This window comes from Schistocerca piceifrons, chromosome 2 (genome assembly GCF_021461385.2).
Source record: "Schistocerca piceifrons isolate TAMUIC-IGC-003096 chromosome 2, iqSchPice1.1, whole genome shotgun sequence".
NCBI lineage: Eukaryota > Metazoa > Arthropoda > Insecta > Orthoptera > Acrididae > Schistocerca > Schistocerca piceifrons.
Genome location: NC_060139.1, coordinates 251,108,210 through 251,180,298, shown reverse-complemented (window position 1 = coordinate 251,180,298; position 72,089 = coordinate 251,108,210). Strand labels below are relative to the sequence as shown.

General features: G+C 43.2%; 1 protein-coding gene across 1 annotated transcript; it reads right to left on the bottom strand.

Moving 5' to 3' along the window:
• Positions 1-17,891: 17,891 nt before the first annotated feature.
• Positions 17,892-25,010, bottom strand: LOC124777835. The gene is made up of 2 exons (XM_047253364.1): positions 24,933-25,010; positions 17,892-18,502 (listed from the first exon to the last, which is right to left on the bottom strand). Exons 1-2 carry the CDS (start codon positions 24,976-24,978, stop codon positions 18,042-18,044), a joined length of 507 nt encoding a protein of 168 aa, XP_047109320.1. The 5' UTR covers positions 24,979-25,010; the 3' UTR covers positions 17,892-18,041.
• Positions 25,011-72,089: the final 47,079 nt, after the last annotated feature.

Below are 72,089 nucleotides of genomic sequence, written 5' to 3'. Positions count from 1 at the left end.
TATTCTTCGAAGTACCGAAAATTGTGTTTACGTTGCCATAACGCATGCGTTTCATTCATATTACGGTGGAGATCTTTCATCTCTGTCTACTGTTGTTGAGGATTCGATCGCAGATAAATACTTGTGACAAGCAAGATTATTCCCAGTAATTTAAGTTGCGGTTTTAGATTCCTGTCTAACCGCATACTCGAAAATCGCTACATATTCGGAAAAAATGGTGAATTATTTCTGACAAGGAAAAATATAAAGGTCACTGTCGGTTGTTTCACTCACAGCAATTTCATCTCCAGCAATTTCATATTTCGTATTTTAAACACACAGAAACCACGAAATCATTACTGAGGAAGTGCGCTTTTACAAGTAAGTAATAACGAATATTGCAGAAAAATCTTAACTTACACGAATAACAATGTCTCAGAACGTGTTGCATATATGAAGAGGAAAAAAAAGTTTTTTGCACTCATCCGTACGCGAACCCGTACCCTTTCGCATCACAATCCCGCGCTCTAACCACTTTGTTTTTATTATTCCACAAAAACAGTAACAAATATGGCTACTGGCCAAGCGCACATTTCTTGTACTGTTGTGTAGAGGAACGTAGGCTGATTCCGTTGCCGAACGGTGCTGCGTAAGTCATAAATGCGTGATAGTTTGGAAGGTTTCCAATATCAGGCTTCACATAATTGCTTTCCATTGTTACTTGAAAGTTGTAAACGCGTTTCGATAATTACTAACTAAACCATTTGCGGGAAAAAGTACACAAAGTCACTAGTAACGTCAGTTCACACTCATGTAATATACGTAAGCAGAGCCGATGTCTTGATATGTAATGATCTTTAAACCCTTATTTGCATTAAAATAACACGTATTTTGAGAGAATATTGACCGAAAACTTTTTTTTATGTAATCATTCACAGTAACAACCTAACATAACCATATTCCTAACAAAGGAAAGTAGTCTATTATGAACTTATTTTCCAACTAGATGCGTCCTCTGGTGATTCTTTAGTAACATAATCACTAAATCCAAAGCTAAAACCGCTAAATATGTTCAAAATAACAAATTATAGGTGTAAATAAACCGCAGCTCACCGATCGACAGGGCCACACCGAAATCCAAAACCTCTCGGTACAATTGTCGTAAAATCGGTGGGACGACCGTTCGGTAACAGGTCTCAGAAGCTTACTGAATAGGATATTTCGATAAAGAACCGAAAATGACGTCACTACCGAGACTAACCTACTACACTGATTGGTATGAACGATACAGAATAGGGCCCCAGCCCAGTTACTGCTCACACTGAGGCTGACCCCTCAGCTGTGGTCGAGTGGGAGGTCACCTCGGTGCGTGACAGGCAGCGAAAGACGTCCCAGGGAGACAAACGTAAGGCCTCTCTGCTGAGTCTGACAAACAGTTTCCTGGTGCTGTCTGTGGCTGACGCTGTCACTCAGCCAGATCCAGTCGCCTGTCCTCATACAAACCGTTCAGCCTGCAAGATCCAGGCAATCATGGAGGGTCATACGATTGGTATTTAGGAGCTCCAATGTTAGGCGCTTTACGGGACCCCTTATGAAGTTGGCAGCCAAGAAGCGGAAGAAAGCCAATGTGCACTCCGTGTGCACACCAGGTGGAGTCACTCCAGACGTGAAACGTGTGCTTCTGGATGCCTTGAAGAGCACAGGGTGCAGGCAACTGTGGATGGTGGCTCACATCGGTACCGATGATGTGTATCATTTTGGATTGGAAGAGATTCTCTCTGGCTTCGAGCGGCTAATAGAAGTGGTAAAGGCTGCCAACCTTGTTTGCGAGATGAAAGCAGAACTCACCATTTGCAGCATAGTCGACAGGACTGATTATGGACTGTCTGGTACAGAGCCGAGTGGTGGGTATGATTCAGAGGCTCAGGCGGTTCTGCGACCATGTAGGCTGTAGATTCCTCAACTTGCACCTTGGGGTGGTTGGGTATTGGGTTCCGCTGAATAGATCAGGTATCCACTACACTCAGGAGGCGGCTACATGCGCAGCAGGGGCTGTGTGGCGTGGACTTGGCGGTTTCTTGGGTTAGATGGTCTCGGGGAAACACAAAAAGGTCTTCAGTCACAAAGGGTGCAGGCCGAACAGAGGGAGAACGTAGATACAGGAACCATCGGTAAACAGTAGTAAATTGTCGTAGCTGTGTTGAGGAAGTACTAGAGGTCGAAGCGCTAATAAAAGCACTGATGCTCAAATCTTCACATCTACTGAAAGCTGGCTAACGCCAGAGATAAGTTCAGTCGGTGATCTGAAAGCGTAGGCTAAACACAGTTGGCGGTGGCGTGTTTGTTGCTGTTAGAAGTAGTTTATCATGTCGGGAAATTGAAGTAGATAGTTCCTGTGAGTCAGTATGACCAGAGGTCATTCTTGGCAACCATAGTAAAATAATAATGGATTCTTTTACTGACCTCCCAATTCAGATGATACAACTACTGAAAGGTTCAAAGAAAGTTACAGTTTAATTTCAAACACGTACATGACTTATTCAGTTATAGTTGATGACGACCTTAATTTACCATCGATATGTTGGCAAAAATATACATTTACGTCCGGAGGTAAGCATAAAACATCATCCGAAATTGTTCTAAATGCATTTTCCGAAAATTATTTCGAGCAGTTTCTTCAAGGGCCCACACGAATAGCAAACGGTTGTGAAAACACACTAGAATTCTTAACAACAATTAATCCTGAGATGATAACAAGTATCAAAACGGATATAGGGGATAGTGAACATGGGGATGTCGTAGGGAGATTGAATCTTGTGACCCCCCAAACCTCCAAAAGTAAACGAAAAATATACATATTCATAAAAGGAGATAAAAACTCATTCCACGCCTTCCTGAGAGACGATCTCCACTCCTTCCAAATTAACAGCATAAGTGTAGACAAGATGTGGCCTGAATTCAAAGAAACAACACAAAAAACAACCTTGAGTGTATTGCAGGAACTGGTGCAATACTTCAATCTGGCGGGCCTCTGTCCATTTCAGGGTAGGGTCTCCAATCCCTCCACATTTATGGGGACATGTTTGCATTTTCGACATTTAATGTAGCGCCCGCGTACGTTTTTACGATTTCTGATGATGTCCGCATTTTTTAGTTTTGGGAATTATCATCTTCTAAATTTTATTTTCAATCTATCACCGTCAGCACAGAGTCTCTGCAGCTGCTCTGCGTAACTTCGTCGTGGCCTTGTTTCCGCATGCGGTGAAATTATTTAAGGACGAGCAAACTTAGTTGTTGTTTCAAAGAAACGTAGATGCTGTCTGGGGAAGACTGAAGTAGAGACGCCTTATACATTTCAAAGACGGCAACAAATTCGCTTCTTTGTCAACACTTATCAGTGCATATCTCTCCTCGATGGATTCCGTACAGTTCAGTCTAAGGTCAGGCTCGTGTCAGTTATTGTAAGGATGTGGTCAAAATTTCGAACGATTTAAATGAAGATTCCCTGTACACCGTCATAACTGTAGACGAAACGGACACGTTCGTATGAATCGGAAACTAAGCAGCAAGCAACTCTTTGGCTGTTACAAAATGACGCGAAACCACCACAAGTGGTCTGTTCGTGAAGTGCTTCAGAGAAAGTGACCGTCCGCTTCTTTTTTTTTTTTTTTACACTGGATGTGTCACGTCCTCTGCTTTAGAGAATCACATAGCAGGTAATTCCAAATTATGTACACTGCCTGATAAAAAAAGTGAATCGCGCAGAAGACTTCGTCGAATGTCAACGTGACTTCGTGCGTTGGTGGATATGTAAATGATTTATGTTGTGATTCTCGACGACAGAAGCGAGGGTCACCAGTGTGCATCAGTACTCTGTGTTTTGTGTTGTTACCAGGCCTGGTAGAGTATATACAGTGTGAGTCACGTAAGATGTAACACCCCTTTTATTTCGTGAACGGTTACACATATCAAAACGCGGTCTTCGGCAAATATTAGAGCGTCGAGGGGCACGTCTGCTTGTTTTCCATTATAATTGTTACCCTGAGATATTTAAGTCTCTTTTTAATTTACGATAATGATAGAAACAGAAGAAATGAATTAAAATTTGTACTGCGGCCATAACTCGAAGCCGGGTATTCTTCCTTGCTAGCCAGAAATGCTAACCGCTACACCACCACAGCACCACGTACAGCATTGCTGCACGGTCTTCTCAAGTTGAGTGCCCCTCCCAACACAAACGTCAGTTCATATCTTCAGCTTATTTTCCCTTCCCTTGTATTGTCATTACTGCCAGCGCACACCGGCATTAGAATAGCACCGCAGCATTGGACGCAATGGGAAAGTGTACATCTACTTCTACATTTATACTCCGCAAGCCACCCAACGGTGTGTGGCGGAGGGCACTTTACGTGTCACTGTCATTACCTCCCTTTTCTGTTCCAGTCGCATATGGTTCGCGGGAAGAACGACTGTCTGAAAGCCTCCGTGCGCGGTCGAATCTCTCTAATTTTACATTCGTGATCTCCTCGGGAGGTATAAGTAGGGGAAAGCAATATATTCGATACCTCATCCAGAAACGCACCCTCTCGAAACCTGGCGAGCAAGCTACACCGCGATGCAGAGCGCCTCTCTTGCAGAGTCTGCCACTTGAGTTTGCTAAACATCTCCGTAACGCTATCACGCTTACCAAATAACCCTGTGACGAAACGCGCCACTCTTCTTTGGATCTTCTCTATCTCCTCCATCAACCCGATCTGGTACGGATCCCACACTGATGAGCAATACTCAAGTGTAGGTCGAACGAGTGTTTTGTAAGCCACCTCCTTTGTTGATGGACTACATTTTCTAAGGACTCTCCCAATGAATCTCAACCTGGTAGCCGCCTTACCAACAATGAATTTTATATGATCATTCCACTTCAGATCGTTCCGCACGCATACTCCCAGATATTTTACAGAAGTAACTGCTACCAGCGTTTGTTCCGCTATCATATAATCATACAATAAGGGATCCTTTTTCCTATGTATTCGCAATACATTGCATTTGTCTATGTTAAGGGTCAGTTGCCATTCCCTGCACCAAGTGTCTATCCGCTGCAGATCTTCCTGCATTTCGCTACAATTTTCTAATGCTGCAACTTCTCTGTATACTACAGCATCATCCGCGAAAAGCCGCATGAAACTTCCGACACTATCTACTAGGTCATTTATACATATTGTGAAAAGCAATGGTCCCCTAACACTCCCGTGTGGCACGCCAGAGGTTACTTTAACGTCTGTAGACGTCTCTCCATTGATAACAACATGCTGTGTTCTGTTTGCTAAAAACTCTTCAATCCAGCCACACAGCAGGTCTTTGTTTATCAGGCGACAGTGCGGAACTGTATCGAACGCCTTCCGGAAGTCAAGGAAAATAGCACCTACCTGGGAGCCTGTATCTAATATTTTCTGGGTCTCATGAACAAATAAAGCGAGTTGGGTCTCACACGATCGCTGTTCCCGGAATCCATGTTGATTCCTACAGAGTAGATTCTGTGTTTCCAAAAACGACATGATACTCGAGCAAAAAACATGTTCTAAAATTCTACGACGTCAGAGATATAGGTCTATAGTTTTGGCGCATCTGCTCGACGACCCTTCTTGAAGACTGGGACTACCTGTGCTCTTTTCCAATCATTTGGAACCTTTCTTTCCTCTAGAGACTTGCGGTACACGGCTGTTAGAAGGGGTCCAAGTTCTTTCGCGTACTCTGTGTAGAATCGAATTGGTATCCCGTCAGGTCCAGTGGACTTTCCTCTGTTGAGTGATTCCAGTTGCTTTTCTATTCCTTGGACACATATTTCGATGTCAGCCATTTCTTCGTTTGTGCGAGGATTTAGAGAAGGAACTGCAGTGCGGTCTTCCTCTGTGAAACAGCTTTGGAAAAAGGTGTTTAGTATTTCAGGTTTACGCGTGCCATCCTCTGTTTCAATGCCATCATCATCCCGGAGTGTCTGGATATGCTGTTTCGAGCCACTTACTGATTTAACGTAAGACCATAACATGTAAATACGACAACGGCTAGAATCTAATGTATCACAAAGACTGAGGAAAATTATTTCATATTTGTGTTTCCTCCCAGATTTACGTGAGCTGAAACAGAGAAAGCAACTGTTCATTCTTCAATAATAACTAGGTCTTATACGTTGTAAAAAACGACAACTGCATTAAATATCTAAATGTCATTAGGAACAATTGACCTCTCTTTTCCTATACGTGGCTGTGTTTTCTTAGAGGTAAAATACATGCTGTCTGACAACTGTCTCTATATACACTGCTCTAAATTGTATCATATGGGATACATTAGTTGACGTACACACTTTATTAAAAATGCTTCGTGACTACCTGTACACCGCGAAATAAATACTCTTCTTAACGAAACGTCGTTTCATGCTGCACGTAAGCTCGTAATGAAAGTGCTACCAGCTACGTACAATATACGCTGTACGCTGTCGACTTATTTGACGTTGCAGTACAATTCTCACGCACGTAAATGAAATAAACAATTTTCTAACAACGATTTGGTAACCTCCCAAATCAGATTGCATAAATTTTGTCTTGAAAGAAAACCTTTCTCCCTTATTTAAGAATGTATTCAAACCGTTGACCGTGGACTAAAAGGCACATTTCTGTAAACGCCATTCGAAAGAACGATAAACAGATGTAATTACAGTGAATGATATGATAGAGTATGCACTGGAGATTCGACGGCACATGTCGTCTGGCGTAGTTGAGTGCTTAAAAAAAGAAAGAAGTCAAGAGGAGTCAAACCGGGCCATTTGACAACAGAATTTCGTCCCGTCAAACGTCAAGGAAAGTTCTCATTCCGCATTTACGTTGCAACACGGGACGAGTGAACTGGACAACCGTCGTGTTGAAGCCACATACACTGTCGAAAATCCAGTGGTACCGCTTTTAGAAGAACTGGCAGAATGATCGACAGAAAGAGTGCATACGAATATCCATTTAGAACGCCTGAGATGAAGTAAGATCACACAGGGTAATTTCCTTTGATGCCACACCATACGATTGCGCTCCAAGACCATTGATGTTGCTCCTGACGAAGTCAGTGTGAATTTTCGTCTGCCCAGTAGTGAATGTTCTGCAAATTTACCTTAACGTGATTAGTAAACGCTGCTTCATCGGTAAAGAGCACACGATGGAATAGTGTAGGATTATGTCTGAGTTACTGAAGGGAAAACCGATAAAATTCTGTACGGCGTTCTAAACCACGGTCGTCGAGTGCCTTATGTAGTGACAGACGATAGGGACGGAAATTTCGTCGATGCTGGATGCGAATGACACGCGTCTGGCTGATTCCACATTCCTTGGCAAAATGTCTCGTACCCCTGTGCGGATTCCTTATCATAATAGCCGGAACAGCTTATCCTTGTTCTCTGATACTTGTAGTCTCCTTTCTTGTCCTGTTTTTCACGACCACGCAGCCTGTCCGCACTAGGGTCTTAATAATTTGTGCAATTGCCTGGCGCGTCGGACATTGGTGATCCAGATAGATAACCATGTACAACTGTACTGTTTTTATGGCACTTATTTTAAATTCAGCATGTAAAAGTAGTATATCCAACTTCTCCTCATTGGTGTACACATCCGCACGCAACGAATGCTGAAGCAGAAATGAGTGGCCTGCAATGCAGACAAGTAAACAGGCAACTGTGTAATTATTCTGACACAGCGTAGCACGAGAACTGTGCTTGGCGTTGTTTGCACCTCTAATGAAAATTCCGGTCTTTATGGTCTCACATTCTAGGACATTTCTCGAAGAGCTATCGAATGCAGGTATAAAACTTATACAGTTCCATTAGAAAAACCGTATTTCTATCAATATGTCAGTTGATACCAGCGCTAAAAACATTAACCAAACAAAACAATATGTGCCCCTCGACGCTCCAACATTTCCCAAAAACCGCATTTCTATGTGTGTAACTGTTCACGAAATAAAAGGGTTGTTACATCTTATGTGACTCACCCTGCATAACTGGGTAAATTGTGTCCCTGTAAAGGACACGGTGATGCCGAATACTCGTGTGAGACGATATTATCAGCACTTAATAAAGTTTGGATGGTGCCTCATGGCGGGTCTCCATTTGCGCAGCTGGTCGAACGTGCAACAGCCAGATATCTGTAGCATTCGGATGTGACAGTGACGCGATGTTGAACTGCATGGGAACGTGAAATCAGGCAGGCACACCTGTCGTCAAGGTTCTGGTCGACCACCTCTACCACTAAAGGGAAAGACTGTTGTTTTGTACGCCAAGCGCATCTGCGCTTGCCATTCGGAAACACATAATGGACTGTATATAACATTCTGTCTCATCCCATACTGTTGGTTGGAGACTGGCAGCAGCCGCACTGGAGAACTATTGTCAATTGTTGGGCTTCCATTAACACCACAACACAAACGGCTACGTTTGAAATCGTGGCGTGACCGGGAAGAATGGATTGCTGATGAATAATGTCTCACTTTCTTCAGCGGCGAATCGCGATTCTGCAGTTCCCCAGATGACCTTCATCGATGAGTGTGGCCATGACGTGGAGAGAAGTTCCGTTCTCTCAGGGCCTGGAAGCGGCACATTCTTTTTATTCTGGCGTCATAGTTGAGCAGCCATCAGTTACAGCTTCGCGTCACGTCTGGTAGTGACTGAGGGAACGCTTACGGCACAACAGACGTCGGGGACATTCTGCATCTTCGTATTTTACCTGTCATGCGATGGTATTGTGTGCTATTTTTTAACTGGACAATTCTCGTCCACCCACGACTCGTGTCTCTACGAACTGTCTGCACGTTGATGTACTTCCTTGACTAGCGCGATCCCCAGATGTATTCCCTGTGGAACATATGCCCAGATGTCGACACTGCCCAAGTGCCAGCATCCAGGAACTCAAGGACCAGTTACAGAAGTTGTGGGCCAACTTGCCTAACGGGAGATTATAACGGCTTTGAGGGGAGTAGGACGTCAAACAGGCCGAATTGGAGCAGGAGAGGCACCATAGGACATTTTAATTTTCACTGTCTTTACTTTTATAAACATATTCATAAAACTTTGTCTGCATGACCAAGAAGGATTCAGGATTCACGCTCATTGCCGTGAAAGTTAAAAAATATAACAAAATAAATCTTTTTACATGTGAAGTTTCATAATTTTTTCACTTGCTATTGGCAGCATTTGTTGCTATAGGTACACTTTTGTTCATAAGTAAGAGAGGTTCTTCGATGAATTTTGCATAGCGTACAAATCATACTTACAGTTGTACGAAACTCTAGAATTTTCCAAATCTATCAAAAACTCTGGTGAAAATTGAAAGAATTCACTACAGAATTTGAGTTTTTTCTAAACATGAAGTTTAAAATGTAATAACTCATTCATTTTTTCATAAATTAAATACATTCTACCATTTCATACACCTGTAAGTATGGTTTATACGCTGCGCAAAATTCATCGAAGAATGTCTCTTACTTAAAAAGAAAAGTGTACCTATAGCAACAAATGCAACCAATAGTTACTGAAAAAATGATCAAATTTCACATGTAAAAAATATTTATTTTGTTATGTTTTTGAACTTCCATTTCTATGAGTGTGAATCCTGAATCCTTCCCGGTCGTGCACACAACGTTTTATGAATTTATTTGTAAAAGTATAGACAGTGGAAATTAAAATGTCCTGTGGTACCTCTCCTGCTCCAAGTCGGCCCGTTTGATTTCCAACCCCCGTAAGACATCCTTTGCAAGCGAACCAGTGCATGCATCGAGGTGAGCGGGCATACGAGGTCATACTGATAACTGCGCAGATACTGCCAAGTTTGCATATTTGAGTCGATTTTGTAATCAGTAAAATAATGTCACATATCCTCTAAACCCGTGACGTTTCATCGTTGCCTTCTCCACTTCTGGGTCCTTCACTTCTTTTCTCAGGCAGTTCATATTTTGGATGTAGCAAATCTAAAGAGGAAAATGTACACTCCTGGAAATGGAAAAAAGAACACATTGACACCGGTGTGTCAGACCCACCATACTTGCTCCGGACACTGCGAGAGGGCTGTACAAGCAATGATCACACGCACGGCACAGCGGACACACCAGGAACCGCGGTGTTGGCCGTCGAATGGCGCTAGCTGCGCAGCATTTGTGCACCGCCGCCGTCAGTGTCAGCCAGTTTTCCGTGGCATACGGAGCTCCATCGCAGTCTTTAACACTGGTAGCATGCCGCGACAGCGTGGACGTGAACCGTATGCGCAGTTGACGGACTTTGAGCGAGGGCGTATAGTGGGCATGCGGGAGGCCGGGTGGACGTACCGCCGAATTGCTCAACACGTGGGGCGTGAGGTCTCCACAGTACATCGATGTTGTCGCCAGTGGTCGGCGGAAGGTGCACGTGCCCGTCGACCTGGTACCGGACCGCAGCGACGCACGGATGCACGCCAAGACCGTAGGATCCTACGCAGTGCCGTAGGGGACCGCACCGCCACTTCCCAGCAAATTAGGGACACTGTTGCTCCTGGGGTATCGGCGAGGACCATTCGCAACCGTCTCCATGAAGCTGGGCTACGGACCCGCACACCGTTAGGCCGTCTTCCGCTCACGCCCCAACATCGTGCAGCCCGCCTCCAGTGGTGTCGCGACAGGCGTGAATGGAGGGACGAATGGAGACGTGTCGTCTTCAGCGATGAGAGTCGCTTCTGCCTTGGTGCCAATGATGGTCGTATGCGTGTTTGGCGCCGTGCAGGTGAGCGCCACAATCAGGACTGCATACGACCGAGGCACACAGGGCCAACACCCGGCATCATGGTGTGGGGAGCGATCTCCTACACTGGCCGTACACCACTGGTGATCGTCGAGGGGACACTGAATAGTGCACGGTACATCCAAACCGTCATCGAACCCATCGTTCTACCATTCCTAGACCGGCAAGGGAACTTGCTGTTCCAACAGGACAATGCACGTCCGCATGTATCCCGTGCCACCCAACGTGCTCTAGAAGGTGTAAGTCAACTACCCTGGCCAGCAAGATCTCCGGATCTGTCCCCCATTGAGCATGTTTGGGACTGGATGAAGCGTCGTCTCACGCGGTCTGCACGTCCAGCACGAACGCTGGTCCAACTGAGGCGCCAGGTGGAAATGGCATGGCAAGCCGTTCCACAGGACTACATCCAGCATCTCTACGATCGTCTCCATGGGAGAATAGCAGCCTGCATTGCTGCGAAAGGTGGATATACGCTGTACTAGTGCCGACATTGTGCATGTTCTGTTGCCTGTGTCTATGTGCCTGTGGTTCTGTCAGTGTGATCATGTGATGTATCTGACCCCAGGAATGTGTCAATAAAGTTTCCCCTTCCTGGGACAATGAATTCACGGTGTTCTTATTTCAATTTCCAGGAGTGTATTAACAGAATGCTCCACAAACTCCAGTGGCAGACTCTACGAAAGAGGTATTGTGCATCTCAGCGTTTCTTATTGTTACTATTCCGAGAGCCTAAGTTCTTCCTAAGCGTATGAAAGAAATTTTAAAGAGATTCGAACTCACACAGAGACTTATCGACAATCGTCTCCTCCGCGCGCCATTCGCGACGGGAACAGGAAAAGTGAGAAGTAACAGCGGTGCACAAAGTATCGTCTATCACACACGAGGGGGTGTTTTTGGAGTAAGGATGTAGATGTAGACATTACGATGGTCACACAAGAACTGTGGGCTGCCAGATATTGCAGCCGGCCGCTGTGGCCCAGCGGTTCTAGGCTCTTCAGTCCGGAACCGAGCTGCTGCTACAGTCGCAGGTTCGAATCCTGCCTCGGGCATGGATGTGTGTGATGTCCTTACGTTAGTTAGTTTTAAGTAGTTCTAGGAGACTGATGACCTCAGATGTGTGCTTAGAGCCATCTGAACCATTTTGCAGATATTGCGAGCTATTTTTCTTAGCTCCATGACGAATTAGCGAAACCTTTCTTGCAGGCTTTGTCAGTTCACTTTTATAAGATACGTATCGGTATATTTACACTGATTTCCATGAAAAATACATGTAAACAGTGGAAAATATTAATTACTTGCGAGAAAGAACCTATATTTTTAAAGTAAATAAAAATAAACGAATCCTATTTATACAGGGTACCAGTTATTGAACTACAAGAAAAAAAAGCCCTCCGAACGGTTTGCATTAGGACTTTCAAAACGCACGGTAGCCGCGGGGCATGATGGAAATTAGTATGTACATGCATGGCTTGGTTTAGCGACGAAGCCCACTTTCATTTAGATGGGTTCGTCAGTAAGCAAACCTGGTGCGTTTGGAACACTGAGAATCCTCATTTCACGATCGGGAAGTCTCTTCGCCCTCAACTGGTGGCTATGTGGTGTGTAATCTCCAGTTACAGAATAACCGGTGCGATATTCCTTAATGGCACGGTGACTACCTAACGGTACGTGAATGTTTTGGAAGATTATTTCATCCTCCTTGTCCCAAGTGACCCTGATTTCGATACGATGTGTTTCATGCAAGACGGAGCTCGACCCCATCGAAGCAGGAGAGTGTTTTCTGTCATGGAGGAGCACTTTGGGGTCCACATTCTGGCTCTGAGGTACTCAAAGGCCACTGGTATGGGAATCGATTGGCCGCCATATTCTCCGGATACGAACACATGCCACTCCTTTTTGTGAGGCTATGTTAAAGACAAGGTGTACAGCAGTAACCCCAAAAGCATAGCTGAGCTGGAAACAGCCATTCAGGAGGTCATCGACACCAGCGATGTTCCGACGCTTCAGCGGGTCATGCAGAATTTCGAGGTTCGTCTGCGCCTCATCATCGCCAAGGATGGCAGACATATCGAGTATGTCATAACCGAAATCCGAATATATGTAGTGGCGTTATACGTTGAGTAAAGTATGTGCACCCCGTGGTTTGTAACTAATTTACGTTTTTTTCCCATATAGTTCAATAATTGTGACCCCAAATAATTACGTACTTACATTCAGATTTGTCTAGGTAATGTACAAGGGTCACTCCAAAAGAAGGGCACATTATTTTTGTAAAAATACAGTTTTAATTCTGCATGTGTGAATGTCTTACTGTGTGTAGATACATCCTTCCCGCTTGTTTTCAAACTTAGTTCAACCTGTTCCCGTGAGTGGCGCCATCACAGCATGTCTTCAAGATGGCTGCTACACTTGACGTTCGTCAGAAGCATCGTGCTGTCATAAAATTCCTGTGCTATGAAAACGAGGCAGTGGGAAACATCCACAAGAGGTTGACAAAGGTATATGGTGACGCTGCTGTCGATCGCAGTACAGTTAGTCGCCGGGCAAGCAGGTTACGTGATGAAAGTGGGCACGGCAATATTGAGGATTGCCCTCGCAGCGGCAGGCCTCGTACTGCACACACTCCAGACAATGTGCAGAGAGTTAACGAACTGGTGACTGCTGACAGATGCATCACAGTGAACGAATTCTCGCGCTACGTTGGGATAGGGGAAGGAAGTGTTTGTAGAATACTGAAAGTGTTGGCGTTAAAAACGGTTTGTGCCAGGTGGGTTCCCAGGATGTTGACAGTGGCTCACAAAGAAACAAGAAAAACGATATGAAGCGAACTTTTGGAACAGTACGCGAATGGTGGAGATGAATTTCTAGGAAGAATTGTGACAGGTGATGAAACATGGCTCCCTCATTTTTCACCAGAGACGAAGAGGCAATCAATGGAGTGGCATCATGCAAATTACACCTTCTGCTGTAAAAGTTATGGTTACGGTGTTTTTCGATTCCGAAGGATTCTTGTTTGGGGACATCACGCCAAGTGGAACCACCATAAATTCTGATGCATATGTGACGACACTGAAGAAACTTCAAGCTCTACTGAGTCGTGTTCGACCACAAAAGCAGGATGTTTTGCTGTTGCACGGCCACATGTCAGTCAAAAAACCATGGAAACGATCACAAAACACGGATGGACAACACTGAAACACCCGCCTTACAGTCCTGACCTGGCTCCATGTGACTATCATCTCTTTGTGAAACTGAAAGACTCTCCGTGGAACAAGGTTTGAAGATGATGACTCCCTTGTGCAAGCAGCCAAACAGTGGCTTCAACAGGTTGGTCCAGAATTTTACCGTGTGGGTATAGAGGCGCTGGTTACAAGATGGCGTGATGTAGTTGAGAGGGATGGTAATTATGTGGAGAAATGAAAACATTGTTCCTAAAGGATGTATCTACGCACTGTAAAACTTTCAAACATGTAGAATAATGGATGGATTTAGAAAAATAGTGTGCATTTCTTTTGGAGTGACACTTGTATTTAACTAACAGACATTGCAAGGTTACATGTTAATGTAATTGCGAGATAATCCATTGCAAATGTGAAATGTTCGTACATTAGTAACCGGTGTAACCACCAGAATGTCGAATGCAAGCATGTAAACTGGCAAGCATTGTGTAGTGCAGGTGCCGCAAGTCAGTACATGAATGGCAGCACAACAGGACGAATCACCAGATCGACGTACACATTTGCTGTCAGAGTGCTTGAGATAAGAACGCAGGTGCTCCGGCTGTCATATGAAAACATATCCCAGACCGTAACTCCACGTGTAGGTCCAGTAGCAGCTCGGAGTGGCCGCGCGGTCTAGGGCGCCATGTCACGAATTGCGCGGCCCGTGCCTCTGGGGGTTCGAGTCCTCCCTCGGGCATGAGTGTGTGTGTTGTTCTTAGCATAAGTTAGTTTAAGTTGTGCGTAAGTCTAGCGACCGATGACCTCAGCAGTTTGGTCCCTTAGGAATTCACACACATTTGAAAAAACGAGTCTGAGCACTATGGGACTCAACATCTGAGGTCATCACTCCCCTAGAACTTAGAACTACTTAAACCTAATTAACCTCAGGACATCACACACATCTATGCTCAAGGCAGGATTCGAACCTGCGACCGTAGCGGTAGCGCTGTTCTAGACTGTAGCGCCCAGAACCGATCGGCCACTCCGGCTGGCAAACATATTTGAACATTTGGTCCAGTCTGCCTAGCACACAGACATGTTGGTTGCAGGATCTCTACTGGCCCTCTTCTAACCAACATACGACCATCACAGACCATGCAGAACCAGCCTTCATCAGAAAACACTGTAGTCCTCCACGCTGCCCTCTAATGAGCTCTCGTTTGGGGCCACTGAAGTCGTCAAATTGCGGTGGTTTGGGGTCGGTGGAATGCACGCTACAGGGCGAATGGCTCGTAGCCGTCCTTGAAGTAACCGATTCCTATCAGTTGGTTGTGTCACTGTCCTACTCAGTTAGCGCTGCAGATGAAGTATGATGCGCCAGAACCATACACGGAATACGATTGTACATTATCGCGACCACCGCTGCCAACAGTCATGTACAGTCGTTACAGTATTGCTTAGTCTTTCTGCAGTATCACAGAAGGAACAGCCCCGTTGCACGACCTCGTTCAGTCTCACTGAGGTGTCGATAATGGCGTCTTCGTCACCTTGAAATCATTCTTGGCTTTCATCAACTCACCACGTCCAGTCTCACAGGTAACAAACGCTCACGACCGTCACAGCGTGTATTTGAAGCAAAACTGAATTGCATCCTCATAGTGGTGCTACTAGTGCCACTCTAATGGAACTGGGACAAAATCTTACGAGGCTAGCGCGAAATTTGTATAGACGTCGTCTTTCAGAAAAGAAGCACACCTACCAGCTTTCGTTTACGTCGCAAAACTCCTCCTTCGTGTTGCGATTTTTTTACGTCGATGTATTTGCTCCTAAAAGAAGACCAATACATTTTTATTAAAATTTTAAAGCAGTTTCAAATGAAGTGTAAAGGCGTTTGAACTGTAATCGGCGCAGGAACATTTTCTCTGGATTTAAATTGTGTTTTTCATCTCTAGCCTTTTCAGTTCTTTTATCTTCAACCGAATTGTCTAGGCGCGCAGTCCGGAACCGCGCGACTGCTACGGTCGTAGGTTCGAATCCTGCCTCGGGCATGGATGTGTGTGCTGTCCTTAGGTTAGTTAGGTTTAAGTAGTTCTAAGTTCTAGGGGACTGATGACCACAGATGTTAAGTCCCATAGTGCTCAGAGCCATTTGAACCACTTGAACCGCATTGTCATTCCTTCGTACCTGTAGCTGTAGTCGTTAATTACTCATTCCTATATGATCTGAGTGGACTCTCATAAAGATATACTGTTAAATGTAGTGCAAGACATAATTCTGTATTGGATGTGACCAAACCGTAAAATATCTTTATGGGCAAAAGAGTATTTAAGAACGAGGGCGGAATAGTCGTTGCAGTACGTGAACTGTACAAAGTAATAGCCTATACATCACAGAACACGTGATACACAGTGAAGACCGTACCGACACATTCCCAATTTTTTATCCCCTAAGTGTGCCAAAATAAAATAGCTGCGCTACTTCAGATATGTACGGTATGATGCACGAATGATGGTTATGGCTAACTGCTACAAGAAACGATTTCTCTTTTGCTTTCAGAGCAACGGAGACAAAAACTCGACATATTTTGGTAACATATGGACGCAGCATTTAATATTTTCCTAGATTACGACCGTTCTACAATGTTTACATTAAATGTGATGTCTTTTATGTGTAACATTCGTTCTGCATACGAAAAGGAGAACTTCAAATCTTATTTATGCTCGTTCTTTTAATTTTTTTAGAATAATTATTATTGGTACATAAAAATACCTGAAACCAATATTTTTAATATCAATGAAAGCAAGACACAAGTCATATTTTACTATTGCTTTTCGCACAGTTTAATTCTTAGAAAATTTTACCTTCATCTAGCTTCGAAATTCTATTATTGTCTATCATCGCTTCCATCGATCAGCGTTCCACATGAGCTACATGGTGTATGTCCAAGTACGTTAGATTCAAGTTTAAGGTCATGTTAAACTCACAGTCTGTCGTAATGCCGTAAGCGGGTACGTGTCTTAGGTGGCAAGTCAGGATCCAGTTGCATTATCATCAGCTAATACTATGTAAGTAGCCTGTTAATGTGTCTGTATGTTGGCAGCGCAATAGACTGCATTAATAACTCGGACAGCGCTGTGTAGCTGGTCGGGCTCGCAGTTGGAGGTGAATAGCCAGCAGTGATGGAGGTTGGAAGTTAGCGATGATGGAGGTTAGAGGTCTGAAGTGTTAGCGCGAGCGGACGGTCTGGACGTGTCCGTCATAGAGATTTAAAATTATTGACGATTATATAATTTTTTGGAACTGGATGTCACGGACGATAATACAATTTTTGAACTGGTTGTCACATGATTAAGGTAAAATTTGCTAAATACGTTGTTTGCTCTGCAACAAAATCTTTCCTTTGCTAACCACATGCCTATTAGTAGTCCGAGCCTACAGTAGTTAGACTCTTTTATTTAGCTGGCTGTATTGGTACTTGCTCTATCGCTGTTGTTCGTGTAATGAAGGTTTTTTTTAGGTAAGTGTCATATGAAATGTTACGGTATTGTTAGGATTTCTTCTAATTCAGGGCCATTCTTTTGTGTTAATTGTTTGAGCAGTGAGATTGCATTTGAATTTTATTTGTCAGGAATAATCCTGTGGGTCAGATATGAAATGATAAAGACAAGCAAAGAAGCAGTACGTTCAGTTTCAGTCAGCAGTTCGAGCAGGTTCACTTGCGTTCAATTTCCCTCAGCAGTATCAGAATTAAATTAAGAAGTTTCACCTTCTCAGTTATTTCGGTTCAAGTAAAAAATGTATTAAGACGTTTCAACTAGAGTCCCGTATTGGTAGACCACTTGGCGATTGTATGGGTTGATAATCCATGTAAACAAAACAACGAATCGAAAAAGAGCATTGTGATGGGGTATAAAGACAATCAGACAAGAGGTAACGGATATGGTACTCTTCATTCCAAGGTTTATTTTCAGCAGATATAATACAAACATATGCAATAATGCTTAGTAATGTTGTCAATAATTTTCTTCAAGCATTTTCGATTTTGATACATACTGAATAACAGAGTGTAGCTTATATTTGTTACCTGATACACAATTCGTCTTTTATACTGGGACACCAAGGTATTCGTAATCCATGCCAAGAATGTAGTAATTGAATGTGGTGTTGTAGGGTGCGACGGGAATATTGAAAGGTGAGTACTGAGGATAGGTGAGGGCCCCACCGTACCAGATCTCGAATATGAACCAGGAGGCCGTGTTGGTGGTGTAGCTCATGGGAATCCTCAGGAGCTGCAGGGGCTCCGCGACTTCTGTGTAGTTGTAGGAGGCGACCACCTTCCACTCCCCTCCGGGCGGCTGCTCGCTCATGGTGACCCTGATGTTCTGCGGCTCCGGACCGATCTCCAAGCTGGAGGAGTTGCGGATGTGTGAGCTGAGGTAGAGCGCGGTCACCTGGTAGACGTCGTTGTAGTAGTGCGGAGTATTGAAGATGCCGTGGCAGCACATCACCTCGCCCAGGTAGCTGTCCGGCTCCCGGAATAGCATCGTCACCTTGGGGTATGCGACTGGAAACAGACACAGAGGTGTATGGCGACATGTACAAAAGAAATTTATTGCTACAGACCATCTTTTATTGTACAGCAGAGAGTGCGCTGTGTTCAGACATCCACACATTCATTCACGCTTCGTGACGCCAAATCGTCATGAAGGACAACCTTCAGCGATTAGGAGCGAATTAAGTTAAACGTTAACAGGCAGGATCTATCACTGCTAGCTACTGCTGTAAAGTGTGCTGACGACAAATTGTGACAAGCACTAATCTATTCAAAATGTCATTTATTGTTAATTACCTCTAGATTACTTTAAACAGGTGTTTTAGAAGAAAAATAGGTTGTTTAGAAAAAGCTATAGCGTTTCCCATACCACTCAGCTGCTGCTATCATCTAATACTTTAAACAAAACATTTCTCTAATTTTACGCAGACCACTATCACCTCTCTGTACACTGGCGAAACTACGATCTATCCAACACAAATATTACAACTGCGCAAGTATTGTGATGAAACGTAATATAAGGGGTTAATCAGGTCGCCAGTTGCGTCTCGGTTCTGGATCAGAGTACAGGAGCATAAGTGCAAAGATCGTTATATAACAAATATCTGATCAAGCAAACGAACGAGAGGAGAATGCTCGTTTTCTTCTCTAAATTCTTAGTGTAACTGATCGTTAAGCTTGGCCACTATGCAGAGCGATAACGCTGTCGCAGTGACAACAAGAAGCTCAGATGTGGACCATATTTATTACTAGTGGGTCGCCTAACCATGGAAATGTAGGGCTTATTTCAATAGTGGCACAAGTCCACTTCTGTTCATTCTGAGATACAGAGTCATAAAGTTATATGAGCGCTGAAAAATCTACAGTTCAGATACCAGAAATACTCAATTATATATAAAAAGTATATAAAAGTATATATAAAATCTGCAGTTGAGTATATATACTTGAATATTTCTGGTATCTCAACTGCACATTTTTCAGCGCTCATTTAACTTTAGGACTCTGTATCTCAGAATGAACAGAAAAGGACTTGTACCACTATTGAAATAAGCCCTTCATATAAGGGATCTTGGGATCTAACTAAAGCCTCTGATTAATAGACGCTGATTTTCTCTCATAAGTGACAAAATTCACGACAAAAATTGACAGAAAACTCAAATCAAATGATCAAATGGCGCTAATGCTGTGAGGTAGTGACAAAAATTGTGGGAGATTGGTAGGAGACAATGCAACAAGATCTACCCACGGGGCACATCGCCAAAAACAAAGTTAAAACTACAACATGATGCCACAAATTACAACGAAAGTAATAACACAAGTTACATGTCACAACAAGCAAGTAATGAACCGCTGAGAATATGGACCATGCCATCACAGTTGTGACTCTTGTGAGCTTCACAGGAGGCAGCGGTCAATTGCCCACTAAACATAGGTCTCCGTCCACAATGTCCTAAAAAAACTCTTTATAAAGACGACAACTCAATGTTGTTGCCAATGCGACAAATCACAATATCGCTTATGTCATAGAATAACGGGGGAATCCTGCAGAAATTTCGCACTCCTAGTGCTCAGAACACACTTTAACAAATAAGAGGTTGGTACAGGAACGGATCAGCGGCTCATCGACTGCTCGGCTTCTTTGCACGAAGGTCAAAGGCAGGGTGACTTAGTGCGATCAGGTACACCAAAATTTGGAGCGAAAGCAGCGGACCTTCCCACACTGGTCGAAATCAGTGTCCTGTCTCTTCTTTTCATGAAACTTCCTGGCAGATTAAAACTGTGTGCCGCACCGAGACTCGAACTTGGGACTTTTGCCTTTCGGGGGCAAGTGCTCTAACATCTGACCTACCCAAGCGCGGCTCACGCCCCGTCCTCACAGCTTCACTTCCGCCAGTACCTCGTCTCCTACTTTCCAAACTCTCCTGCGAAACTTGCAGAACTAGCACTCATGGAAGAAAGGATATTGCGGAGACATGGCTTAGCCACAGCCTGGGGCATGTTTCCTTAATGAGATTTTCACTCTGCAGCGGAGTGTGGGCTGATATGAAACTTCCTGATAGATTAAAACTGTGTGCCGGACCGAGACTCGAACTCGGGACCTTTGCCTTTCGCGAGCAAGTACTCTAACTTCTGAGCTACCCAAGCTCGCCTCACGCCTGATGTCCAAACAGAATAGGAACGGCAGTGGCGACATGTCGCCTTCCACTCAGCGCAAGGAGAGTCGCCAGCTCGGTCCACAAAAGCAACAAGCAGGCTGCAGCCATACTTACTCGAAAGCTGCCCAGTTCCCAGGGGACGTTCGCCCTTTCTAATGAGATTCATGATCGCCTCTTGTTGACAAAGAGGACACACAGACCAATCCGCGAGTGGTGACGGTCAGAAAAACGCCAAATTTCCTCCTATTAAATATGCCCAGTACACTATAAACGAAAGTAGCTACGAAATGCAGGGAAAAAAAATTATTGCTTAGCGTAAAGTGGCAGTAATGTCTCAAGGCATTCTCTTATTTTGTTTGTAAATACACACATCAAAAACGTTTTGATCACCCCTGTTCCCAAGACTCCTGAAGACAGACGTTGACTGTGGATATCCTTGACTGTTCAGAGATGTCACTAAAGCCGGCCAAAGATGTAAACAACCATGCATGAACAGCGCCTATTAGACGGAGGAGGTACACGGCTCGTGTTGTCTGTCGTACAATACAGCGGTTCGATCGCGTCCGCATTCTTACTTTGTGCCACGATAGGCTCTCAACAAGGCAAGTGTTCAGGCGTCTCGGAGTGAACCAAAGCGATGTTGTTCGGACATAGAGGGGAATCACAGACACATCAACTGTCGATGACATAGGCTGCCAAAGGGCTACTACTGCAATGATGACCGCTACCTATGGATTATGGCTCGAGGAAACCTGACAGCAAGGCCACCATGTTGAATAGTGCTTTTCGTGCAGCCACAGTATGTCGTGTTACGACTCAAACTGTGATCAATAGGCTACATGATGCGCAACTTCACTTCCGACGTCCATGACGAGGTCCATCTTTGCTACCACAACACCATGCAGCGCGATGCGGGCCCAACAACAGGCCGAATGGACCGATTAGGCTTGGCATCACGTTCTCTTCAGCGATGAGTGTCGCATATGCCTTCAAGCAGACAATCACCGGAGATGTTTTTGGAGGCAACCTGGTCTGGCTGAACGCCTTAGCCACACTGTCCAGCGAGGTCTAGCAAGCTGGAGGTTCACTGCTGCTTTGGGGTGGCATTATGTGGGGCCGACGTACGCTGCTGGTGATCATGGAAGGCTCCATAACGGTTGTACGATACGTGAAAGCCATCCTCCGACCAATAGTGCAACCATGTCGGCAGTATATTGGGGAGGCATTCGTCTTCATGGACTACAATTCACGTCCCCATCGTGCACGTCTTGTGAATGACTTCCTCCAGGAGAACGGCATCATTAGACCAGAGCGGCCAGCATGTTCTCCAGACAAGAACCCTATCGAACATGCCTGAGAGGTATTGAAAAGGGCTGTTTATGGACGACGTGACCCACCAAACACTGCACCGAATCGCCGTTGAGGAGTGCGACAATCCGTACAACTTGCGGATAGTATGCCATGACGAATACAGGCATGCATCAACGCAAGAGGACGTGTTACTGGGTATCAGAAGTGCAGATGTGTACAGCAATCTGGACCACCACCTCTGAGGGTCTCGCTGTGTGGTGGTACAAGAAGCAATGTGTGATTTTCATGAGGAGTAAAAAGGGCGGAAATGATGTTTATGTTGATCTCTATTCCAATTTCTGTACAGGTTCCGGAACACTCGGAACCGAGTTGATGCAAAACTTTTTTGATGTGTGTAGTTGAGGATAACCAGTGTCCTACATGTTCTCCACTGGCAACCTGTTATACACTTTGCATGAGTATCCTCAATCCTAGAGGTTGACATATGGTCTACACAGAAATTATTTCTACTTCTATTATTGTTATTGTGAATTCATGAATTCATCCTAAAGTCACTCCTGTTATTAACCAATAATACTTTTACGGAATAATTGTACTGACTGACGCACCCCTACGTCCCTGAAGACGTTTCTACACGGTGTTCGGTTATCAGTTTGATGCAATATTCGTACTGCACGATTCTATAGAATGGCCACTTTTCCACCTTAGTTGCAATGCCCCATAACATTATACCATAGGGCATAATTGAATGGAAATTTGGAAAATACGCAAGCATTCCTGTTTGTCAACACTCTCAGACAGCTGTCAATGTGCAAAAGGCCTAGCAGTTTGTTATACACCTAGATGCCCAGGAACTTCATAAGTGGAGTGTCATCCAGTGTATGCCGATTGATCTCTACCAGTGGTACCTGTAAGTGATCTTTACTCGTCTGGAATTGCACATTAATACTGTGTGCAGAATCTTGACTCGATACTGGAATCTCGCTTTCCGCAATAAATCTTCCACAGAACTCCTATACAGTGCATACTCCGCTGTGGAGTGCAGTATCGACGATATTCTACCCTCCGTTTTGTTGCCCTTCATGACAAGCCATCCTGGACTTACATTTCAGAAAGGTGTTGCCCACCCCCACACAGCGAGGGTTCCTACTCTTTGTCCTCGTGCTTGCCAAACCCTGCCTTGGTCAGCGGTGTGGCCAGATCTCCACCCCACCCCCCACCCCCACCCCCCGCTACTGAGAAGTTTTTATTGACAGGGACCTACAACTAGCTAGTGATTTCGACAATCTAACGAGCCAATTGGGGAGAATTTGCCACGATAACCCTCAGGAGGACACCCAACGAGTTTATCAGTCAGTGCCAAGCCGAGTAAGTGCTTGCTCAAAAGCCAAAAGAGAACCAACGCGTTATTGTCTTGCTCAGTTTTTGAAGATCTCCCTCATGAATACTCGTGAATAAATCATTCCAATTTTCGCAAATTGTTATCAGTTATTTGTCTGTACACGTACGTTACATCTGCTGATTTCCGTCCCATTTGGATACTTTCTTCGTAGTACGCTTTTTTTTCTAACAGTTTATATTATGGCTAAAACTAAGAAGCGGTACGAAGTTGATTCGTAGACGTCAAATTTGTGTTGGAAAAACATTTGGAAGACCTAAATTTGTTGGTTGTTCATTGTATCTGTAACTAAAATCGTAAACAAATGATATGAAGAAACAAGCAGTATTGGTTCAGTGTTAAATTTTTTTAATATTTCCGAATGACGCCTTTCACCTTTATTTAGACGTCCTCGGATTGGCTTATATTTAGTAGCGATGCGTACGTGGGATACTGCTCATAAAACATCCAAGCAATTAAATGCCAATTGTCGAAGCTTTAAAAACACCGTGCGGTGTCCCTATTACGGCACGTCGTGCGGTCGAATGCAAACCGAATGGGATCAGACTTATGGTAAGGCTTTGCATCATAAGCATGCCGGAGGTGTAGTGCATATTCTCGTTGCATTGGACTGCGCGGCACGCCGTAATAAAGTGCAATGCAATGTTTTTACAGCTTTGACAAGAGGCATTTATCTGCTGGGATATTTTATGAGCGGTGTCCCATGTACCCATCGCTACCAAATATCAGGCAGTCAGAAGATGCCTGAATAAAGGTGAAACACGTCGTTGGGAAACAACAAAAATTTTTAACGGTGTAACGAAGATTGCTTATTTCTTTGTACCATGCATACTGATGGCTGTACCAATCCCATTATGAACTGGAAAAAGTATACAAATTGTGTTTGTAGTCCTCATTAAATATATGTTATAGTAGATTCAGACGTGTGCTACTTGGATCATATATGCTATACCTCACAGAGAAAGTGGGACAGAGGAACTTACGTGGGAATTACTGGATAAAGTTTTAGAAACGGTATTCCATAAAACATATGTGACTATTCTATAACTCGCCTGCGTAAGAGAAATTAGGCAGAGAGGCTTCTGTACCCCGATGGAGTAGCTAATATTGAGTCGAATCGAACTCTGCCACGCACTGTATAGTAATAATGATTTCGCATGGCTCTATGGCCTGTGCAAGTCTTTCAACTGGACGTCACTTGCGAGACATACGTCTCGCTAACCTACCCCTCTAAACTTAAAGGAGAAAGGGGACCTACAGCTTAACGTGGAATGCTGATCGCACTTTGTCCCTGGCGAATCTTCGCAACACCGACAGGTAAAGACTAGGTTAAAAACCAGACTGAAAAATTTCCGGTGTTCGGTGTGGCGACTTCTCGTTTTCCAGGCACGCGTTTCAGCACTAGACCACCAGGCTCGCCACTATACACCGGTTTGCAGGGTAAAGATGTAGAGGTTCAAGTTGAAATTCTGACCGACTACACAGCCTAGTATAAGGAGAAAAAAAATAATAAAAATTACTGCCTCCTGTGACAGGCAGCACAATGCGGGGGGATGCAAGCAAACGGCGCTCTTACCGGCACATCCTGTTAGCAGGAGCAGACACACGGCCTGTTTTATCATGATGAACGTCTCTGAATACCTTCTGTAGTCGCCACAGGAATACTGATGCCCAGCTGTACGCTTTCCAATGCTTTATATATCCGACAATAGCCCGGTCTCTGCACCGATGATAGAGTTGCCATGGAAAAATACCAAGGTCATTTTCTCAGCCAAGTACAAGAGACACAAGAAGAATAAATGTAGCGATAAATTTAGTGAAGGAGGGGATGTGACGTGACAGTAGCCTATCATTTCATCATCTTTCGGGAGTGCATTAGCGATAGTGTTATTCCTTCTTCAGATATTTCGGGTGATGACTTTACAGTCGTCTTCAATTTGAGTGGCCGCCAGGATTTATTTTCACTTAACGTAATACTGTGGAGTAAACTCGCGTGCGTCAGAGGTAGCACTGTCGGGAGAATGAGTGTCAGTCATAGATAAAACTTAATGCGTCTAAGAGAAAAACAAACCTGGCACAGCGTCAACAAAAGCACAGAGATTACCCATTAAGTGGCTAACTGTTAAAATGGATGACATTGTGATAATCTGAGAGTCTGAGAGTTGTAGACGTAAAATGAGTGGTTTTTCAGTGTTTGTCGAGCTGGAAACTCTTATTCGTTGCTTCCATCTTCACAGCCATTAATATATGGAGACATACACGTACTCAGTTTAACAAGATTTGTTCACTTCATTAATCAGATTCTCACTTGATAACCAAAAGGCAAAAGAACTGTCAAAACTACAGCTAAGAGTAAAAACGCTACAACTCCCCCCCCCCCCCCCACACACACACACACAATCAAGCGCTAGAGTGGAGTTCCTGGGGATGGGCGAGTATGTACGTCGTTCCCACTGGCCCGCCGGTCTCTTCGGCACTTCCTGCGGGGTCGTTTCCTGAATCGACGCTGATGCTCTGACCAGCATCACTGTCTGGTTGAATCTAAGTAGCTGGTGTAGTGTCCAGCGTATCTACTTTTTGTCCACGTACATCTGGAGTTAGAAAATACACTGCTTTTATCCGTTCCGTTGACACAGTCATTTACTTGTCGTTTTATATTATTTTTGCGGTACATTTCTCACGTTTTAGCGTCTGGGAACGTCCGGAGTATCGTGGTTGCAACGAAGGGAGAACCACGTCCTCTCGCAATATCATGTGTGAGCGTGTCTAAAGGTCGTGGTGGAAGAACACTCTTCGATCTCCGTGTCGAGGCGTTGATGAGGGGCGCAGATTAGCTACTGGCAGGTTGACTTGTACCAGCATACACTGAGGTGACATAAGCCATGGGATAGCAGCAAGCAGATATACAGCAAGCAGATATACAGATGCCGGTATTATCACTTACTCAAGGTGTAAACGTGTGTTGGCAGAGGTGTCATTTGTACTCTGGTGATCCACGTGAAATAGTCTCCGACATGACTATGGTCTTACGGCTACGCATGGGACATTCTATTTCGAGATCCACATTGTCAGGACAAGGCCGAGAATATAAAATTTTAGGTATTACATTTCGCCTTGGACAACGCAGTAGCCGATGGCCTTCTCTTAACGATCGAGAGCAGTGGCGTTTGCAGAGAGTTGTCAGTGCTAACAGACACGCGTCATTGCGTGGAATGGCTGCAGAAATCGGAGTGGGACGTACGGTGATCGTATCCACTAGGACAGTACGGCGAAATTTGGCGTTAATGGGCTACAGCAGAACACGACCGATGCGAGTGCCTTTGCTAACAGCACGACATCGCCTTCAGCGCATCTCCTGGACTCGTGACTATACCGGTTGGATCCTATACTATCGCAAAACCGTGCCCAGACCAGATGAGACCCTATTTCAGTTGGTAAGAGCTGATGGTAGGTACCGACCCCACGAAGCCATGGACCCAAGTTGCCAACAAGGAATCACTGAATGGTAATGGTTATGTTCGGCTACTTGGAGACCATTTGCAGCCATTCATAGACATCATGTTCCCAAACAATGATGGAACTTTTGTGAAGGACAGTGCATCATTAAGAGGCAAGAATTGTTCACGATTAATTTGAAGAACATTCTGGACAGTTCGAGCGAATCATTGAGCCACCTAGATCTCCAAATATTAATGCCATCGAACATTTATGGGACATAGATGCCATGATAGTTCGTGCACAAAATCGCGCATGCGTAATACTTTCGCGATTATGGACGGCTGTATAGGCAGCTTGGGTCAATATTTCTACAGGGGACTTCCAACGACTTGTTTAGTCAATGCCACGTCAAGCTTCTGCACTACACCTGCGAAAGGAGTTTCAACGCGATATTAGGAGGTATCCTATGACTATTGTCACCTCAGTGTATATAGTAGCTCTGTCTCCGATTGATGAAAAATACTCCGACGGCAGGAGCAATGTCTTTCTGCAGTTGATGATCCAAGGTCTGGGTTATGGGCTGTCTGGAGGGCCAGCAAAACCAGTGGTAGCACAGCTGTGCAGCTATTCTCATGGCACATAGATGAAGCTTTGTATGCCGGCGATCTATCATCCCATTTTCAATAAGCTCCATGGTGTACGTCCTTCCAGCGACGTCTACGGGACGAGGTCCTTCTTACTCGTCTTTGTATAGGCCACAGTCCTATGACACATGGCTTCTTACTCCGGCTAGAGGACCCTCCAATATGTGGTGCTTGTGAGGTACAAATAACTGTGTGTCACATTTTATTGGACCGTATTTAGCTTTCCTACTGGATTTGCCGACAGATTCGCCTTCCATTTTAAGTAGCGTTCACACGAATGTGGTTCGAGTTTTAAAGTTCTGTGACCTGTCCATTATTTTTCTCAGAGTTTTAGGGGAACGATTTGAAGGTGTTCGCAGGGTGACTGGCGTATCCATGTGGACAACCATTCAGATTTCCCTGTGTCTTTCTATTAGGTTCTCTGTCGTTTTACTTCAGTTTTAATCTCCTGGAAAACACATTTTAGTCTTTATTCGTTGTTTCAGGGTCTGTATTAGCACTTGCTATTTTATCCAAATGTGTGTAAGGGACTGATAACCTCACCATTAGGAGTCCGTAAGCTCCAAACACAAACATACACAAACACACACACACACACACACACACACACACAGCGCATCCCATTGTTTGCGTGTTGCTAGGTGGTGGTATGATAATGCTGGGACCCACACCCTCTAGACAGTTCCAGAAATAGTGACGACTCAAATTGATCATCCTAGTTCGTGGTAACATGAGACAGACAGCCAAAACGAGAAACCCACACTTTTAGGAAGGCGTTTGCTGTTATTTCTACTGATATTCCAGCAACTGCTGTTGCCTCCGCCCAATGTATATAACTCCGAGCAGATGGAGGCCCACCACGCCCACACCGGCATGATGGCCAACACAAAAGGTCTACCACCATCTCTGCATATTTGTTAGTTTTCACTAAGTATGGTCTCGCTGGATGTGGGTACTGCGATGTTTGCCGACGTCTAGTTATAATTAACACGCGTTCATCTAGAGAATGATTGTGTGTACAGCTGTAAATATGTAGCGATGTCCCTACGATGGCGGACATGGGTCTACGAGGAGTATGTAAACGTGAGAAAAACTATTTGTTGTCTCAGTAAATTCTTCCGCAAGCTTGAATACTTGCCTGACAACTTTGCACTGTTGACATGCAACACACACTCTAGACAGTCTTTTTTAAAACTGGGTCACCCAAATTTTTCGATAATGATTTTAATGGTGGCTTTTGCAGTGGAATGGATGAGGTTGCGAACACTGCCAAAAAACCGCTCTTTATAGTGTTCCAGGCAGGTATGATCTAGGTGAGAGTCTAGACACGTCAGACCAAATACGAGTAAGGTCCTGTGCACCTGACAACCACACTTGTTTGCGCTGAAGAGCTGTTGTACAGTCGTGCAAATTTTGTTGCAGTTGCTCGTTCGTAGCTTGTGCTACCCTAAGCTGATGGTAGTTTAATGCAAAAGAAATTTCGCCGACTCTGAGAAAAAAATCAGTCACTACATTTTCTGCCATCCGGTGTGCACTATGTACGAGTATGTTGTGAATTGCCCAGTAAACTCCAGCTGTCAGAAATGCCACGCCAACGATCTTTCTTGATCTTGTTAACGGTGATTGGCTTATGATCTGCGTAAATTGTAGACGGCCTAGCATCGACGTAAGACAGAAATGTCGCACGGCGGCCAGCAGCTCTCGATCGTACTCGCTGCAAATAGTTTGGGCCTCCGTCAACTTACGGGATAAAACAAAACCACGAAGTTTTCCCACTATTCTCGACACTTTGGTAGAGAACTGGCCTGAACGTATGAAAGCATGCTGGCTGGCATCCATCACTAGCGCTAATGGCGCACGATGGACCTGTTACAATAAGAGGATCGCTTTTTGCTAAGCAGACCTAATCTTCCAGGTGATACGTCAATCACACGTGGACTTTACAGTCCAGGTGGCCGTGACAAAAAGTTCAGTTGTTTTATGCTACTTCGTATTTTAATGGTTGTTGACGACTTAACGAACAAAAGCAGATTATCTTATACACTACAGGCCATTAAAATTGCTACACCAAGACGATGATGTGCAACAGACGCGAAATTTAACCGATAGCAAGAAGATACTGTGATATGCGAATGATTAGCTTTTCAGAGCATCCACACAAGGTTGGTCGTTACATTTCAGATGTGTTACGACCCGTGGCTCTACCCTTCATTCGATCCCTGCGAAACCCTACATTTCAGCAGGGTAGTGCACGACCGCATGTTGCAGGTCCTGTACGGGCCTTTCTGGATATAGAAAATGTTCTACTGCTGCCCTGGCCAGCACATTCTCCAGATCTCTCACCAACTGGAAACGTTTGGTCAATGGTGGCCGAGCAACTGGCTCGTCACAATACGCCGGTCACTACCTATGATGAACTGTGGTATCGTGTTGAAGCTGTACCTGTACACGCCATCCAAGCTATGCTTGACTCACTGCCCAGGTATATCAAGGCAGTTATTACGGCCAGAGGTGGTTGTTCTGGTTACTGATTTCTCAGGATCTATGCACCCAAATTGCGTGAAAATGTAATCACATGTCAGTTCTAGTATAATATATTTGTCCAATGAATACCAGTTTATCATCTGCATTTCTTCTTGTTGTAGCAATTTTAATGGCCGGTAGTGCAGTTGGGATTCTTGGACATGTGTTGCCTGTGCACTAACTAATGCTTCGTAAAATTAAATGTCCAGAAACTACCTTACACTTCATAAAATATTTGTATGCATTATTAGAAATATAAACTATTTGTAAACAAAGTCAGTATGCCCATAGTTGTGACTAAGGCCGTCAGAAACATTATGAGGATGTCAAAAAATATATATGATGCAACCATTTTATATTCTCTGAAACCTTCGTCTTTTGCTTTGTTTCTCACTAAAGCATTAAAAAAAACTGAAAATAGAATTTTTTTGGGATCCAGGCAGCCAGCAATGGTGAAAGTGAAAATATGCATGTGATGCATACTCCTTTTTATTCTAAGGGTTTTTTATTTGCATAATACTTCTTTAAAAAACTAAAATCTATAATGGTACTTATCAGAATAAATAAACATTTTTGATCCTATACCCACTAGAAGGGTTCTCACCATCACTGATTGAATGACAATGTCCTTTGTTGAAATCGGTCCGAGCGAGATGGTGCAGTGGGTAGCACACTGAACTCCCATTCGGGAGGAGGACAATTCAAACCCACATCCGGCCATCCTGATTTAGGTTTCCCGTAATTTCCCTAAATCGCTTCAGGCAAATGCCGGGATGGTTCCTTTGAAAGGGCGCGGCCTGCTTTTTTCCTCATCCTTCCCTAATCTGAGCCTGAGCTTCGTCTCTAATGACCACGTTGTCGACAGGACGTTAAATTCTAATCTTCTCTTCCCTCCTCTTATTGAAATAGCTATTTAGTCCCCATCGAACCAGTGGCATTCATACAAATTATTAACTTCTCGTCATCTTTTATTTAATGGTGGTTGGAGTGTCATGTTTCCAACTTAGCATATCTCCATTTGCGCTAACGACCTTGCCACAGTGATGGCATCAGATCACCAAGTTCCAGGTGCAGTAAGGGTGGGCTAGCACTTGCATGGGTCACCGTCTGGGTCTACTGAGCGCTGTTGGCAAGCTGGGTGCTCTCAGCCTTTTCGAGACCAAGTGAGGAGCTACTTGATTGAGGAGTGACGCCTATAGGCAGGGGATGACATGGCGGTCGGTTGGTAACACTGTGCCTTACGACGCCTGTTAAGTTAGTCATTTCTTCACACGCAGCTTTTAAATTTTTTGTAGAACAATTTTTTTTTCCAGAGTTAGAAATTTGAAGTATCAACATTCTTGGATTGTAATTTTGGAACTATCGTCTCTACTTATAAAATTGCACGTTCTTGACGAAGTTCAAGAGAAGTAGGCTATGGGCTGGCATGACACCACATTAGACAAGCAGGGCCAACCACACCATAAGACTTATCCAGAGATGTCGTCTTGGCCGTTAGGAGGAAGAAGGTCACAACCACTTTACGTTCCTTCACTGTTGCAATTTTTGAAGAAGCATTTTCCACATGCGACAGAAGTCCATTGATTTTACACCTCTTTCTTCTTGCTATTCCTTTGATTGGTCTGGCGTTTTCGTTTGATGTTTTGTACATCCATTTTTACTGAATACCTCCTCCAAGTGTTCCACTTCACCCTATAATCTCTCAGCATTGGACGTTACATGAGTTTTAAGTAAAGTAATAGTTTGCAGAGGCTGCGAATACGCCTGTAAGTATAAATCAGTATGGGTGAAAAAAATAATATTATCCCGCGTACATGCCCGAAAGATGACCGAATATTCTATCTTCTTTGAAAACTTGTGAAGTACAAAACAACAACGAAATTGGAAATTTGTGGTAAGCTCCTATGGGACCAAGCTGCTGAGGTCATCGGTCCCTAGGCTTACACAATACTTAATCTAATGTAAACTAACTTACGCTAAGAACAACATACACACCCATGCCCGAAGGAGGACTCGAACCTCCTACAGGGGGAGCCGCGCGAACCGTGGCAAGGTGCCATAGACCGCACGGCTACCCCGCGCGGCTACATAATAATAAGTGAAGGGGATGTGTATTTAGATTAGTAACCGTAACCGTTTCTGTGTAGTTATGAAGAAAGAATAGTTTACTTAGTTCTTTCCGGGATAAACTACAACCGTAATTTTACAACTACAACTGCAATTTTTTACATAAAACATTATTTAGTTTATCATGCAGGTGATGTTCTTAAACCAACTGTACATGAATCAAATTTTTATCAACACTGATTAAGGGACTAGAAACGTTCAGAGATTTGGGGATAAATGCAACTCGCTGTACACAATTGGCAATGTTGAGATGGGCTTTCTGGTGGTGGCACCTTCATTTGAGACAATAAAATTAGTATTACGTTGGATTAATATAGCTCGCTGACATCTTTTCCAACAACAAGATTTAATATCTGCATGTTCTGTGACTGACGACCCTCACACACAGGAATGCAAAGTTCGTTCTGCAAGATAAATCTTAATCTTTCCAGATATGAGCCATGTAAACACACACAAAAAATGTTTGCTGCTACTAATCCCATACTTTTTATCTAAATCGGCAGCGAACCGCTTTGTGACACGAAAGAAAGACGTGTTTTTCGTGAAATATAAAACTTCAAAGTGGTCCAGCTATAGGGGTTGGCGTCAGAAGATCATGTAAGACGTCACTGCTTGCCTGTAATCGATTGCAGAGTCGAGATATTACCTCAGTCAATGCCCTTGTCCTCAAATACTTCAATAAGTGTTTTAGAGGAAAACACTGAAAATAAAGTGCTAATAACAAAACAAGGGAACATTTTTTTTATGTGTATTTGTGTTAAACCATAGATTATTACGGTTAGCGTTCGTGGAGTCGTAGCGCTTGTTCCGTTCACAGCAACCGTCTACCGTCATGGTGTGAGGTCTGAAGATGATCTAAAACAGACCGAAATTGTTACCTCATATAAAAGGAGTTTCTTCCGATTGTGTCTGTTTATGTTCTTTTTAGATAAAAATTTGTTCTGTAACATTACAATACAAATAATGATGTAATTTACAGGCCCCTGACGCCTCCATTGACCAACTTCCGAAAATTTTCCGATTGGAACTATGGTGCCAAGGCTCTCTAAAACAAAGTTTACAGTTTGTACCTCGTTTTAACTACCACGATGGAATGAAGAGCCAAAGAATCTGCTATACCTGCCTAATATCGTGTACGGCCCCAGCGAGCACGCAGAGGTACCGCAACACGACGTGGCAAGGACTGGACTAATGTCTGAATTGACACCATGAATCCTGCAGGGCTGTCCATAAATAAGAGTACGACGGGGTGGAGCACTCTTCTGAGCAGCACGTTGCAAGGCATCCTAGATATGCTCAATAATGTACATCTCTTGGGAATTTGGTGGCCATCGGAAGTGTTTAAAATCCGAAGACTGTTCCTGGAGCCATTCTGTAGCAATTCTGGACGTGAGGGGTGTCACATTGTCCTGCTGGAATTACCTGAATCCGTCGGTATCCACAATTGACTTGAAGGGCTGCAGGTGCTCATACAGGAGTTTTACGCACGTATCACCTGTCAGAGTCTTATTTAGACGTATCAGAGATCCTATATCACTCCAACTGCACATGCCCTACACCATTATAGAGCCTTCACCAGCCTAAACAGTCCCGTGCTGACATGCAGGTCCATGGGTTCATGAAGTTGTCTCCATATCCGTAGACGTCCATCCACTAGATACAATTTGAAACGAGACTCGTCCGACCAGACAACGTGTTTCCAGTCATCAACAGTCCAATGTCGGTGTTGACGGGCCCAGTCGAGCTGTAGAGCTTTGTGTTGTGCTGTGATCAAGGGTGCACGAGTGGACCTTCGGCTCCGAAAGCCCCTACCGATAATGTTTCGTTGATTGGTTCGCACGCTGACACTTGTTGATGGCCCAGCATTGAAACCTACAGCAAGTTGCGGAAGGGTTGCACTTCTGTCACGTTGAACGATTCTCTTCAGTCGTCGTTGGTCACGTTCTTGCAGGATCTTTTTCCAGCCGCAACGATGTCAGAGATTTGATGTTTTACTAGTTCACAGTACATTCGTGATATGGTCGTACGAGGAAATCCCCACTCCTTCGCTACCTCGGAGATATTGTGTCCTATCAATCGTACGCCGATTATAACATCACGTTCAAACTCCCTTATATCTTCATAACCTGCAAGTGTAAGAGCATTAACCCATACAACAACCGCGCCAGACACCGGTTGTCTTACATAGGCGTTGCTGAAAGCAGTGCTATATTCTGCCACTTTACCTATCTCTGTGTTTGAATACACTTTCCTATATCAGTTTCCTTGGCGCTTCAGTGTGTGTAGCATATTTATCTACCGCACACTTCTCGACACTTTAGCATAACAAAACAGACTATAAATATTATATTTAGGAGAGGACTTCAATGTGATTTATCTCTTAAAAAACAACATTCAAGTACAATTTCAAAATGCACCATATTCGTCATGTCAGCATCTTAATCACTCTTTGGGTTGTTGGGTGACAAGAAACGATTTCCACATAAATTACGGACACGATAATTATTCAGTAAGCAGCTTTATTGCACACAAAATCGTAGCCATCTTAAATACAGAGAATAATGAAGAAAACTCTATATTGATAACAGATATTCTCTGCCAAACCAGCGATTCAGTTTTTGTCTCTGTTGCGGCTACTAGCACAGTAAATGACGTCGCCACAACAGCCCTGCTCCCAACCCCTTTTTAAAATCGGATGCTCCAGGAACATTGTGGCACTTGTTCTTAACCTGTCGGCCAGCCTTCGTGACCATCGGCTGGACGAGGAGAAGGGGGGGGGGGGGGGGGGGGTCTGTCTGCGGTGGTATAGTGTAGCCCTCTCGAGCCTCTGTCGTTCACGTTAACCATGAAAGTGTTCTCCTCTTTCGGAGGGGACAGGCATGTGATGCTGAGACATGTAGGCTGTGGATGAAAACCTTCCTCTATCCTTGCCTGACAGCTGGACCTTTAGCATGGAGACGTCTCATATGAGAGATGAACTGCCGTGCCGTTTCTAGAGAGGTCAGCTGAAATGTTTCTAGTACACTAAGTTCACGTGGTGCAGATAACTGCTCGCTGTAGACCAGTTGGTCTGGCGAACATGCAGAATCTGCTTTAATGACGTGTGCAGGCCTTACAACAATAGTGGCAAGGCATCAGTACAAGTTGATAAGTAACATATCACCACCGCTTTCAGCGTGCGATGTGGCCTCTCCATCATTCCACTACTGCCGGAGTGGTAGTGGTAGTGGTAGGGGTGTGAAGATGGTTGCAACAGCATAGTCGAACAGTTCTTTACACAGCGTCCGCAGTTAGTTGTAATGGTCCGAGGAACGCCAAAGCTCGAAAACTGTGTTAGAAACCACCTCCGCGGAGATGTCTGGTATGGGAGTAGCTTCGGGCCACCTCGTAGAACGAACCACTACGGTAATAGGATAGCGGTGACCATCAGAATACTGTAAATATCCTACGAAATCCATATATATGTGCGACAATCTTGCTTTCAGAATTGGAAAATGCGCAGCCGGTGCAATGGCATGCCGGCAGATTTTGATGCGCTGGCAGTTGAAGCAGGAGCCCGTCCGCACTCGGTACTCCGTCTAGATTCCTGTCCACATCGCTTTGCTTGCCACTAATCTTGCTGTTGTCCGGATACCCGAATGAGCCAGGTTACCTTATGCTCGGAAAACTAGGTGCCGTAATTCTGTGGGAATGTACGGTCGTAGTTTGTCGAAGGATGTCACACCAGATACCCGGTGGTACAATATGGACCTGAAATAGTCGCAGATGCAGGGCTGTGTGTTCACTTTGGTGCGAGTCGTACAGCACTGCCCCGCTGTCCCCATCGATGGCTGTGTGGTCAGATAGATGGAATGCCATGCTAAGGGGTCCGGGTTCGATTCCCAGCTGGGCCGGAGATTTTTCTCAACTCAGGGACGGATGTTGTGTTGTCCTATCATCACCGTCTCATTCCCATCGACACGACCGGTCTACCCAATCGGAGGCCCTAGGTACACGACATTTCCATTTTACTTGCCTGGACGCTATCTCAGCCCACTGTACCGCCTGTACGACGGCGCTATTTGGTGACAGGTAATCTGCGAATATGTTGTTTCTGCTTGAAATATGACGCACATCAGTTTTCAATTGGGCTATACATTCCACTTGTCTACAGTGCCACAGCAAGCCACGATCCATTACATGTCGAAAGAAGCAACTTACTTTTAATGACTATGCATTACTACTATAGGCATTGAAAAAGTAGCCACAGGTGAGTCATATGCTCCTCAACTGTAGGTGAAAATACGAGGTTATCATCCATTGAGCAGATGACACATGGCAACCTGCGCAACACTTCATGCGCAAAAAGCTGACACGTCTGCACGGTGTTTCTTAATCCAAAATGCATAAATCTGTACAGAAAAGTCCAAAAGGCGTTATTAAGGCGGTTTTCTGAACGTCCTCTGGTGCTACTGGAATTTCCAAAAATGCCTTTGCACGATCAACCACACTAAACACCAAAGTATGAGGGATGGCACTATTGAAGTGAATCACTTGCAGCACAAGGTAACAACCGGGAATTGTAGGGACTGTATAATGGCCAGGAGCCGTCTTTTTGCACACCTTGCGTAGTGGGTAATTTTCTGATATAGTCACAATAACTGCTTTCAAAAGCTCTTCGAATCTCACGTGTGCTGACAGGAGTCAGCTACAAGGGGTGGGCCAGGTGAGCTGCCGATAATGTGCACTGTCAAGTGGCGGCACTTACCGTGAGTGTGCGCCAGGTGGGTAAGCACTGGAAATTTTTGAAGTATGCTACCAAAAATATTGCTGCCTTGAACTGCAATAGTGGTTCCCACTGGCCAAAAGAGTTGGGGCTAATGATCACAATCATATGAGACACATTGGGGTGGTTACGACACTCTTGTATGGGCACAGTCGATTCCTCATTTACCAGCACAGACGACACTGTTGAAGGATTAACGCCTAAGCTGGATTTTGTAGCGTAGCTGGTGTAACGCTGGGCGCGTGGCACACGATACTCTTTAAAGCCTGTACTGTGGTAAATGAGTGGGGTTTACCTTACTAGACAGGATTTATGTATAGATATTGACCGAGTGTACCTGAATGGAGGCAAATCAGACTTACACCCACTCTGTAATAACAATGATACGTCAAGCAAGTCCGAAATGCCACTACACGTCAGGACGGACAAGAAACAACAACATAGAAGATGCTACCAATTTGTTAATAATACGGTCGCCAGCCTAATTGGGCATTAACTGAGTTTCTTCCCTGCACAAGTTGGCAGATATTCGTGCAAAGCAACAAGTAGTAACACTGCATAATATGGTAAATTTTAGAACCAGAAGTTCTATTGAACTGATAATTTCACTTTCTGTACTGATATGGATAAACCATAAACACATAACACCACACTATAATGTATACTACCAAACTTCGTACTGTCTATTGATCTGGTTAAAATCGGGCATAGGTTACCTAGAAATAGTAATTTCGAGCCACAAACAAAATGGCAATTTTAATAAAGATAAAACACTGATAAATTTTGGCTTTTATATTGACTTTAACTTTGCTGGTCAAATCAATTTAGAACACTTCATAATTCAAATGAATAAAAAAAAGGGGGGGGGACCTTGAAACTGTTGTAATCACTGTATTAAAAAAATGAATTACTGAAATTATTATGCGCTCAAGATTTCCAGTATGAGAGTTACTACTCTTTTTATCTTATTCCCTACTCATTTAAATACCGTTATATCTGTCTCGAAATAATTAAACTTCATTACTAAATCAATATTAAAGTTATCTTCCAACTTTGTCAGACCTTCGTTATTCATTAACTGATTCATTAACAAAACAGTTCTTTAAGCACCATTCTAACATAGTTAGGGCTGCAGGTAATTATTATTAACACAAACTTTAATTTTTCATCTCGGGACACTCGGATTGCACAACATTTGGAAAGGACCCTGTCTAGGATAGTTGTGGGGATAATTAAATGATATGAAAGTTCTGGTAAAATTTAAGTTGTTATTGAACAGTATGGAACAAAAGTAATCCTGGTTCATACGAATACAGTACAAAAAGTTTCAACCTGTTCGTATCGATGCGGCGGTTGGCAGGCGGCGAGATGGCGAGACACAGAGCACACATACAATCACAGCTATGGCTCTTGATGTATCGGCACTTTACTTCTTCTTAGCGTCGCAATACTTTTCCATTTAGTGCCTATGGAATTTTGCCATGCTGTATAGGCGTTGGAACGGCATATCCGAGGCTCAATGAAACTACGTCTTCCAGAAGAGCCTCCTCGCTCCAGAACGTGTTGCTCAAACCAATGTCAAACTCCAACTACTACTGCTGAGCCCGTTATGCCGTACAGTGCCCGTGTGCCTTTTCCCGCGCTCGCCTGCCATCCACCTTTTACCGCTCCATTACAGACAGGTTATCCACCCGAGGTTTTACATTCTACATATCCTAGTACATTCCCTACGTATGGACCAGACGCACAGTTACAATTTTAAACATGTTACAACAGTTTCAACATTTGTTACATTTCAATTCTATTACAATATTGCTTGATATTTGACATAAACATTAATATTCACATTGAAACTTGTTTACAGTTTTCTTAACACAATGACATGAATAAAAAAAAAGAAATGAAATCAGAACATCGATTACACTAATTTATCGAAAAATCAGATGGAAACAAAATTTACTTGTATGTACAATAGTACAGCATTGTTGTTGTTAAACATGCCCCTGTTTCCAGTAAATTTCACTAAGTGCAAATTTGATGGGAACACTAAACTTTATATTTATACAGTGGTTCTGAATCGTTGTGTGAATGTCCCATCATAAAATTTTATATCACAAAACTTCCTTTCTCGCACATTATATAGGTCTATAATTTTTTAATATATCGAGAACATTTACCTAGTGCCTTTGGCACAGTCCAACCTCCTATCACAACATGATTTGAGTAGCAAATAACTCATTATTATTATATTTCTCAAATAAATAAAATCAAAATTTGGAACACAAACACTTAACTACAAAGCAGATACAAATACCCATATGCACTATAAAACAATTTGTTGCTGTTTGCATTGAATGGCAGTCCATTTCCTTATTTACTAATAAACACACAATACTATTTAGAAAAATCACTACATTTATTTGCTGCCTACTATTCAGATTTGGGCAGTCCATTTCGCATCATTTTATCACATCACCTGCACCACACTTACAATTCTCCTTTGACTATTTATCTTCCCTCTTTGATTTTTTGACAGTCCCATCTTTTATTTGGCTTGCAGCATTTACCCTTTCTTTTCAGTCCTTTTCTCCATACATCTTTACATTTATAGTACATTTGGTAATCTGAAACTCACATAACTACATTACCACACTGACATTGGTATACATACATTTACAAATATTTGTTACATTTAGAATAAAATAGTTTCAGCATAAAATACAGCACATTTACTGCAGATTGCTTTCTGAGTGTACTTAGGTCACTCACTCCTAGGAACATACAGTTTCAGGTCCACAACGTTTCTTACACCTAAAGGTCTCTTCGATTTTGGGTAGATCAGGTAGTAAGCATTATTGTGTGGAATGTTCTGTATTATATATGGTCCATTATAAATATATTTAAATTTGGAAATTTCATGGTTCAGTTCACTAAATTTTTCGTGGGTCTTTAAAAGAACATAACCCGCAATTTTAAATTTTGAAACTTTCAGATTTTTATCATGTCTTTTAGATCTAGATTCAGCTTTTTGCTTTGCCCTTTTTCTGACTAATTCTTTCTTTTGACTCATCCCCAAGCTTGCACAAGGCGGAAACTTTATTTTTTCCTCAATTAAACTGTTACTTCTAATGCTTAACAAAATTTCTTCCGGTGGGAACCCAGTAGTTTCATGATGTACTGTGTTCATGACATTCTCAAAGTCCAATATAAATCTGCCCCAGGCTCTATGGTTATGACTGCAGTACGTTCTACACAATCTCCCGATTTCTCGCATGTACCTTTCAACCGGGTTGCTAGCTGGATGGTAGGCTGAGATATATTTAACCTCCACACCAATTTGCTCCATTCCTTCCTTCCAAATTTTGGATATAAACTGGGGTCCATTGTCAGATAGTACTGCCTTGGGTTTCCCGACGGTTCTGAAGTATTCGACCATGCTATTAAATACAGCTTTTGTTGTTGCCTTTTTCAAGGGGTTTAAATTTCACAAACTTTGAGAATACTTCCAAAATTACTAAAATATATGCACAATTTCCCGAAGTCCTTGGGAGGGGACCATACAAATCTACAGATAATAATTCTAGGGTGTCCTCAGGTAATGTACTTTGCATTGGACCTCTACTAGTTCTGTTCGGTACTTTGGCCCTTTGACAGACATCACACGACTTAATTCGTTCATTTACCTTCTTACTGACACTACCAGCAATCACTACTACATTATTCAATTTATCCAAACATTTCTTTGGCCCACTATGCCCCAATGCTAAACGAAAATAGTCTATGACATCAGTATCAAACTGGAGTGGCCAACATACTCTCCATTCCTCAGTGACTAAATCTTTCCTCCTATATAAAATACCTTTAAAGATTTTGTAATATTTCTTAATTTGAGGATACTGCACACTGTCAAAATTTACCTTCACAGATTTCCATGTCGGATCCTCATTCTGATGGTACCTCATGTTTTTACATATTTGCTCAATTTTCCTTTTTCCTGAAACCTCTTTCATATACCTTACCTGAAAAGTACCCTCTTCATCATTTTCATCGGGCACTTCACTCATACCATTAGGCAATCGAGATAAAGCATTTGCCACGTAATTCTCAGTACCCTTAACATAGCAAATCTCATACTCAAACTGTTGCAGGTACAAAGCCCAACGAGTTAGCCTGCCATTAAGTAAACGACAATCTTTAAGAAAAGTTAAAGCTTTGTGGTCAGTATGTATGATGAGCTTATGGCCCCACAGATAATTCCTGAATTTCTTTAACCCCCATATAATGGCTAAAGCCTCCTTTTCCGATATAGTGTAGTTTCTCTCGTATTTTGTTAGAGTTGTACTTGCAAATGCGATAGTCCGGTGTTCGATTTCTTTGCCATCACAGATTTCATGGAAAACTTCTATACCAATTCCATAAGCACTACTGTCAGTACTCATGTGGAAAGGTTCTGACAGTATGGGGTGATGCAAAATATTGTCATTCAAAAGTTCACTTTTTAAATTTTCAAAATCTCTCATGAACCCTTCAGTCCACACAAAAGCACTATTTTTCTTAAGTAGATTATTCAAATGAGGACAATTCAAAACTTTCCCCTTGACGAATTTTCTATAGAACCCACATAAACCTAAAAAGGGCTTCAACTGTTTTCTATTTCTAGGAGCTGGACACTCTGCTATTGCACTTAACTTTTCCGGGTCCTTGCCAATACCAGTAGTAGTAATAATGTGCCCCAAAAACTTTATTTCCGACTTCACGAATTCACATTTCTTCCACTTGAGTGTCATGCCCCCTGCTTGTAGAGCAACAAAAACTTTCTGCAATAATCCACAATGCTCTTGCCATTCCTCAGTAGCAATCAGTAAGTCATCTACATAAATGGTTAGCCGGGAACTCAATTCTCTCCCTAATACAAAGTCCAGTCCCCTAATAAATACTGCCACAGAAGTGCTAAGCCCAAATGGCACTACTTTATACTGATAGCATTTCCCGGCGAATAGAAAAGCGGTATATTTACGGGATTCTTTGCTCAATGGGATTTGCCAGTATCCAGCGGTCATGTCCAGACTGGTTAAATACTTCACATTATAAAACTTTTGGAGCATTTCGTCCAGATTTTCAGGTCTGTATATTTCCTTCTTCACAATTTTTTTCAAAGTCCTGGCGTCAATGACTACTCTTACTCCCCCATCCCTTTTATTCACGATGATAAGGGGACTATTATATTCGCTGCTACTCCGTTCGATTACACCCCATTCTATCATTTTATCTATTTCCACCTGAACAGCCTGCCTCTTTGATATGGGTACCGAAAACGGTCTTACAAAGAAAGGTTTATGCTCTAATGTCTCAATCTGGTATTCAAAATTCTTAACTAGGCCAGGTTTGTCCGAAAATACAGTGCTATTACTTTCTAAAAGATCAAGCAATTTTATTTTCTGATCATGAGATATCTCCTTCAAATTTTCCACAGTTTCTTTAAAATCATGCCCCTGCCTATCACTCTCATCTATTAATCTCTTGACATGGTACATTTCATACATGTTTGTCAAACCATCATTCCCTTGGTCGATCTCCAACAATAAAGAACCAATTTCTGAATCGACCACCTTCCCATTTTCCTCAAATTTTATTTCCAAAGTCGTAGATGCATTATTAATTTTGATCACTTCCTGGCTACAATCAATAATAACTGTTTCTTTATCTAGCCAATCTACACCCAGAATTATTTCAGTACTCAAGTTTGGCACAACCAAAAAAATCGTGTTCAAACTTTTGTCCTTTTATACTAAATTCAACCAAAATCTGGTTCTTTACTGTCTTGCTATTCTTGCCAGTAGCACCAACAATTTTTACACCCGTCACTGACATAATTACTAGTCCAGGCTTATCACAGATGTGTTCGAAAAACGACTGGGAGATTGCACTTATCTGAGATCCAGTATCAAGAAGTACTTGCAATTTCACATTATAAATTTCAACTGGTATTATAGTTTGTTTAACCATCAAATGCTTTTCATTGTTGTGATCTTCCCTAAGCAAATCCGGGTCGACGATAACATCGTCCCAAGATATACTTTTGACATTCACATCACCTATATCTGTTGGTTTCTTTGGTTCCGGGAGTTCAAAGTCATTAATTACTTGAACTCTTTGTAACATTGACACTGAGTCGTCAGGTGGCTCTTTTTCTGTGTTCAGTCTCAACATCTGGGTTTTGTTTTAAAACTTCATCATCAGTAGGTACAATATCGCAATTAGCTGTATTCCCATTACTTTCACTAGTACCAAAATACTCGTCATCTGAACTATTGTCAGAATCCGACCATTCTGGATCGCTTTCAGGTTCTAACATAAAAGCTTTTCTGAGACAGGCACTAAGTTCTTCCTCTGCATTTTCGTCAGGCTTTGATTTTAACTCAATATAGTCTTTTGACAAAACGGCCTCATTATCAGCTTTACTCACATCCACTGTTATTTCGTATTTAGTGTAATCCTCGTGGACTTCAATTACTCTTGCCCCTTTACCCCACAGTGCCTTTCGGTAACAGCTTGTACTATTGGCTGATCGTTAACAGAAGTTACTTCCTCGTCAATGCTTAGGATTTCATCCTCCAATTCCTTCCTATCTTTAATCATTATCCTATCGGCAGCACGCGTACTTTGCGCGGCGCTATTTACTCTCTCCTCTTTAAATTCGGGCCACGTCACCTTATCGACGTCCCTACTATTTCCTTTTTCACTAATTAACCTCCTTGCCTCATATTCCTTCTTAAAATCCTCCCACTCACATTGCTTGAGGCCCTTGTACAGATCGTCGATCTGCACACACCAATCAGTTACTTCTGCTAATTCATTTTCGCCATTTACTTCATTGCTAACACTGCTAACCACACCTCTCTGTGTATCCATTGTTCCATCTACTATTTCCTTCGCCACGGAATTACCACTTGTAATGTCTTTGCCAGCTCTTACGGCAATGTTCGTACCTAATGCTGCCGCATAGCTAGCAGCTTCTCTCCGAACAGCTGTTCTGCTAGGCTGGGCCGTTGCCCTCTGATGCTCCACTTGCCTGTTAACATGTATTGCTCTACGTGGCAAAGATGAGTCATCTGCGCTCGCACCTGACGCTTGTTTCGCAACAACACGTTGCGTTGTTTCACGTTTGTCTCTAAGCTGTCTCATAACTTTACTGTCAGTCCGGTAACATTTCTTAAATCGGGGCCGGTATGTTCTGTCTGCTTCCGTTTGGCCCGCAACGTTCGCGGAAATCAGTTTCCCGCGTCGTTATTATTTTGCGCGGTGTACCCTCTACCGCGACCTAGATAACTCCCTCTTCCTCTTCCTCTGCCTCTACCTCTCTGTATCACGTTGACGCGAAACCCACCGCCGTCACTTCTCTCGTCATTATTACGGTTATTCCTGTTACTAAAATTCTGATAATTGGTACGACTTTCGTGCCAGTGGTCTTCGTCTTCGACCCTTTCGAGAAACGCTTGGAAGCTGCGATGATTGCTTCCCACATATCTCATCGAATCTTCTGGAAGCTTTTTATATAGCTCCCATATGATTTCTGAATCGGATCTTCTCCCTCTTAAATGTGTCAACTTTCGGTACCAATATTCGCAGAAATCTTTCAAAGAATTCCTGCCCCTGTTATCATGAAGTTTGGCCATGATAAACTCGCGCCACAAATGATCCTGTTTTTGTTCGGACCAATATTCTTCCGTAAACTTTTGTTTAAACTCTTCGAATGTCATTAGTTCGGTATTCAAGTTAATTCCCCAGTGCTTAGCATCACCTGCTAAGGCGCTAATTACTACGTTTATCTTTTCCTGACCAGACAAGTGTTCAGGAAACTTTCTCTCGCAATTTTTGATGAAATCCAACGGATGCCATCCGTTATGTTTCTTGTCGGGATCGAAGCGCTCCTCACCTTCCAACAGCTTCGTAAGTGGCGCGCCATTACAGCCAACACCAGGCCTATCTTTGATTTTACTCTCGAGATCGAAAATTTTGCCTTGAATTTTCGATGTATTTTGTTCACACTTTTGCACACATCCGATAACTTTTTCGCCTAAATTTCTTTCAGTATCTGAAACTGCCTTTTTCAACTGTGAGATTCCGTGTTGACATTCGTTTACGATCTCAGTTTTAAGACCGAAAACTTTTTCGTTTACTTTTGTTTCAACTAGAGGCTCTACTTTCTCTTGGATGTTGAGAATTTCAACATCAAACCTACTGTTAATGTTGTCAATTTCCCCCTGCATAGTATCCATATTTTTATTAATTGTGTCAATTTCAAACGTCATAGTATTTACCACAGAGCTTAAATTACCCACTTTTTGTTCTACCTGTTCTATTTGTTTACTAATTTTAATTCCTTGTTCTTCGACCTGTGCTTTAAGCTGACCAACTTGTGTTTTAAGCTGCTTGTCAACGTGTGTTTTAAGCTGATCGTTCTGTGTTTTGAGCTGCTCGTCAACGTGTGTTTCAAGCTGACTAACCTGATTACTGACTTGTCTTTGAAGTTGATCATTCTGTGTTTTGAGCTGCTCGCTCTGTCCTGCAATTTGTTTGGTTAATCGTTCAAATAAATCGTTCATGGTTAAAATTCTCACACTGTTTTGTTCTACGGAATCGGTGTATTCCGATCCTATTTCAATATTTTCTTTCGGTTCTTTCTTTATCTGTGGTGAATCAAACATGTCAGTGAATTCGTTTACGTACCCACTATCATCTACAAAGTCATCCTCTACTTCCTGTTTTATTCCTTGCTGTGTTCCAGGCAATCTCGACATTTCAATCTGTTCGTTAACATGTTCGTGATATTGTATGTATGCCAATTGTCTTCTGCTAACGCCATCTGTTATCTGGCCGCGTACACTCCTGTCATTGCCAGCCGCATTTTCCATTACGCTCGTCCCATCTACTGTGTCTACGTTCTTGTCCATACTGAACGCAAATTACACCTCACTGCCGTACTTGACGTTCACTGCAATTTACTTTACTAAATAATATTGCAATTCGTGCCACTGAACATCCACTGCTCGATATTCACGTTAATTTGTCATCGACAACAACTGAATGTCCTGTCACCGGGAGCCACTTGTAACGCTGGGCGCGTGGCACACGATACTCTTTAAAGCCTGTACTGTGGTAAATGAGTGGGGTTTACCTTACTAGACAGGATTTTTGTATAGATATTGTCCGCGTGTACCTGAATGGAGGCAAATCAGACTTACATCCACTATATAATAACAATGATACGCCAAGCAAGTCCGAAATGCCACTACACGTCAGGACGGAGAAGAAACAACAACACAGAAGATGCTACCAATTTGTTAATAATACGGTCGCCAGCATAATTAGGCATTATCTGAGTTTCTTCCCTGTACAAGTTGGCAGATATTCGTGCAAAGCAACAAGTAGTAACACTGCATAATATGGTAAATTTTAGAACCAGAAGTTCTATTGAACTGATAATTTCACTTCCTGTATTGATATGGATAAACCATAAACACATAACACCACACTATAATGTATACTACCAAGCTTCGTACTGTCTATTGATCTGGTTAAAATCGGGCATAGGTTACCCTAGAAATAGTAATTTCGAGCCACAAACAAAATGGCAATTTTAATAAAGATAAAACATTGATAAATTTTGGCTTTTATATTGACTTTAACTTTGCTGGTCAAATCAATTTAGAACACTTCATAATTCAAATGAATAGAAAAAAATGGGGGGGACCTTGAAACTGTTGTAATCACTGTATTAAAAAAATTAATTACTGAAATTATTATGCGCTCAAGATTTCCAGTATGAGAGTTACTACTCTTTTTATCTTATTCCCTACTCATTTAAATACCGTTATATCTGTCTCGAAATAATTAAACTTCATTACTAAATCAATATTAAAGTTATCTTCCAACTTTGTCAGACCTTCGTTATTCATTAACTGATCATTAACAAAACAGTTCTTTAAGCACCATTCTAACATAGTTAGGTCTTCAGGTAATTATTATTAACACAAACTTTAATTTTTCATCTCGGGACTCGGATTGCACAACATTTGGAAAGGACCCTCGCTAGGTTAGTTGTGGGGATAATTAAATGATATGAAAGTTCTGGTAAAATTTAAGTTGTTATTGAACAGTATGGAACAAAAGTAACACTGGTTCATACGAATACAGTACAAAAAGTTTCAACCTGTTCGTATCGATGCGGCGGTTGGCAGGCGGCGAGATGGCGAGACACAGAGCACACATACAATCACAGCTATGGCTCTTGATGTATCGGCACTTTACTTCTTCTTAGCGTCCATTTAGTGCCTATGGAATTTTGCCATGCTGTATAGGCGTGGAACGGCATATCCGAGGCTCAATGAAACTACGTCTTCCAGGAGAGCCTCCTCGCTCCAGAACGTGTTGCTCAGACTAATGCCTAACTCGAACTACAACTGCTGAGCTCGTTATGCCGTACAGTGCCCGTGCGCCTTTTCCCGCGCTCGCCTGCCATCCACCTTTTACCGCTCCATTACAGACAGGGTATCCACCCGAGGTTTTACATTCTACATATCCTAATACATTGCCTACGTATGGACCAGACCGCACAGTTACAATTTTAAACATGTTACAACAGTTTCAACATTTGTTACATTTCAATTCTATTACAATATTGCTTGATATTTGACATAAACATTAATATTCACATTGAAACTTGTTTACAGTTTTCTTAACACAATGACATGAATAAAAAAAAAAGAAATGAAATCAGAACATCGATTACACTAATTTATCGAAAAATCAGATGGAAAAAAAATTTACTTGTATGTACAATAGTACAGCGTTGTTGTTGTTACACTGGTCAGATGGTTTGCTCCAATTTAACTTCAGTCTCTGACGATGTCGCATCGATCATTATCGCTAAAAGAAAAAATCGCACCGAAGTCACCCTTGTGGGTAATATGACGACAACAGATAACTCCCATACAAACTGCATACACGACAATTATCAATACGTAAGTTTATTTCACATAAAATCGTAACCTATAGGAATACAAATAACAATGAACAGAACTCTTCATCGATAATAAATACAGTCTGCCAAACCAACAGCTCATCTTTTATATCTTACACTGGCAACTTGCACAGTAACTGAGTTCACCACAATCCCAGTCCTTCCGTTCCCTTCTCACCACACGTGTATACTCCGTCAGAGAACTTTCAGAGACCTGTTCTAAATTCAGGAGGCATAACCGAAAGTGACGTCATGACTATGCAAGGTGGTCTGTGGTGTCAGCTTGTGGTTTTCGAACACTATTTAAGATGTAGTAGCTGGCACCAACTGTCAGGTTATGGCACATAAACTGTCACCATACATTCGTTGTAATGCAATTCATCATGATCGAGGTAATGGCTGTCACCATGTCAACTGACCTTCATTACCGCTAATATTATCCACCATGCATTCTGGGTAATGGAGTTACAGTGTTTGGTGTGATGGCAGTCATCATGTCATCTGGCCCTCATTACCCCAATAGTTTCCACCATGTATTTCTGGTAACGATAATCAACATGGCAGTTACCATATCAACTGACCATTGTTACTCAGTAGTATCAATTTTTAACACATACACTTCATCGGGGGAAGGTTGTTAAAATTATTTGTAGTTAGTTGTTGCAGGGTAACAACACCGTCAGATTACAGGATGTGTAAAACTAAGATGTTGAAATTACTGTTCAGTTTGTTATCTTATCTGTGTGGTAGCGTACGTCTGTCGACACTAAGTGCACTTTAACTTGTAACTTAAGTCAACAGTGCCATGTACGTTTGTACTGATAAATCACTAATATTTGTGTATTTTAGTAAATAATAGACACCATTTCGGTTTCTTTAAAGTATGGTACAAAGACACAAGTGTAGCTAACCTGCAAGTTACATCAATATTGCCAGAAAAGTGTATTTTTATAATAAGGCAAGTTAAACATGGAAAGATTGAATTTGAGGATCCATTGTGCCCTGGAAAATAGGGTACAGTTATTCAATTTCAGTCATCATTAAGTGTACTTTAACCTGTAAGTTAGCCTACAAATGAGATTGGTGTATTTACGTAAGTAATACAGATTATTTAGATGTGTAAATACTTAACTTGAGAGTCCATTGTGCCTTAAAAATATGATACAGATATCGAACTTCAGTCGTTGCCAAGTGAATTTTATACTGTAAGTTAGAATGATAAGCAAGCCACGTGTATTTGAATAAGTAATAAAGATAATTTAGATGTGGAAACGCTTAGTTTGAAGGTCATTATGCTTTGGAAAGTGGGGTACAGAATAAAACTTTGGTCAAGAGCAGGTGTCTGTTAATATGTAAGTTACATTATTAGTGCCAGTAGCTGAACCATGTGTCTTTTTTAATGTTACAGTTTTTGTAACTCAGACTTATCTAGATTTACATAAGATGAGGTGTTAACTGTTACTGTTTTGCCTGCTTAGCATGTTATCTTAGCCATTTGTATTTTGCACTAGTATAGAACAATAATATAGAGAGTTTAAACCTGGAAATATCGTTTTTACTCTTAATTACAAAGTCCACAGTTAACTTTAATGTATCAAGTGTATCTTAACCCGTAAGTTACACACAAATTGCACCTCCCAGTAGCTGAGACATTATTTTAGCTATCACGTAGATTTTGTAGAATATAACACAAACAATTTAGATGTGGAAATATTTTATTTGGGAGTTTCATTGTTTCATGCACCAATTATGGTACAACAAGTGAAGTTTTCTCACTGTCCAGCGCAGCTCTTTCGGATAATTTTGAACAACTGGGTTAGTTCCGCCATCTTGAATTTTGGTATCGATGGGGGTTGCGATGGCTAGTTCCGCCATTTGGATTTTTAAAATTTTGAACAATTGGTCTAGTTCCACCATCTTCAGTTGTGACATCGCGGGGGTTGCAAACCATAACTGGGCTAGTTCCACTATTTGGATTTTTAATATCTCACCACCACCATTTTGAACTGTGACTTCAGAGGGGGCATGCCGCCTCTAGGGCGCTATTCACGTGGATTTTATACAGAAACTCCATTGCATTCTAGCTGTTATGATCTTTGAAAGTAACGTGCTCGAGCTACTCACGCACGCTTACATCATCTTCGCAGTCAATAATAGCTTTTTAAGTTTCTATTTGTGCAACACCCTTGCCCTTCCTGTCGCTAAGTTCTTTCACCACAACCTACATGTTTCTGTATGAGCAACATCTTTACACTTCCTACGTCTAAGTTCTTTAACCATAACCCACATGTTTGTGTGTAAACACAGTGTATTTCACGAGTGCACACCGTAATAGTGAAATATGCAGCTAAACTTTATAAAACTGAAATATGGACGTGAAAATGATAATAAGTGTGCAACTAAGTGGAAAAACTGTCACCACAGCGTCACTGTAATAATGATGCTTCATCTTTACGTAAGCACAGATAAATTTTCGACAAATGCTGCCTTGCCACTTACAATCGTCACACTTGTATCTGTTTAGTCAACAGCAATTTTTTTTTTTTTTTTTTTGTATTTATACAGTGATCTCCAGCTGCGCGTTGTTGTCACATCGATGCTCAGGATTCTGAATTGCTTCAGTGTTTTCCGATGAACTATAAGAAAATTGCACAGGCCACGGACGCTGATCCAGACTTGAACGTTTTGCTCAAATACATTCGCACATCTTGGCCTCATTCTTTGAACAGCCTAAAGAACCCTGTAGTCCGCTGATGCTTTGCTGGTCGGCCTAGCCTCGCTGTACAGAAAGGTGTCATTATTGTACAAAATGACAGTGGACAGTCCCGTGTGTTGATCCCTAAGGCCTTACAAAAAGAAGTATTGCAGTTACTTCACCAAGGACACTGGGGGATTGCACGTACGAACCAGTTAGCGCGTCGACACTGTTTTTGGCACGGTATGGAAGTCAAAATAGAACAGATGACGTCACATTGTCACACATGTGCGTAAAATCAGTCCGCTCCGCCACAAAAATTTTGTGCTTGGCCTAAGTGGCAATCGCCGTGGAAACGTGTGCACATAGACTTCGCAGGACCTTCTTGGAACACCCGTTGGTCGCTTTTGGCTGACTCATCCAGCAAGTTTCCTTTTGCTGTGACAATGAACTCGACAACGACACGTAGTACAATTAAGGTGTTGTCATCGATTTTTTGCCGAGAAGGTTTATCTGAAATAATAGTGTCAGACAACGGCCCACAGTTCACGTCAAATGAATCTGAAACATTCTGCAAACGCAGTAGCATACAGCATCTAATTAGTGCACCGTTCCATCCGCAGTCAAACTGCGAAGCGGAACGTTTTGTCAGAACATTCAAGCAGCAGATGTTCAAACTTTGCTCCGCACGCACCAGGGATCAAGCATTGCAACTGTTTCTCGCCTGGTATCGTTCGCATGCACGAGATGGACCATCGCCGGCGCAATTGCTTCACGTTCGCCGCCATCGCACATTGCTCCACCTGCTCCACCCTCCTCAGCATCCGGTGCCGCAGGAAGGCCGCAAGTATCGCCTCGCGCCGCGTTGTGTTGTCTTATACAGGGTTTTTAGCGGCAGCAGACGATGGGCGTGAGGTGAGATCGTCCATCGACTTGGCGCTTGCATGTATCTTGTTTCAGGTCTAGATGGCTTGCAGCACCGCCGTCAAAATCAACTTCGCCTCTATCATGTATACGATGATCTTTCAGTCTCTCTTCCCCCAGATTCACGGGTCCAGAGGACAGCGCGGCCACAGCAGCCGCCAGAGGATGTCATCACGACACCGTGGGACAACCCCATGGAGACAGATCCTTCACCTCCTCCGCCTCCTCTTGTCTTACCGATGGAGCTGGACCCTTCCACACCGCAGCAGTCGCCGCCTTCTTCATCTGGTTCATGGCAGCAGCAGGTGGATGTGTACCCTCCTGGCCGTTTTCCGGGGGTCGTTTCCGCCCGACTGCAGGCCGGATGGCGGGGTACAGCCGGAATCTTGACGACCCCTGCAGCCACAGCTTCCGGCCCGTTGACGCGCAAACACTCCCGCCTCCCCCACTGTGTTCACACTCCATACACGACGACGGTGCGTCGAGTTGGGGGGCAGGAATGTTCTGGCGTAACCATAAGCGCCGGAACTAAGATGAGAGAAGGCGGTGTGGAAACTTCGGCCAATGGTGCGCGGAATTGGACCGCGCCAAGCCATGAGCGACATCTGCAAGAAGTGAATACAAGCGCCGCTCCTGCCAGCCTCGGGGCTCAAATCAGCCCAGTCTGCAACGAAGATTACTCCTACGCTATCAGATTGTCGTGATCCGCATCAAGTGCTCACTAGGACTTCGTGTATAGCAAGAACTTTACTGAATGAGATTTTCACTCTGCAGCGGAGTGTGCGCTTATATGAAACTTCCGTGCACATTAAAACTGTGTGCCGGACCGAGACTCGAACTCGGCACCTTTGCCTTTCGCGGGCAAGTGCTCTACCAACTGAGCTACCGAAGAACGACTCACGACCCGTCCTCACAGCTTCAATTCTGCCAGTACCAACTTTCAAAACTTCACAGAAGCACTCCTGCGAGTGATAACAGAGTTCGAGTCTCGGTCCGGCACACAGTTTTAATCTATCAGGAAGTTTCAAGAAATTTACTGTTTTCATGTCGCCTCTCGCTAGCGACATTTGCTGTAATCAGAGTTAAGCATTGTCATTTGCTTTATAGAAATAAAACTATGTTATTTGTTTGAATTTTTGTATAGCATTCGGAGAACGCTGAATCCCTTAGACACCCTATTAGCGACGAGTGGCCAAGACACCACAGGATGAGTCCAGCCACAGTTAAAATGATGATGAAAGAGTTTTGGATCGACCACAGAAGTCGACCACTTGTATATGATGATAGGGAATAGGAAGGTAACAGGCGACGTGAGAGTCAGCCACACATTTAGGAATTAGTAGGCGAGGTTTTTCCGCCGAAGCATTATTATTGATTGATTCACAACTCAGAAATGTTGCCCACACAGTTAATGAACACAAAACATGAATCTCACATAGGACACAGACAATAATATGTACTGAGAGATACAAATACACAAATCACATGAGAAATGTTTGTTATATTCGTAGTGTTACATGTTTGAACAGCAAAGTCCATAATAAACTACAAGCGAATTAAAGCAACAGGATTTGTGTCGCTATTTTTCTCTGCTATCACTATCTAGTGTATCTTCATTTCTCTGAAAAGATCTGTGAAGCTTGTTTGAATGACAAACTGCCTATTGGCTTCTGTCTCGGGTTCTTCATCTAATCATTTTTCTGACGTTTCGCCAGCACGAGTGGCTGGCATTGTCAAAGCTTCACCCTCCATTGCCGGTGGTGAACTGGAGCCGAGCTCGCGGCCGCAGACTTTATGTACCTGGCGCGCCAACGGCCGAGGCTTATCCGCGGTCATTTCCGGTGCGGTTCTCCTCTTGCTACCTGCGACGGTCTTTCGCTACAGTACGGGAAGCCAGGATCCGTTTACCTTAAGGCTTTCCTCTTTCTTGTTAAAACTGTTCGCGTGCTTTTGTATTTCCACAGCTTCTCTGAACAAGCGCGTGTGATAGTGCTTCTCTACAGCCAGAACATCCGTGTCGGCGAATTTTATTACGTGGTCGGTCTCATTCAGTGCGTGCTCTGCCACGGCCGATTTCTCCACCTGCCCCAACCTGCAATGTCGCTTATGCTCTTTGATCCTGATGTTAATTGATCGTCCAGTCATTCCGACATAAACTTTTCCGCATGTGCATGGTATACGGTATATTCCCGACATTGCAAGTGGGTCTCTTTTCTCCTTCGCCGATCTAAGACACTCTTTGATCTTCCTCGTCGGTTTGAAAATCGACTTTACGCCATGTTTGCGCAATATACGGGACATTCTGTCCGTCACTCTGAGAATGTACGGCAGAAAGGCCGTACCCGACGATCAATTAACACCAGGATCAAAGAGCATAAGCGACATTGCAGGTTGGGGCAGGTGGAGAAATCGGCCGTGGCAGAGCACGCACTGAATGAGACCGACCACGTAATAAAATTCGCCGACACGGAAGTTCTGGCTGTAGAGAAGCACTATCACACGCGCTTGTTCAGAGAAGCTGTAGAAATACAAAAACACGCGAACAGTTTTAACAAGAAAGAGGAAAGCCTTAAGGTAAACGGATCCTGGCTTCCCGTACCGCAGCGAACGACCGTCGCAGGTAGCAAGAAGAGAACCGTACCGGAAATGACCGGAGAGAAGTCCTCGGACGTTGGCGCGCCAGGTACATATAGTCTGCGGCCGCAAGCTCAGCTCCAGCTCACCACCGGCAATGGAGGGTGAATCTTTGACAATGCCAGCCATTCGTGCTGGCGAAACGTCAGAAAAATCATTAGATGAACGTCTGCCGAAGAACCCGAGACAGAAGCCAATAGGCAGTTTGTCAACAAGTGGCCACTAAAGCCTTAACAATCTTTTTTGAATGCCTGGTTAAATGAAAATAAAATCTTAAGTGTAAAATGGGAGCTATTCTCATATCATTTCCATTTTCAATTCGTTGACGTAAGGTAGTGGTGTGCGAAGCGTCGTTATTAACTTGAATGAAAGTAATCGCTGACTGGGATGAGCCACGCCTGATGTGTAACTGCAGAATATTAACAGGTGGTGCGAGTGTGCACTGATCAATGAGTCAAGGCTAGGAACACTAGCTGAGCGAGCAGGCAATTCAAATGAAAGCCCTGTAGTCACCATAGCAGTAACAAAAAACTATGTAAATATAATTGTTTTATACTCAGTGCAACATTCTGTATACTGTAAAACTATGCAACATCTACGTACGAATTTTATGTAAGGACACTTATATGCTGATATAATGTGGAATACTTAAGAATTATCTGATAGTAAACAATATACACTCCTGGAAATGGAAAAAAGAACACATTGACACCGGTGTGTCAGACCCACCATACTTGCTCCGGACACTGCGAGAGGGCTGTACAAGCAATGATCACACGCACGGCACAGCGGACACACCAGGAACCGCGGTGTTGGCCGTCGAATGGCGCTAGCTGCGCAGCATTTGTGCACCGCCGCCGTCAGTGTCAGCCAGTTTGCCGTAGCATACGGAGGTCCATCGCAGTCTTTAACACTGGTAGCATGCCGCGACAGCGTGGACGTGAACCGTATGTGCAGTTGACGGACTTTGAGCGAGGGCGTATAGTGGGCATGCGGGAGGCCGGGTGGACGTACCGCCGAATTGCTCAACACGTGGGGCGTGAGGTCTCCACAGTACATCGATGTTGTCGCCAGTGGTCGGCGGAAGGTGCACGTGCCCGTCGACCTGGGACCGGACCGCAGCGACGCACGGATGCACGCCAAGACCGTAGGATCCTACGCAGTGCCGTAGGGGACCGCACCGCCACTTCCCAGCAAATTAGGGACACTGTTGCTCCTGGGGTATCGGCGAGGACCATTCGCAACCGTCTCCATGAAGCTGGGCTACGGTCCACCCCACCGTTAGGCCGTCTTCCGCTCACGCCCCAACATCGTGCAGCCCGCCTCCAGTGGTGTCGCGACAGGCGTGAATGGAGGGACGAATGGAGACGTGTCGTCTTCAGCGATGAGAGTCGCTTCTGCCTTGGTGCCAATGATGGTCGTATGCGTGTTTGGCGCCGTGCAGGTGAGCGCCACAATCAGGACTGCATACGACCGAGGCACACAGGGCCAACACCCGGCATCATGGTGTGGGGAGCGATCTCCTACACTGGCCGTACACCACTGGTGATCGTCGAGGGGACACTGAATAGTGCACGGTACATCCAAACCGTCATCGAACCCATCGTTCTACCATTCCTAGACCGGCAAGGGAACTTGCTGTTCCAACAGGACAATGCACGTCCGCATGTATCCCGTGCCACCCAACGTGCTCTAGAAGGTGTAAGTCAACTACCCTGGCCAGCAAGATCTCCGGATCTGTCCCCCATTGAGCATGTTTGGGACTGGATGAAGCGTCGTCTCACGCGGTCTGCACGTCCAGCACGAACGCTGGTCCAACTGAGGCGCCAGGTGGAAATGGCATGGCAAGCCGTTCCACAGGACTACATCCAGCATCCCTACGATCGTCTCCATGGGAGAATAGCAGCCTGCATTGCTGCGAAAGGTGGATATACACTGTACTAGTGCCGACATTGTGCATGCTCTGTTGCCTGTGTCTATGTGCCTGCGGTTCTGTCAGTGTGATCATGTGATGTATCTGACCCCAGGAATGTGTCAATAAAGTTTCCCCTTCCTGGGACAATGAATTCACGGTGTTCTTATTTCAATTTCCAGGAGTGTATATGGACGGCCTAGTGCTGGAAAAAAATGTGAGTGTTATTAAGTAAAAGTGGACGGCACTGCGCCCATGTTAGACACAGAAAAAAAATGTGGGTGTTATTAGGTAAATGTGGACGGCACTGCGCCGATGTTTGGTGAAAAAAAGTCTGTGTTATTAGGTAAAAGTGAACGGCACTGCGCTGATATTAGATAAAAAATTTGTGTTGTGTAAGGATGGATGGCATTGCCCCGACAACGTGTATTGTATAGTTCCTATCATATATAAACATCAATAAGTGTAGTGAGTATTTATGGGGAGATTTAATGACCCAGGGACCGATGCCTACTGTTGAATAACTACAGAAAATTTAAAAGACAGCTATGTGCTGTAAATCATAAGTGATATTTTGTAGTAAGAAGACGTTCATGATGTAATGTGGGTTTAGTTAAGGTTTTTTGATAAAATTAAGATGAGAAAGTATATGTTTATAATTAGTAAGTCAATGGTGTGGTTAATTGGGATGATATTTTAGGAGCAACAATTTCCTAGTTTTTTTAAAGAATTTCCATGGATGAGAGGGTAGGGGAGCTGCTGAGAGATTAGAAACTTAATTTTTTTTTTAAATATGGGGCAAAATTTTCTCATTTCCAAACTTGTTAGCTGTCTTCGAGAACAGGCCAATTTTGTAAATCAAAGAAGTAATGGGATGTGTGATATTCCTGGCTGTCGCCGCCAGTATTTTATCTTGCTAGAAAATCGCAGTGTTGTAGCTTGATACAATTGAAGTAGCATATGGTACAAAAGTGGAGTGAGGTACAAGCGACAGATGGTACAGTATGTACCATTCCCGTGGGAGAGTCCGCCAGTTGTACTGAACTTGCTTCTGATTGGTCGGCACATTTGGCTGTTAGGCGCCAAAACACCTAACTTCCCTTATTAATTATTTATATACTTCTCATTGTATTTAACCCAGTTTTCTGTACGACAATCTCTCACGGTTACCCTACGGGTCTACCGTTTTTGTTTATTAAATTTTGACTGCTACGGTCGCAGGTTCGAATCCTGCGTCGGGCATGGGTGTGTGTGATGTCCTTAGGTTAGTTAGGTTTAAGTAGTTCTAAGTTCTAGGGGACTTATGACCTAAGATGTTGAGTCCCATAGTGCTCAGAGCCATTTGAACCATTTTTTAATTAAATTTTACTAGTTTTGGGAAAACAATAGTAATGATATTACAACCGAAGTGCTTCGGACAGTTTCGGGTCGCTTTGGTGCACCTGGGAGCCGAAGTACTTCGGCTGCCCTAGTCATTCTGTTTCGGGTGGTCTTCAGAGCCGAACGTGTATCTCTGTTTCGGACGGACATGTCGTACTTTATATCGGAAGTGTCTGGAAAGCTACCGTACTATTAAGAAAGCTATGTCGAGTGTTGTAGAAGGCAGTGTAAAAAGTGATATTTTAAAATATAAACAAACAGGATACATTAATGAGAGGTGTCTCCTACCATCATTGTCAGTACTACACATCTTGCCCTCTGTAGATACGACTAACATGGTCAAGTGTCATCCCACAAAAAAAAAGCACAAATACAGATTCAGGTCCGAGATGACAGCATAGCAGCCTCCACCGAAGAAGATACCACGACCGACGAGCTGTCTTCTGCGCTGGGGACACAACTTTAGAAGACGACAGGTTGGTGGAAAGAAAGGTTAGGGACTCTTATTTAGTCTTTGCAGATCTCTCCAGCTCCCAGATATGACTTCCAACACGACAACGTAGTAATTTATAACAGTCCAGGTGCCTGTATACCTAGTTTATACTTCACTGAGCCCAACATATTCTGAGCAATAAATGAAAGATACCTTTAATGTTGCTCTTTTCTACTATCCTTGCAATCTTTGCACGCAGGGATTCCCTACCTCCAACGACCGTGACTCCCCCCACCACGGAGGCGCACCATTGGCGCTGCCGACGCAGGCGAGGCAGAGGAGCCTGCAGTCCAGTGGCCATATAAAACCGGACAGGACAGGACACGAACCCGACATATCGCCTGAAGATGACAAGTAGGAAACTTGCTGAAACGTTGCCGCAGAAGGACACCTCGATTCGGCTGATTACCCGAGAAGACTTCATCATCAAAGCTAATATTTGCTCTTTAAATCAAATTCCAACTGAAATTAACTGGCGGAAATTGCAAGTCGCACAAAAAAATTCGAAGTTCACCACGCTGTAGCCCGAAATTATTGCAAGTTTACAAAACTGTTCTCAGAAAAATTGCAAGTTCGCACCACTGTAGCGCGAAATTATTATGATTCCCGAAAACTATCCTCAGGAAAATTACTAACTCTAACGATGCGACCGATACGTCGCTCATGGGAGCTTAGAGTACCTACAGGAAGAAAGCGGGTTATTCGTGCAGAGGGGCCCAGAGAGAGGCAGCTGATGCAACGCGGAAAATTTCCCCTTGTTATCTAATGAGGCAGTACACCATGGCAGGCGGGTGGTGGCGCGGGCCTGCCCAGGAGCCTGCCGGTGAGCCGGAATATACTTTACATACAGCTTCAAATCTCATCTTCATAGCGAAGTGCCCAAAATGTCGGTAATCGTCACACTTACTGTGACACTCTCGTTTGTGTAAGACGCTCCGCGAAATTCGAAAAAGTAAGCAACGAAAAATATGGGTCGCTATGATATTGCGTTTGGTGTATATTACTCCATATGTTCCCGCGAATGAACATTTGCTAAGATATTGAATTTTTCTTTAGACTTAGAAGGTCTCGGTCTCCATTCTCGAGAAAATGGAATTTATATTGCACGTTCACTTCCAAATGGTTCAAATGGCCCCTGAGCACTATGGGACTTAACATCTGAGGTCATCAGTCCCCTAGAACTTAGAGCTACTTAAACCTAACTAACCTAAGGACATCACACACATCCATGCCCGAGGCAAGATTCGAACTTGCGACCGTAGCGGTCGCGCGGTCCCGGACTGAAGCGCCTAGAACTGCTCTTCCACACCGGCCGGCACGTTCACTTCCGACTGCACGCGAGTTAGAGTGAAATATTCATAACATGCCTCATATATCCTAAAAAATGTTTTTAAATGTTTTTTATTCCAGTCTCTGATCACAATATCAATTCTTTAGACGATGACCGGTTTCAGTCCGTAATGACGATCCTCAGATCTAAAATACATAAATATATACATATAATGAGCAGTGTGTCTTTCAACATAAAACAGCAATATGTATCACAATATACTGTCATACAACCAGGGAAATGTACAGATAAAATATGGTATAACGTACCTTTTTTACACCATGTCCTAAGGTGATAAGGCCATAATGGTATCGTCAAAACATATAAATATAATCAGCACAGCATCGTTACCTATATCTAAAATGAGGTGTACAATACGCCACATCCTCCACATAGTGATTATTGCAACTGGCTACTGAAGTACAGTAGCAACCAGAAACCTGTTTGCCTACATCCTCCCTAGATGTCGCTACTGTGTGCTTACTTAGATGTAGTCATCATTTACGCAAAAAACATAAGATGATGAAAACACATTAGGTAAAATGCATGTAGCAGACTTATTAAAATTGATGACTATCATAGAAACCAATTGCGATACATTAAAAGATGAAGCATGATATAAAATTATTAAAAGGAAATCTATGAAGAGAATAGGTCCGATCCTTTTTTATGGTGAGTTTACGGTCAAAAATTAATATAGGTAATACATTGCCTGTGGCAACCTATAAATTGCTTATGAAAGATAAAATGTCTATATGACAGCTGAAAAAGAGACAGATCAATGATCAGCGCCCTCTGTTGGGTCGGCTGCAAGGATGTTATGTAGGCACGCGCCGATCGTAAGAACTTAACCACTAGAGGGCTTTACATGACATGTCTCCCACAGGAAACGTTTAAACAACATATAAGTAGTCAATAAATTAAATTATATAATCTGGCTATACACTCCATGAATAGGTAGGATATAATCAGTTACAGGTTTAGGACGACTAATGTACGGAAGTTAAGGCAAATGCCTACTGTTCTCAACATAACTCATCAAGTAAGGCTAGGTATAAATAACCGAGGAATTATTTGGTTATCGTATCCCCCTCACCCCCTGGTGTCTCCCTTCCTCTCCACTCCCAACCAGTTGCCGCGCCTTTACCGTTGTGTCCCTCCCTCTCTCCATCTCCACACCCTCCATCTCCTTTCCCGACACAACTTCCACCGTCTACCACTCCCGGATGATGAGCTTCGCCCTGACATCTACCCTTCCTACCAACTCTAACCCCCTCTTCTTGCCTCCTCCTCAGGGCTCCCTCTCCTCCCCCTCCCTCCTTCTGAGCGGATTTCCCCTCCTACTCCCCGTCCATCTCTTGTGCCTTCTTTCAGTCTCTGCGCTCCCTCTTGCCCTGTCTTCCCTTTTCCTCTCCCGCCCCATGTGTCTCCTGCCCCTCCTTTCTTCATCCCGCCGCTTCCCCGGCTGCCCCATGCTCTCCCCTCCTTTTCCATCCTCTCTGACCTTTCCCTCGGCAGGTCCCGCCTGGCAGTTTTATTCTTCGTCGTGTGTGCTCCCAGTGGGTTTTAAGTGTATTGTTTCGGAGTGTTTTTAATACTGTGGCCAACTTTTAACCTGTGCATGCACATCCAGTGTCTTCTCTGTGTTTTAAGAATCGCCAACTGTGTTTTTTTCAACTTTCTGGTGACTTTTTTAACTGTCCCCAATGAACGTCTACATGTCAGTGTATTTTTACCTCCATTTTCTCCCCTTACTCTGTTTTATGTTCCCCTTTTTTACCTCCTTATGTATGTATTATTTTATTCTTGTTTTAGTTGTCATGTCACTCGGCTGAAGAGCGGCGGATTATGCTGCTGGCGGCCCTCCCCTGCCCATATGGGGCAGGGGCATGAAATCACAATAAAGGAAAAAAAAAAATTTGGTTATCGTAGTATGTTATCAAATAAAGCAAAGTAGGCATTGGGTACCCTAGTAGGCTCATGCTTTTTGACTTTGTAGATCTCCAATTCCTCCAACAAGCCGAGAGTGCGACCCTTCTATGCTCTGTGTAGAATACGCAAGCAACTCTCGATATTGTGTATAGTGTTGCCGGTATCTGCTAAATGCATTGCTAATGCTGTTTTGTTATGTGCTTGCAAATGCTCCCTGAATCTAATTTTAAAAGAGCGGCCAGTTCACCCGATGTAAAATTTGTCACAACTACTACAAATGATTTTGTAAACCCCAGAACCATCAAATTTATCAGAGTCTTTACTCAAACTATGTTTTAAACCAAGTTTCATAGTGTTGTTAACTTGAAAACCACATATAACCTTAGATTCATTCAAACACTTTTCTATTTGTTGGGACATTTTTCCGTAAAACTGTTCGAGATATCAATATGTGATAATATGAAATGAGTAGACTATCTTCCTGTGCTTGGAGAAAATCACAACTTCATTCTGAACGGGGATATAATCAGAAGTATGGTACACTATTTGCTGCGAATTATGTTCGTATTTCTCGTATGAAAAACAGGGAGAAAAATCCTTTGTTAAGTTTCCATTCTAATCTTTCACTATTGAGAATATGGCGGGATATAGGATTCCGCAAAAATTGCAACAGAACTGGCGACCTGACTCATCACTGATGAGTAATGACAACATTTGTCTTGTTGACAGGTTTAATTTTGTTCCTTTTGCCAAAACACAACATAGTTTGCAGTAGTTATTGCGACAAAGTCTTGAAGCAGTGTATCTTGTTAAACAAGAAACAGACGACTAGAGAGCTCAATACTTTACGGAAAACCTCACTGTGTCGGTTTGCAATAACGTAAGAGAAAAACTTGCATGTTTATTTTCATACTAGCGAATTCTTGTTTCACTAGCTATCAATGATGCTTTTAAGAAATTACAGTGCGGGAATGAGCAAAAAGAAGTAAAAGCTATAGCTTCGGCAATATAGGCATAGATAAGAAAGTTCTGTATGTTAACTATTTGGTAAAATTCTCTCCTCTTTGTCGGCCGAGGTGGCCGAGCGGTTCTAGGCGCTCCAGTCTGGAACCGCGCGACCGCTACGGTCGCAGGTTCGAATCCTGCCTCGGGCATGGATGTGTGTGATGTCCGTAGGTTAGTTAGGTTTAAGTAGTTCTAAGTTCTAGGGGACTGATGACCTTGGAATTTAAGTCCCATAGTGCTCACAGCCATTTGAACCAACTCTCCTCTTTGTGTGCTGTCATTTGCCAAAATCTCTTTTAGTATCTCCAGCGGCATAAGAGATATGAGGTATGTTATACACATTTCATTGCCTGTCGGAAGTGAACGTTCTACATAAATTCCGTTTTCTCGAGGTTAGAGACAGATAGAAACCTCCTCCCACGTCGAAGGAAAAATTCAGTATCTTAGCTAAATTTCATTTACAGCATCATATTGTGCAATATTCACCAAACGCAAAATAATAGCGCCCCATATTTTGATTGCAAACATTTTCGAGTTTCACGCAGCTTTTTATTTAAAAGAGAATACCACAATAAGTATGAGCATTAGCGAAATAATGCGCACTTCACCGTGAAGCTGACTTACAAAGCTATACGTAACTTAAAAATCTTTCTTTTCTCAACAGTTTCTGTAAAATCGCTGTAGAGCCAACGGAGTGCGCATGAAATTCTGCCTGTGATGCTCCACTACTACACCTTGGCTGCATGATAGCCAGTATTCTCTGTGTGCACTCGTAGGCGCGCATAGCTGTACTGGACAGCGCGCCGTGTTGCCATACCCATTATCCCCACATTCCTGAAGATACTTCCGCAAAATGTTCTGTTATGTGCCTCCCACAATGCCCTTGTTGCATGTTTCTGTAGAATACGTAAGTACCATTTCGGCGTTAGCTGTACGGGCCCAGCAGACTGTGTCAGAGGACAGACAGCACCATTGGGTAGAATCGGGCGGCACTCGTTTCGGGACTCCGCATGGCTCTCCCCTCTTAAAGTTCACACTCCTCATTACAAATACAGCAGCAAATTTTATAGGCGGCTTAGCATCTCGTAGTTCATTCATGAAGCAGACAATGACAAAATAAGTCCACTAGGACTTTCCCATACCAATAGAAATTGTAACGTCAGTGTGCGCACATCAACACGTTTGACCACTAAAGAAAATGCAAAGCGAATAATTCATGCTCAGCTGCAGATCTCTGAGAGGCTGTTGCAAAATAAATGATTAGGAGAGGCGTTCGTTGAAAGTTCCTGAGTCAGGACTCGAACCTGAGACCCTTCCTTCCTCCCAGAAGTGAAAGAGTGCTAAAGTGTACAGGACGGCTTCTGTGGGTTTCGGAAGGCAGGGGGAGAAGTACTGGAGGCAATATTGCCGTGAGGGCGGGTCGTGAGCTCTTTGTGGATAGCTCAGCCAGTAAAATCTTAGGCAAGAATCCTGCTTCAAACCCAGCCCGACACACTTTTTTAATCGACTCGGAAGTTTCAAATTAGAGTACAGTCCGCTCCAGAGTGAAGATTCAAGCTGAAGGGGTGCGTTTATTGTGTACTCCTATACGGTTTTAATACGGCATTCGTTGCAACCTGTCTGTTACTTCACTTAAAAAAAAAAAAAAAAAAAAAAAAAAAAAAAAACAGAACACTTTGAACGACTGGAAACAGGACATTCATGTTCACAGGAGATGTACATTAGTAAATTCTGCAGGAATGATTAGCATTTCAGACACCTTAGTTCAGCATGTGTTCTTTTTTGCTAGTAGCCACAGGATCCACCATGGACCCTGATAACATATTCCATGTGTGGTGGCATCGGCGCGTATCTGGCGCGAATGACGTCCTGTGGTCTAGCCATCCATGCTGCTTTCGCCTGGTTACGTAGTTCATCTGTGGTGGTTGGAACTGGGTCACAGCACTGCACCTGTCGTTTCACCATATCCCACACATTTTCGATTGGCGACAAGTCTGGTGATCTGGCGGTCTAGAGCAAAAGGCTGACATCCTATGACACCGAGAAGGCACGTGTTCGTGCAGCAACACGTGATCGTGCATTGTCTTGCTGAAAAATGGCGTCTGGGGCGTTATGCAGGGAGGGTAGGGCTACAGGTGGCAGGATGTCATTCGCGTAGGTCACACTAGTCACAGATCCCTGGACACGCACCAGCTGATTCTTATGGTTGTAGCCAGCAGCACCCCACATCGTAAGGCCTTGAGTTGGCGCTGTATGTCTTATGTGAATGCAGTCACTGTGATGCTGCTCTCCCTGTCATGCGGGGAAACAAAATGCGGCCATCGTTTTGAAACAAACAGAACGTGGATTCGTCCGAAAACACTCTCTGTAGCCATTCCTGTCTCGATGACGTCGTTCCACACACCATTGCTGTCCACCACGTTGTTGCACATTTGTCAAAAGTAGGTGGAGAGGTGTCGTAGTAAACAGCGACCGACTGTAACCGCTGATAGTGTGCGATATGTTACACTGTTGCACCAGAGCTGAGGACGACGCAGATCTTTCCTGCAATTCCATTCGGATGAGGTGTCGATCTTTTTTTTGGGGGGGGGGGGGGGGGAGGGGGGTGCGACATCACCCATGTTGTCGTGTTCTACGGCCTTCTGTGAACCATTCTACAGACACCCTTTGCTCTGCTCGTCCCACACGAGCGCCGATTTCCCGGATGGATACATCACATTCTCTCACCAATAATACACCCTCTTTCAAACCAACTGCTTTGTCGGTACGGTTCGCGCATACGTCTGCGAGGCATCCTGCACGTTTGCTCAATTCACACTGACCCATTACCTTCGGTTTATAGAGACAACGAGAGCCGCAGGCACATTTTACCTGTAGCTGGTGTTGCACCGCTATATCAATGCTGACCTTGAATCCGCGGGCCGGCGTCGTTCAGATGCTAATCATTTCTGCAGAACATACTAATGTGCGTATTCTATGAGTATGAACGTCCTATCTCTAGTATTCTGTTTTTTTCCTGAACATAAGTGTGACATGGGCAGACATCAGAGGGATTTCAACTTTTATAAGGACGTCGAAGTCGACTGTTGATGCTATTGTGAAGTAGAAACGTGAAGGAACAACCACAGTTGAAACAAGACAGTAGAGACTTCGTGTACTGACAGTGTGTGGGACCATCGACTATCGCGGAAGGTGGTTGTAAGAAATCATATGATATCAGGGGAAGGAATCACTTGTGAATTCCAAAGTGCTACCAGCAGTTCATCTGGCAGAATGATTATGCCTAGGGAATTAAAAAGTTGGATACAGTGGTAGAACAGCTCATTTCTGTAGTCAGAGCTAAGCAACGCCTGAAGGAGCTGAAGGAGCGACGCTACTGGACAGTGGATGACTGGAAACGAGTGACTGGGAGTGATGAGCCACGCTGTAACATGTGGGGATCCTGTGGAAGGGTTTAAGCTTGGCGAATGCCAGGGGAACGTCATTTGCTATCATGTGTAGTGCCAATAGTGAAGTAGAGACTAGGTTTTCCTTTCCTCGTGGTTAGGATGTGGTCACTTTATTGTGCTTAAGAAAACACTAAATGCGGTAAGGTATGAAGACATTTTGCAGCGTGGTGTGCTATCTACACTAGAGGAAAAGTTCTCAGACGATGACTGTTTGCATCATCAATACAGTTCAGTCTCTCATAAAGCGGCTTCTGTCAGGCCACGGACTGTGGACAATAACATTGCTGATACGGACGATCATTCCCAGATTCCCGACCTGAAGCCGATGGAACACCTGCGGGATGAATCAGAACATCGTCTTCGCTCCAGACCCCAGCGTCCAACGTCACTACCTTCTCTCGTATCGGCTCCCGAGGAGGAAGACTGGGCTGCCATTCCTCTACAGACACGTCATTCAATATTGCCCTAGCATAATTCAAGCCGTCAAAAGACGGAGGGTGATCACACCCAATATGAATGTCCACGAATATATGTCCGGATGCTTTTGATCACTCAGAGCATTCACTACGTTACTACGTTACTACGGCAATAATTAATAGTTTGACTACTGCAACTAACGAAGGTAAGTTCAGATCTTGTAGTAGATTACAGTTTTTTTCAGTATTTAATTTCAAAAAGATATCTCAGGTTAAAAATGATTTAAAGCATTGAATAGTGGTGAATATCTCTTGAGTGAAGCTTAAACAAGAAGTATTTGGAGTGTAATGAACATATATAAAGTGAATAACAGTCGTTTTCAGCAAAATTAACTCATTTAGTTTGATATTCCAGAAAGAAATGTCTGAAGGTCATACAAGAGATATAAATGACCGTTACGTCATTATCGAGGGAAACAAACGTAATTAAACTAGCTCTCCGTATTTCTTGTACAATTAAACACTACCGATTATTCAGGCGCAATTACGTGAACTGACGACACGCAACTACATTGTTACTATTTTCACCAATAAAAGTTTACCGTCATCACAATGTTCACATGAATTTAAAGACTGGTGAAACTAACTATTTCAGTAAGAGGTTAAGAGCGACTCGAGCTTCCAATATAGTGCAGGTAAGCTCACTGTATGAAATTTAATAAATCGAAATTTGCTGGACAAAACTAACTATGTTCAATGCTGATCATTAAATGAGAATAAACCGAAGACTAACTAGCATCTAAAACTAACACACGACGCTGAATTCTACTTGCTGATTTGTGGTAAGAACCTTCAGAGTCCATCGCGGGTAAAACTGAGACAAAGTCTAGAGCTCACATCATACGAGAATCACAGACCAGACGATGACCTGACAGAAAATAATGACATACGTAACTAGGCCCTGAGTTTTCTGAGTCAAGCAACTGGACTATTCATAAACCTTTCATCTTTCTAAAGCGTGCACGGCGGGAACCACCGTTCGGCCTGACTTAGATGTTGCATCAGCAGACGTATGCGTCACTTGATGAGGTCCGTTGTATCGTCAACCTCAGATCTTTTGCTACAGAGTACTTACGAATGATGTGACTGTACCGAGAACTGTGCGCAGAAACTGTGGCCTAAATATATGTATTATATTTCGTATTTGTAATACCTCGCCCAATCATTAAAGTTGAAATTCTCAAAAAGAATTCTTTCTCTTTGTGCCATTAAATATTATGGATTTTTACTGCTCTTTTCGTTGCACCACTCAGAATTTACATATCTACAGGGTGGTCCATTGATAGTGACCGGGCCAAATATCTCACGAAATAAGCATCAAACTAAAAAACTACAAAGAACGAAACTCGTCTAGCTTGAAGGAGGAAACCAGATGGCGCTATGGCTGGCATGCTAGATGGCGCTGCCATAGGTCAAACGGATATCAAATGCGTGTTTTTTTTTTAAATATCTGTGTAGTACGTAAAGAAATATGAATGTTTTAGTTGGACCACTTTTTTCACTTTGTGATAGATGGCGCTGCAATAGTCACAAACGTATAAGTACGTGGTATCATGTAACATTCCGCCAGTGCGGACGGTATTTGCTTCTTGATACATTACCCGTGTTAAAATGGACCGTTTACCGACTGCGGAAAAGGTCGATATCGTATTGATGTATGGCTATTGTGATCAAAATACCCAACGGGCGTGTGCTATGTATGCTGCTCGGTATCCTGGACGACATCATCCAAGTGTCTGGACCGTTCGCCGGATAGTTACGTTATTTAACGAAACAGGAAGTGGCCAGCCACATGTGAAACGTCAACCACGACCTGCAACAAATGATGATGCCCAAGTAGGTGTTTTAGCTGCTGTCGCGGATAATCCGCACATCAGTAGCAGACAAATAGCGCGACAATCAGGAATCTCAAAAACGTCGGTGTTGAGAATGCTACATCAACATCTATTGCACCCGTACAATATTTCTATGCACTAGGAATTGCATGGCGACGACTTTGAACGTCGTGTACAGTTCTGCCACTGTGCACAAGAGAAATCACGGGACGATTACAGATTTTTTTTGCACGCGTTCTATTTTGCGACGAAGCGTCATTCACCATTACCAACAGCGGTAACGTAAACCGGCATAATATGGACTATTGGGCAACGGAAAATCCACGATGGCTGCAAGAAGTGGAACATCAGCGACCTTGGCGAGTTTATGTATGGCGCGGAATTATGGGAGGAAGGATAATTGGCCCCCATTGTATCGATGGCAGTCTAAATGGTGCAATGTATGCTGATTTCCTACGTAATGTTCTACCGATGTTACTACAAGATGTTTCACTGCATGACAGAATGGCGATTTACTTCCAACATGATGGGTGTCCGGCACATAGCTCGTGTGCGGTTGAAGCGCTACTGAATAGCATATTTCATGACAGGTGGATTGGTCGTCGAAGCACCATACCATGGCCCGCACGTTCACCGGATCTAACGTCCCCGGGTTTCTTTCTGCGGGGAATATTGAAGGATATTTGCTATCGTGATCCATGCGTTGAGGTTGACGGACATCATTTTGAGCATTTATTGCATTAATGTGGTATTTACAGGTAATCACGCTGTAACAGCATGCGTTCTCAGAAATGATAAGTTCACAAAGGTACGTGTATCACATTGGAACAATCGAAATAAAATGTTCAAACGCACCTACGTTCTGTATTTTAATTTAAAAAACCTATTTGTTACCAACTGTTCGTCTAAAATTGTGAGCTATATGTTTGTGACTATTACAGCGCCCTCTATCACAAAGCGAAAAAAGCGGTCCAACTAAAACATTCATATTTCTTTACGTACTACACGAATATGTAATAAAAAATGCGGGGTTCCTATTTTAGAAAAACGCAGTTGATATCCGTTTGACCTATGGCAGCGCCATCTAGTGGCCTAACCATACGGCCATCTGGTTTCCCCTTTCAAGCTAGAGAAGTTTAGATCTTTGTAGTTTTTTCGTTTGACGCTTATTTCGTGAGATATTTGGCCCTGTCACGATCAATGGACCACCCTGTATAATAGCTCATTAGCTGTGGACGAAACTGGGCCAGATTATAAAGAAACAAGAGGAACATAGAATGAAACTTATAAATCAAAAGAACTAAAGGTTGTAAAATGTATGTTACAATTTCCAACAGGGCATACTCTGTCACTGTATGTGTACTTGTTTTACAGTAGATTTTATACCAATTTTCAGTTACTTTCAGCTAAAATGAGTCTCACTGCTGAATTAATTATCCTATAAATTGTGGGTGTGTGTGTGTGTGTGGGTGTGGGTGGGTGGGTGGATGGAGTGTGTGTGGAGCTGTGGAAGTCCCTCGCCGAGCTATAATTTGATAGCCTAGTCCTCATTGTATATAAATTATTAAAGTATTTATACTTTTGCTGACTGGCGCTTACAGGAATCTTTCTTGGTGCTGTTCGGTGCTGATCTTTTTATATGCCATGATTGCAAATCTGCACACTGGTAGAATGATGGTGTCCCATTCTTTCATATGACGTACGTTTAACCGTTTGATTTGTTTGGGTACTAACGCTTACAATAGCTAGCTGTAATTTTGCATTCAAAAGCTTGAGCTGACGTCACGTTTGTTTTATTTCAACGTTGGCAGGAACGTGTGGCCCAGCCACCTGACACTTGTCAACAAGTGCGGAAATGGGGCCGACACAAGTCAGCACAAAGACACCTGCTCCAATGCAGCAGCCAATAAACATACACACACACACACACACACACACACACACACGTACAAGACCATCCCTCACCGCGGCCAGCATCTACGTGGTGCGCGAGCTATTCAAACGCAGGTCGGAACCAAACCCTCTATTACACATACAAACACAGTCTCTCGTATCACAACATGAGTTGTACATACCGTGTGTTACTTTAGTTGTATCTTCCTGTGTTTCAGATGAAGCTCTTTGGAACAGTAACTCAGGTCCTGCACGGTGAACCCTTGCTCTTCAGAATGGATTTTGCTGCTGTAAACTGTGTGTCAATCCCAGCGCAGATCAGATGTGTCAGTTTTCTCATTTATGTTTAAAAGTGACGACATTTCAGTGCAAAGCATGGAATTATTTATCATACGCCTAACTTCAACAAAATTGAAGATGTAAACAGAAGAACTTATAAACAGTTTTTACAAGAACAAGGATTATAAGTTTACAAAATTTTAATTTCTTCACCATTTACTTTTTTAAATGTTCCTACACTGGCGAGTATAAACCTTACTTGGCTATATATAGTCTGGTTAAGCTAAATAAAACTTCCTGTCAACATATAAACAAATTCTGAACATAAGTTTACTGTGATCAGTCACTGTCTATGACTGTCTAAACTTAATACCTTGAAGCGGTCATGAAAATAAGAATAAATCGTACTCCAAACTTTAACGTATGCTAATAGAGCTTAATTCATATGCCAATATTTTGTCAGAACTAGACTTCGAGTCTCACCTAAAACATTCACCTCAGGAGTTCCGAAAAAAATTCAGAACCCCTCCTATGAACAGATAACGTTAACCTTCAAACAAGTAATGCTGAAATTTAGTGTTCAACCTAACACAGAGTCTCTAGGAAAACTATCTAGAAAACTGTTGTCGTCAAGTAGTGGGAAGGTTCTAATCATGTTTGTAGCTCATAACTTAAATTTCTACTATGTGGAGGACCCTTTGAGGCATAGCTGCAGTGGACTGAAGTCCGAAAAATAGGATAGGAGCGTGTAGGAAAAGTGCGCGCTGACGGACCAGCGGCTGATTGTAAGAGCAAGAGAAAGCGAACGTTGTCTGGAGTCCACGCTCTGCCCGCGTTCACCGGAACCACACGAGACTGCTTTCCACACTTCCTACTGGTGCCTCAACACGTGTACCGTCGATGAATCTCTTCTGTTGCTGAAGCTGTGAAACATATTTCATTTTTTCCCTAGTTCCATTCAGTACCTCCGCATTAGTTATCCGATCTGTCCCTCTAATCCTCAGCATTCTCCTCCAGCACTAGATCTCAAAAGCTTCTGTTGCCTTCTTGTCTGAACTGCTTATCGTCCACGTTTCTCATCACACACGGATGTTTTCAGAGAAGAATTCTTAATATTTGAACTTATACTCTACTAGCGACATGGTCTGGTTTCGCACATGTTGCAATTAAGTATCCAAGATCAGAAGACTTTAATGGTGTATTGTGTTTGAAGCCCAGGAATAAAATTCAAGGAGCAAGGAGCAATATCACCACTTTCATATAACTTAAGCGATGCAAGCGGAGCACGCCAGGAAAGTTGTCTGGATGCGTGATTCTTATGCGTTACACTTTCAGAAAGCGTTCGGAGTGACATCTCATGGTAAAGATGGAAACACACTGTGAGGTGAGTAACACGTTTACAACAATGTAAATATTCATGCGAATCAAGGGTGTGTGTTTTTGTCAGTGATTCAGTATGTATCATAGTCTGGCTGTCGTGGCCCACATAAAGTAAAAAATAAGAAAAAACAGACGTGATCTACATGTTTTGCTCATGTTACAGCAATGCTCTTGTGAAGCTTAGTACGCACTGTGATGGACTATTGAGACATATTGCCGCAATCCTTTGACGTGGACTCTTTACGACAGACTTGTCCACCGAGCCAAGCAAACAAACGTGTCCACATGTACTTTTAACTCAAGGAAAGCAGAAGGCTTAAAATTGAGTCACCTGCTGCGCAGCTGGAAGAACGTACTGTATGTAAACGAAGCAAAGTTGCTGATGTATTTTTTCGGAAAACGTTTCATTCAAAGCATAGAAATAAAGTACCACATCTTTAGAATTCGCATGTTTATTTGCTAGGCAGTTGATGTCAAACATCGTAGGAAAACTATTGATTAAAAATATTTGATAATTTCAAACTGTAAATGTCATATTATAACCTGATGATGATATAATCTTTTCGTTACTGGTCGTATTTATTACCATACTACAA

Bases quoted from the DNA above. Each gene is read 5' to 3' on its own strand.
- LOC124777835 (XM_047253364.1), bottom strand. From the start codon at position 24,978: ATGATAAAACAGGCCGTGTGTCTGCTCCTGCTAACAGGATGTGCCG. The intron at 18,503-24,932 runs GTAAGAGCGCCG...GTCTGTTTCCAG, and splicing joins CCTGCTAACAGGATGTGCCG to TCGCATACCCCAAGGTGACG.